Here is a 72,089-nt window from a genome sequence, read left to right as displayed (position 1 = left end):
GAGAAAACAGAACATCATTTGAGCCCATTGCATGCACCCCACCAGTGAGAAAACAGCTGCATCCTGCCACCATGCCTCTGCCTATCTGTGCACACTGTCTGTCTTGACAGACAAAGCACTGACATTCAAATCTATTGACATTCAAAGCATTGACAGGCATCAGCCCACCTTGCCTCAGCTATGCCCACTAGCTCATAAACTTCATTGTTTTGTATCTTTCCTAGAGCCTGCTGCTTATTTTCCATGCTCCTTGCATCCACATATAGACAGTGTGTTAATATTCTTCATCTTCTCTTGTTGAGCTATTCCAGCTTCAGTCTTATCTGTAGACTGGAAGTACATGTCAGATTATTTGAGTTAGGTGAAAATCTCTCCTCTTCCCTTCACATGGAGTTTTATAGCTATCCAATAAACTTGCATGGTTTTGAAGCTGGGGGTTTGGTACCCTGTTCTGGCAGAGTAACATTAACCACAAATTGCTTGCATCTAAAAATAATACATGACAATTTTCTTCTCTCTCAGAAGCTGGCACACTGCATTCTCTAACGGGAGATGAATGATTATGTGGAAACATTTTCAGAACAGTTGCTTGTCTATAACGAGTCAATATGAAATCAAGATAGAATTTATACTTTATCTCTTCATAAACATTTATTGAGCTATGTTTCAAACATCATTCAGCATAAACCTTCTGGAGGCCCAAGAAAGAAGTACTTGATCTTTCTAGAGCTTTCTATTCAGAAGGAGACAACAGACTTGAATATTCATCTCCTGGACAGCAAGCACAGATTGCAACTCTTGCAGAATTTCTTTGTGGAGTGAGGAAATTGTAATTGTGTTTCATTTTGCTCTCAATTTCCTGAGAAACTTCTGGGCATAGCAATACTTAGCAATTTCCTACAAGGAGTCCTACACGTTAATTAAATCTCCTGAGAGTCATCTCTCCCAGTCTGAAACAAGAGCCAGACATTTGCCAAATTACATCATTTCACCATGCGCAACTTCTCTAAGTCTCACCCGTGTCAGCCATGGGAACAAAAATTGTGGTCATGCCCTGATCATTTCTCCGCAAGACTACTACAGCCTCCTCTTCATTTTCACCTTTTTCCTTTGCAACCTATTTCAAATGTCTCAGTAAATCATCTGCCTCAACAGCGGCACCTCTGAATTCTTCCATCATGTTCCTTTGGCCTCCTGCATTAAATTTCAGCTACTTGTGCTTCCCTTCAAGGATCCCCAGAACACCGCCCTGACTTATAGCACCAACTGCAATATTTCTTGCTCTCATTTCCACTCCTCCAGTACATCACACCTCAGTGATGCCTTTATTGTCTCCTCCATGCTCCAAACCATCCTCAAAAACTGAATTCTTCTTTTATGCAGTTTAGAAAGGAATGCACTTCTGTTTTCATACATCCTTTCTCAAAGCACATCTTTCTCTGTGGATGTGTGCTCCTACAGCCCTTCCTACTCCATTATGACATTCAGACAAGGCCAAACATTGCCAAAACTATCATACTCTGGCCACTAATGAGCACCAGGCTTGTGTTTACAATTCATTGGTTAAAAGTCCCCGGAGGCAGCAGCATTTTTCAAGCCCTGTACAGTACCAACCTACTTCTAGACATCAATAACTGATAAAACCAAGAGGCCTGGAATAAAGTTTTATTGTCTTTCTTATTCTACAGATGGAGTCCTGTTACATTTTTCAAATCAAAATCCCTTCCGAGGTACAAAAATAGCCAAAGTTAAGATAAGGGTTTCCTGAGAACTCCTCTATCCTTAACTGGCTGGCTGAGTGTCTTCTGTGCCCAGCACATTTTTGTTCTCCTGCCATAAGGTGTCTTTCATATTTCATAGACAGTCCTAGCTGTCTTCCTTACTTAGAGAACTCCTAGAAGACAAGAGGCACTGCAGTCTCATGGTTCCAACAAGTGGTGGAGGATCTCACTTGGGTATTGGAGTTACATCAAACCTAGTGGCTTAGCCATTGAAAAAGGATGTTTTCTCCATCCATACAAAATATGAATCATGTGAGGTTGGGTTTGTGAATATATGTGTCCACCTGGGCTTAAAACCACCACAGTGTGTTTGTAGTGAGAAGAGTTATAGGACTCTGTTTCTTATGCACCATATAGAAGACTGTGAAGAGAGCATAAGAAATAGGATGTGTTGTATATTTTCTACAATGGAGTATTATCTGGCAATTTTGCAAGGATCTGGTGAGAATGTGTTGCAACCATATCTCACGCTTAAGCCCGTAACTGCAAATTCACTGGCATCACAGAAGCAGTGTTGGACTTATGCAAATACTATCTCTCTCTTTTTCCTTTGCCCTTAGCTACTGTAGCTAAGGGGAGCATTTGCTTATTCTCTTTCTGAAATTTTGGGTTGACCCTGCCTGGATGCCACGTACCCACCAAAGCCACTCTATCACTTCTCTCCTCAGCTGGACAGGGGAGAGAAGATATAAAAAAAGGCTCATGGATTGAGGTAAGGATGGGGAGAGATCACTCACCGGTTCTCATCAAAGGCTAAAGAGACTCAACTTGGGAAAATTAGTTTAATTTATTGCCAATAAAAAATCAGAGTGAAGTAGTGAGAGAAAAATCTTAAATCACTTTCCCTGCACTCCCCCCTTTTTCCCAGGCTCTACTTTATATCTAAGTTCTCTCAATCTTCCTCCCAGCAGTACAGGGGGACAAGGAATGGGGCTGTGGTCAGGTCATCACACCTTGTTTCGGCTACTCCTTCCTCCTCATTGGGAGGACTCCTCACATTCCTCCCCTGCTCCACCATGGGCCCCTTCCCTAGGGTGCAGTCCTTCAGGAACAGACTGCTCCAATGGCGGTCCCTTGCAGGGTCTCAAGTCCTGCCACAGAACTTGCTCCAGTGTGGGCTCCTCTCTCCATGGGTCCACAGGTCCCTTCCAGGAGCCTGCTCCAGCAAAGGCTTCCCATGGAGTCACAGTCTCCTTTGGGAACCCACCTGCTCCAGCATGTGGTCCTCCAGGGGCTGCAGGTGGATCTCTGCTCCACTGTGGACCTCCATGGGCTGCAGGGGCACAGCTGCCTCACCATGAGCTGCACCACGGGCTGCAGAGGAAACTCTGCTACAGCACCTGGAGCACCTCCTGCCTCTCCTTCCTCACTGACCTTGGGGGCTGCAGGGCTGTTTCTCTCACATATTCTCACTCCTCCAAAAAGTTTTTTCCCCTTCTTGAATACATTATCCCAGAGGTGCTGCCACAGGCGGATGGTCTCAGCCTTGGCACGCAGCAGGTCCATCTTGGAGCCAGCTGGTGTTGGCTCTGTCAGACAGAGGGAAGCTTCCAGCAGCTTCTCATAGAAGCGACCCCTGTAGCCACCCACTGCTGAAACTGTGCCACAAAACCCCAACACAGCAGTATATTCTACTCTTCCCTTTTCTGTATACAGCTATTTGATTTGCACTCAGAAGCTGTATCTTCCAACAAATATAAATTATGCATGTACTCTGTGTTATCTCTGTTTTCATGAAATACATATTTGCCTTCTTTCTCTGCAGTGGGGCTTCTACGTATGCAAAAAAAGAGACTTGCATATGAGAGAACACCTTCCAGACACAAAGCTGGCTCCTTTCAGGCTTGACTCACTCTGCTGCACCCCTCTTTGCCTCAGTCTGAGCCGGATGTGCTCCCAAAGTTTGAAGACCTGAGTCTGGGTCTTTCAAGGAAGTGCTTCAAACACCAGTGGGACAGGTGTTGCATCTCACTGTATAGTCTCTTGTGCCTCACTTACAAAATGCCTACTAGTGCCAGTTCCCAAGAGGGAGAGGTGATAAATGGGTCAGCACAGGAGTTTTGCCAATGCTTAGATCCTATCCAGGGATCACAGCAGCTCAGTTACGTCAAGGCTTAGCAAGCTTGTGAGATCCTGTAAGCAAAACCTGGGCTCCAGTATTACAGTAACATAGACATCTATGGGTTGAAATGGGATTTGAACACAAGATTTGCAACAAGTATTAGTGTCACTGTAGTTGTTAGACATGGCACTCAAAGCAGCTTTTGAAGTACTCAGGTTCCAGGTGTCCAACACTTTAACAATAAAGTAATTGCACACATAAATGGCCAGAATTAGCCAGGTTTCATTACTTGCTATGTTATGTACTAATGCAACACAACATCACAGTTATTGTAGTTTACAAATTGGTCCCTTTACAGTTGTTCCGGAGAGATGTAGGCTAATGAAGCAACATTCTGTCATGGACTCAAGAGGCAGAAACTTCTCTGTAGGTATTTTAAAATGACCCTTGCTTGAAGGATTCATGTTGACAGAATAAAATGAAGATCAGAATAGGCTCTCCAGTGAAGCAATTCTTCCTATTACAGCTATCCTTTACAAATCACATATATGTTCCTAAAGCTGTGCCTTCTGGAAATTTTGAGGAAATTTATGGGTCTTAAAAGTCAATGTTCTTAGACATCGTTAGACACAGAAGAGAGGCAAAATCCAGAACAGAAGACTCTCTCAATTACATGCTTAAAATGTTCCAGTAGCAAACACCCCCACATTAAACTAGATGACAACTAACTGAGGCATTTCTGATGTGCTCAGCTGCTTTGGTGCTACACAAGCAGAGATCATCTCTAAAATGTACAAGATCCAGCCTACAAAGGCCACTTTGTGCACTGTTTCTCTGAAACAATTTTTAGCAGTAGCAATTTCTTGGAAATTAAGTTCTACTGCATTTGCCATTAGCTTCAGTGGAACCAGGCTTTCATCCATTTCATACCAGCTTTAGGGCTGTTTTTTTTCTGTTTCCTTATTTCTGGCATGATCCAGTTCAAAGAGTAGCTGCAATCTGTCATCTGTTGGTGGATACTGAATGTATGTTGGGGGGAGGCAGGGGAATTAAAAAAACCCCAACCTGCCAAGTCTTTCAGCCTTCAACCTTTTGTGCAGTACAAGGTTTACAACATGATTTAAAATCTGCATGTGTAGGAAATAAGGAAGATGGGCTGACTCTACACAGAAAATGGGTTTGGGACAGACACAGATTGATGGCTTTGTGACAATGACACTAAAGTTAATAGCTGATATATTTCAAATTGAACTCTGTGTTGCTCACAGCATCATACTGACCATTCATTGCTAGACCTAATTTTTTTCTGGTAATGACTACAAGAAGCAGAATAGATAATGATGTGCACTGCAGAACACTTGGGAAATGGGATTAACTGATTTGCTTTTTTCTTCTCCTTGTTTTAAAAACAACAATTTAATGATTACTAGGGATGGCTATCCTTGAACACTCCTGAAGGGTAAAAATTAGTCACTCCTCTGGGAACATCTCTGTCGCCTTTCCTCTCCTCTTTGGAGAAAGAAGGGGTGTAAATTGTGCTTGCAATAGACTGGGAAGGCTGACACTGCTAAAATATAAGACCTTGACAAAAACCCTGGAGATGATGTATCACCAGTCTGCTGGGCAGTTGCACTCCACATTCACATTTGCACACTGTAGATAATTCCTGCCTCTCAAAAGCCTGAACCCAAACTTCAAATGCAAATTGTCTTGGAGCTGGAAATGGAAACCTGCATGCACTGAACGGAGACAGTTATTCACATATTTAAATAAAAAGCTGACAAACAAACCCCAAACCCTTCAGTCCTGGGGGAAGCATTTCTTTGCTGTCTGTTTCTGTCATTAATCCCTCCTGTTTATCTAACCTGCACTTCAGGGGCAGAGGTACCTCTTGGTTTTGTACATCTCCACCCACACAAATAGAGATCTTCATTGGCATACCAGTATATGGTTGATCACCAGAGACTTGACTTTATTATGTGTCAGTGAAAGGCCTTTAAAAAAAGCACACAAACCGTAATACAAGGGGCTTCTGAAATTTTATATGCATGGCACAGGGAAGCAATTGAGTTTGGGAATAAATATTTGTGCCTCAGACCTGAACACAGCCAGCACACAACATGAATGTTGCTGGCCTTATGCTACAAGTCTGGGCTCTGTCACTGAAACCACTTTTTTTGGTGGCTGCTGTGTTAATGTGTGGCAAAATGGTATAATGGTACATTCCATAATCTGTTGAAAATTGTATTTCAGAGTATCAGCAGGCTGAAATTTCCACCTGTTTTCCTTATTCCTGTCTGTGACAGAAGTTTGCACATCTGAAGGATTTACTGTTTCTCTGCCTAATTTTTTGTTCAGCAGGAAAACTAGCTGAATTGTTCAAGTCAAGTTCAAAAGCTCTGATATGAAAGCCACATAGTCTTTGCTTGAATTTATTCCAGCTCCACTCTGGCTTTGTAAAACTAATTTAAATTATAGTGGTCTCTGCAACTTCATGCTGTAAAATACATAAATCTAACTGCATTTAGCTTAACTACCGTGAATTTGCTTATTACTTTCCAAATGGTATGGTGGGGCTGATAGTTTTTATAAAATCTAAGCTACCAAATGATTTTGATGAGAAATTGGGACTGTGGCAATCATAATTACACATGTAAAAAGCCATTTTCTTCCCTGTGAGGAAGAACAATCCCTATGTTCTGTTTCCATCCCTTACTTCTGAGAGTGCTGGAGGGCATTTTAGATGTGGTTGCTCAGACTATTCAAGATCTTCAAAAAAAGTTCTTGTTTCCTAGAAAGTAATTGAAAACTCCCACACCAAACAAAACTATATGTAACGTGTGTAAATGCTATAAAAGTAACGTGGTTTACATAACAATTTATAATGCTGCTTCATATCTGAGGCAAAATATGATCAGATATTTTACACACTTAGAACAGCCCTCTGTGTCTGTGTTCCCTTGGTGCAGACTGTGACACCAGCTCACACTGCAAGGCATGCAAGCACTACAGCTGGTTTTGTTATGAGATGGGGAAGGGTGGACAAATAATAATGCATGTCCCATTAGTAAAAGGCTTCCTAGGTTCTATTGAATCAACAGAGGGTAATCAGGTACCAGCTACTTCACTAGGAAATGCATCAAAACTAGGAGTGGGAGGCTTGGGATGTGAGGTGGGGAAGCAGGGAGTGAGAAACAAGGTACTGCTTCATTTCTTTGTCTGCTCTAATTCCTCTAATAGAAATTCCATGAGGGCGTGTTAACCTGAAGAGGAATTTCAGCAGCAAATCATCACAAAGAAGCCACGAAGGCCTCTTTAATACTTGCAGGTGGCATCCAGTCCAGGTGCTCTCAGGAGCTCATCATCTGACAGTCATCTGATAAACATGCTTTACAACTGTACAATCCAAAGGTGGAAAAACCAGTCAGGTCAGCTCAGTCCACCTCTTGCTCTGCCAGTCCAAGACAGGATTCTTTTTTTCCTTTTCCTAATGCATTTGTTTAGCCTTTTTGCGCTGTTTAGTTTTAAAATTTCCACACAACCCAAGAGGCATCTTCTAAACTGCTAGGGAAATCAGTATTTTGTATCTTGATGCTAAGAGGTTTCCCTCTTCACTGCTGTTTGGTGAAATAAGTTCTTGTTTACCTTCTTTCACTGTTCTATACTACAGCCACTCCAAATCACTCTAATTACCTCCCCTTTGCATCTACCCAAGAATTTCTACATTTAAGCCTTGTATTCACATTCACAAGTTATTCTAAAGATTATTCATATGGGAGCACATCAGTATTCTTCTGTTCTACTGTGTTAGTATCATGCTGACCCCAAAACTAATTCAGTATTTCATGCAGAATTACAGTATCAGAATTACTGGTTACAGAGCAAGAGCTCTCACGCTCCGTACTATGCAATATTTGGACATGCACCCCAAAACTGCAGTGGCTTTTTTCCTCTCACTGCATCCAAACTTATCTCTTTAATGCAGGTTTAAAATGTGTTTTCCCAAATCCCCTTTCATTGCCTCTATTTTATGGCCAGTGTATACTCACCCAAGTTTTGATTGTTGCTGTATTTCTTTATATTTTCCCCTTATTGTTTGAAAGTCTTCCCATTCTAACAATGTATTTCAGTAACAGACTGTCTTCATGAACTTCCTCCCCCCTCTCCAGGACTGTAAATACCATTAAACCCTCTATATGGCTATAAAAACAACTGCATTATTATCCATTGCTACTCAGACAACTTTAAACCCACCAATCTTTCTTCCTATTTCAGCAAATCTGAATTTATTTTTCAAGCAAGATTTCATGATAAGCACACACAGGCCTAGGAGAAAATTTTAGCACAGACATGTATGTAATTCATTCCTTACATCCACTGAATTTCAACTCCATTCCAGAACATTGCTCTGTAGCTTTGTGCTATGTGCAGTCAGCTGAAAGTGAGAGCACAAGGGGCCAAAGACGGCCTAAGCACATCAGGTCTCTCATAGGGTTCAGGCTGAAAAATCACAGTTTATACAACTTCAGCAGTGACTATCAGATATCATCAGCGGCTGGGAACACGTGCAGAAGCAGAACTCCAATGAACCAGACAGCTTGCAAGTTGAACACAGAGGCATTCAATGAGCTGTGATGCTCCCAGAGTTAAGGAGGCACATGGAAACGTGCCTCTGCTTATTTCCCTCACATACACTGGTGGTCTTTACTGGGTCTAGTCTGGTGAGAAGTGCTGGAAAACACAGATTCGGATTCTGACTACATTCAATCAATACAAACACTCTTGCAGACTGGTCATAATATTGTTTGTTCTGTTGTGTTGAAACAAATTCCAGAATGTGTCCCTCATGCAATATGAACAAAAAAAAAGCCTTAAAATTTACACAGAAGTTAGATTTAACAAGACAAAAGTTTCTCTATATTGTATCTATTTACCTCTTATATTCCACTTATCCCTTACATCTTATTAAATAAAAACTGGCACTGGTACATATTTTTTGTCACTTTAATTAATATCCTGCAATACATATCAGTCAGCTTGCTCCTTTAACGTATCAAATAACCTTCCAAGTCAGGAAAATCCCCTTCCCCTTTAAAGCCCTGATGTTCTACCACATCAGTCTTCATTACTATTACATAAAGGGAATGAGAAAACTACTCACTTCCTTCCCCAATTTTTTTTCTGCACTGATGTATTTGTAAATTCATTTATAAATCTTCCATTTCCTCTGCTAGCATGAAGCAATTAAACTAATCCATCCTCTGTCAACCCCAGCTGACTCATAGTGTCTTTGGGTGTCATTGCAGATTTTTTTAATTTTTTTTTTTTTTTATCTTCAGGTCTTCTTATCTACATCTGGAGTTTACTGCTTCCACAGCAGTGGTCAGCTACCCTTCAGCTGTAGTGGTTTTGGCTTGTGCAGGACAGATGAAGTCTTGGCTCCTATGAGACCAGAATCCTTGTCTTCCTCCCTCTAAATCCATCCTCTAGTGATTACTTCGAGTAGCATTTGTGCACAAGTTCCAGCTTCTCAGTCAGTAAGAAATACTACAATCAGAGCAGGGTTTTTCTCTGTGGGACAACAAGAATGGTCATGGATATGGCCTTGCTGCCTCTATGGAAGACAAGAGGAAAGATAAGCTCCTTTCATCTTTCCTAACAAGGCATAAATCTGCTCTGGACTTTTGTCTTCTTATGTAAGAAAAACCTTGGACTTTTGCAACTGCCTAGCAGGCACCTTCTGTGCTGTGACACTGAACCACACATTCAATATCCATTATTTTGTCTCCAAAAGTGTTGGATTAATGGTTGCATTGTGAGAGTGTGTGTTAACTTGGAGTATTCCCACAAATATGCGATACAGTATTCTGTAGCATTCTGGAGCACTGCAGCTCCACACTCCCAAGTCCTATCTGGGCAAAACAAAGCTCCAAGAAATCCAAACCTCTCAAATATTTTTATATTCCAAAATATCACAATCTTATGCTCTGGTATTTGCTTTTGGAAGTGTCAGCATGTTTATCCAGCTTCTGCCTTATCAAAAATATAAAAATAGCCATAGAATCATAGAACAATTTAAGTTGGAAAAGACCTTTACAATCATTGAGTCCAACCATTAGTAAGCAGCTATACTTATTTGTTGCTGCCTGTTCTGAGCTTCCCCTCCCCCTCCCAAAGACACGTGCTCCTGCCCATGTGCTCCGAGCTCCTTTGTTCCAAGCGCGGGCAAAGCCAAATGTAACTCAGACTCTTCAGCAGTGTCTGATTGGCCGCTCACCCCGGGTCCGCCCCCAGTCCTCCCCTTTCCCCTTCTCCGAATAAAAGATGGTCGAGGGGAGGCTCCGCCCTCTCCCTCAGCTCAGCTACTTTCCTGTGAACATCTCTGGTTGTCTGTCTCATTTGAAAGCTTCTAGCTGCAGGGAATTGAGCGAGCAGGGAGCTATATTTCTCCCTCTTTGCTTCTGCTGATGGTATTTGCTCTGCAGCTGATTCAGGTACCGATTTTAGAGCTACTAAAATGCTAGATCGCCCGTGCTACCTCTCAAGGCTGCTCGAGGCTTTCTAAGGCATTGAAATACAAGCGCTAGCCAGTATAAAGCTGAAAAGATACCTTCCACACTTATTACCAGTCACACGAAAATGACCCTTGAAGTGAAGAGGGGGCACTTCCAGAGCCAGTCAGAGCTCTGCGTGTTTAGGAGGGATAACATGTCCAGCACTGTTGCAGGCAGTAATTTTGAGAGCCACCAGCCTGGTGAGGAAAGTAGGGGAACACCAGAAGCATGAAGATAATTTCAATGATATATAATGATATAACAGTCAATGATTCATAAACCAAACATTGGAACATCTGTGTTTGTATTGCTTTACTGGTATTTGTAAATACTTCATCTGGTGCCATTTCATTAACCAGCAGTTAAAGTTCAGTTAGCATTAACTAAAATATTAAATTTCAGCACATGCTGATGCCCAGTAATTCATTCAAGTGTTTTACAGCTGAGGAACTGCCACTTTTCTTGAAACTGTCATCTTCTTGGCCAAATCCTATACTTATTCACGGATCTGGTAGCATTTGAATTATGTTCACTACCCTTACTTTCATCGGTGTAAGTCAAAGTGTATGGTTTTGGTCCAACACCTTGCACAGTCCTGCCTTGACATTATTTACTGTGATAATTTACAATTCTGTCAATTTCTGCACTTTGCAATTTAGCTACTGCACATCTATTCTGGTAGTGGTTTGAAGAGTTTCTCCTCTCTCCCAGATGAAAAACTGTAGTACAGACCTTGGCTACTGCTAGCAGCTGCACAGAGAAGGCTGAATATTTTATCACAGACATCTACTTGCAATACCTGCACTCTTATTCACATTTTAGGCAACTTTGTACTGCTTGTGTGTAATAAAAAAGTCACCAAACTTTAAACACATTTAGTGAAAAGACCTAGATACCATACAAGCAGAACAGTGAAGTCTAGACTAAGCTCCATTTTCCATAATTGTTCCAAAAATAGAACAAAAATATGAAGAACTGAGAATTTTACACTCATAATTAAGATGATGGTGCCATTTCAAAATCCACTTCAAATACTTCTTCTAGGGTGCTTGCATGCTTAACATGCACTAAATAGAAAGCTGCCACTACAGCTTGCAAATAGAAAAATGCATTTGCATTTTAAACCAATAACAAAGTAAAATCTCTACTTGCAGTCATCTCCTTTTCAAAAGCTTTGCATACAAAATAGTTATGACTCTCACAGCTGAAGAAAAAACTGTTATTTCTGACCAGCAAATCTGCCATAGTGGCCAATCTAAACAGGGAACCACCAACTATGCTGCTGCCTTTGCCACAGAATAAGAGATCCACTCTTGCATTTCCAATGTGGGAGAAAAGAGAGAGACCTTATTTGTAAGGTGTTTTGACATCTACTCACATCTAAGTATTGTCATACTTACAGATCACTTTCAACACTGGTTAAACTAATCAAAACCAACATTTTCTAACACTTTATTTTCAATTATAAGACTGGACATCCATTTATCTGTTAATATTTACAGCCTTTAAAAAGAAAAACAAAAGACAACTATATTGTACCTGTTTTCAGAGAAAAGTCACATATTGTTAACCAGGTGTGATGGGATCTATCACCAGTGATTTTTACCTCAAGCAGTAGACAAATGGGTTGAAATTATTAAAAAACAGAATTAAAGAGACTGATAGAACAACAAAACACCTGTGAGAGTGGTGAGACACTGGAACAGGTTGCCCAGAGAAGCTGCAGATGTCCTATCCATGGCAGTGTTCAAGGTGAGGCTGGATGGGGCTCTGAGCAACCCTGTCCATGACAGAGGCATTGGAACAAGATGATTTTTAGGGTTGCTTCCAACATGAACAATTCTATGATTCTATGAAGATCAGCATAACATTTTTAAATCCATGAACCTCAAATCAGTAAGTGTTCAGTATCAAACCATCAGACTGCCAAAACGGCATCTTTTAAAAGGATACCATTTAACTGGATGATTCAGGAGGTTCTGAACAAATGTTTCACACAAAACTACTATGGAGTCTGACTGGGATGGAATGAGAGTTAAAAGTGACACACAAGAAGCAATTCATTGAGGATCGTTAGTTTTAACTTGACAAATATTAAGAGTAAAGTGCCCTGTGGATTTGTACTGAAACTGTTGTTTTACATATTTTTTCATCTGGAAAAAGAGACACATAGTGCACTGGCAGCATCTGTGGATAACAAAAATTTTCAAGATTATTTTCAGGGCAAACAAAAATTGTGAGGAGTAACAAAGTTAGAACAAAGAGAGATGAAGGTTCATGATTAACTCAAAATAATGAACTGCTCATATACTCCGAAGTTTACTAGGACTGACAGTCATAGGGAAAAGATTAATGAGGTCTTTACTCAGTGCATTCTCATAAACAAAACCAAAGTATTCTAACCATACATAATACTACAGAAATACACCACTGGTCACAGTTGGTCACAGCCAGCATGGCTTCATGAGGGGGAAGTCCTGCTTTTTGAACCTGATTTTCTCCTACAACAGGGTAACCCACCTAGCTGATCTAGGAAAGCCAGTAGATGTAATGTTTTTGGACTTTAGCAAACCTTTTGGATACTGTTTCTCACAGAAGCCTCCTGGACAAAATGTCCAGCACACAGCTGGATAACTGAGTTATGTGATAGGTAAGCAACTGGCTGACTGGTTGGGCACAAAAGGTTATGTCACAGTTTTGGAGACAGACAAGCGACAAGACACACCACGTTCACGCACAACAGCCCACTTTTATTGAGTCCTCCTTTACTTACACAGAGTTGAAGGTCCGCACGGTCGATCCCTATGGGCTGAACGAGTTGCCACCCAGCCAACCAGCCAAGAGCTGCTTGCATCCCCATCGGCCTGGGCCTGCTCTCCAACAGTCCACACTGGTCCGATTACATAACTGTAGCGGGTTGAGTTTGAAACCGGGCAGAAACACCAATTAAATGCAGTGGTTTTGATTCAAAATATTCATTATTTACTTATTTTCCTTCTGTGAGATAAGAATTAGGAGAAAAGCAAAGCAGGCACAAACCTTAAACAGTTGCAGTACAATGAAAGAGCTTTATTACTAACAGAATTAAAAGTAAAGAGAAAAACAACAAAACAAAATTAAAGTAAATTCCCCCCCCCCCCCCCCCCGCCTTCTTTCCAGCACTTCTCTCCTTTTATCCAGCTCACACAAGGGATAACAGAACATGGGATGTTAGTCAGTGTTGCAGTTCTTGAAAAGTCTCTCTCTTATGCTTAAGGAAAAAAGGGTTTTCCTTCAGTTGCACGTGGTTCCCAAACTGCCACCAATAGCAGACCCGCCCGGAAACAAACAGTCTGCTATGTGTAGAACATCTCTCCCATGAAGAATTTCACAGTTCTTTCACACTACAGAACATGGGCCATCACATGGGGTTATTCATCTTTTTAAGGATAAGTTATTTTGGCCTGCACACAGAGGCTTTTCTTCGCTACAAGTCTCTAACAGCCTCTCACTGCTTCTATATAGCCTGGCATAGGCACTCTTCACAAACTTCATAGGCACACGTTGATTCTCCACCCCCCCCCCCATGTTCTTCAAATGGATTAAAGAGACAAACAGTTTGTGGTATTACAGTTTCTTACCACGGCATGCAAGAAGGTTTCTTTTAAGCTGCGCGCCAGAATCGCGGCACCGCCCTCTTTTCTCCTGTCGCCATGCTCAGCTCCGTCCCACGTGACTCACTTCTCTTTCTCTCTGACTCTGAAGCCGCCATGTTGAAGGGTGTTCTTGTTCAGGCTTTACGGTGGGGAAAGCCTCGCTCCCTCTGTGCTGCTGGCTGCGTGGTGTCCTCTTCAGTTCAGCACGGAGTGTGCTGGCTGCAGACAGGAGGCTTTGCCGGCTCCCGCTGGCTCCGCCGGCTCCGCATGGAGGGGAGAGGGACCCGCCTGTCCCCAGAAGCCGCGCTGGATGGGTTTAGCTGTGAGCAGTCCATGGCTGGTTTTAGCTGCCTGCGGCTCTGGGACAGTCCCCCTCAGTGACCCAGGGTCCGTGCCGCAGCGATGGGAAAGGGGGAAAGGGGCAGTGGCCCCGGCCCGGCCCAGCGGGGCCGGGAGGCTCGGAGCCCCCCCACCTTCCAGCAGGCGAGCTCCGACCAAAAAGGGGAAGTCCCGCCTTTCCGTGCGGTTTAAATATGTAAATTGTGAGAAGCGTAATTGGTCTTAAAGACTGTCCATCAACTCAGGGTCAACCCAACACATTCCACCCCTCGCTTCTTAAAATTTACATATCCAAAAGTTACTTAAAATAGCAAAACCAGAGCTAAAAGAAAACAAATTACATAAACCTCCACCCCTAGAATTTTTTACCACTACTACAAAGCAAATTTCTTCTATTATTCTACTTAATTTTATAACTTTCTACTTGCTTTGCTTATTATTTTCTCCTAATTAATCTTCATCTCACAGCGTTCATTAATTGCCCGCATTCTCCACCATAAATGTAGCGGGTTGAGTTTGAAACCGGGCAGAAACACCAATTAAATGCAGTGGTTTTGATTCAAAATATTCATTATTTACTTATTTTCCTTCTGTGAGATAAGAATTAGGAGAAAAGCAAAGCAGGCACAAACCTTAAACAGTTGCAGTACAATGAAAGAGCTTTATTACTAACAGAATTAAAAGTAAAGAGAAAAACAACAAAACAAAATTAAAGTAAATTCCCCCCCCCCCCCCCCCCCCGCCTTCTTTCCAGCACTTCTCTCCTTTTATCCAGCTCACACAAGGGATAACAGAACATGGGATGTTAGTCAGTGTTGCAGTTCTTGAAAAGTCTCTCTCTTATGCTTAAGGAAAAAAGGGTTTTCCTTCAGTTGCACGTGGTTCCCAAACTGCCACCAATAGCAGACCCGCCCGGAAACAAACAGTCTGCTATGTGTAGAACATCTCTCCCATGAAGAATTTCACAGTTCTTTCACACTACAGAACATGGGCCATCACATGGGGTTATTCATCTTTTTAAGGATAAGTTATTTTGGCCTGCACACAGAGGCTTTTCTTCGCTACAAGTCTCTAACAGCCTCTCACTGCTTCTATATAGCCTGGCATAGGCACTCTTCACAAACTTCATAGGCACACGTTGATTCTCCACCCCCCCCCCATGTTCTTCAAATGGATTAAAGAGACAAACAGTTTGTGGTATTACAGTTTCTTACCACGGCATGCAAGAAGGTTTCTTTTAAGCTGCGCGCCAGAATCGCGGCACCGCCCTCTTTTCTCCTGTCGCCATGCTCAGCTCCGTCCCACGGGACTCACTTCTCTTTCTCTCTGACTCTGAAGCCGCCATGTTGAAGGGTGTTCTTGTTCGGGCTTTACGGTGGGGAAAGCCTCGCTCCCTCTGTGCTGCTGGCTGCGTGGTGTCCTCTTCAGTTCAGCACGGAGTGTGCTGGCTGCAGACAGGAGGCTCTGCCGGCTCCCGCTGGCTCCGCCGGCTCCGCATGGAGGGGAGAGGGACCCGCCTGTCCCCAGAAGCCGCGCTGGATGGTTTTAGCTGTGAGCAGTCCATGGCTGGTTTTAGCTGCCTGCGGCTCTGGGACAGTCCCCCTCAGTGACCCAGGGTCCGTGCCGCAGCGATGGGAAAGGGGGAAAGGGGCAGTGGCCCCGGCCCGGCCCAGCGGGGCCGGGAGGCTCGGAGCCCCCCCACCTTCCAGCAGGCGAGCTCCGACCAAAAAGGGGAAGTCCCGCCTTTCCGTGCGGTTTAAATATGTAAATTGTGAGAAGCGTAATTGGTCTTAAAGACTGTCCATCAACTCAGGGTCAACCCAACACAATAACCTACTGTCAAGGTGCTTATATAATTGCAGTTATATCTTCATTATTTCAGTTATAAAACAGGCAGTTATAAACTGGGATTAATTATTATTGTGAGGCCTTCAGGCCAGCTGCTGACCACCACAATAAGGTTACAGTGAATGGGGTGACATCAGACTGATGACCTGGCAAGGCTCCATCCTCAGCCCTGTGCTCTTCAACACAGGACTGGAAGGAATGCTAAGTAAGTTTGTTGGTGACACTGAATTGGGAGGAACTGACAACTCCCTCGGGGTCAAAAAGGCCCTGCAGAGAGACCTCAACAAATTAAAGGGTTGGGCAATCTCTCTGTGTGAAGTTTAACAAGGGCAACTGCCGGATTCAGCACCTGGGATGGGACAGCCCTGGCTGTGTGTATAGCCTGGGGTATGAGGGGCTGGAGCAGAGCTGTGGAAAGGGACCTGGGGATACTGGTCAGTGGAAAGTTGAACATGAGTCAGCAGTGTCCTGGCAGCCAGGAGGGCCAACCCTGATCTGGGAGGCATCAGGACAGCATCGCCAGCTGGGCAAGAGAGGAGATTGTCCCGCTCTGCTCTGCACTGCAGATACTACATAAAATGCTGCAGATTGAATTGCAGTATCTGATTGCTGATTTCGGCCCTCTAGCTTACTGGAGCAACTTTCCTGTCTTGCAACTTTTCCTCTCTAAAGAGGCTGTTTGCACTGTAGAATGGCATACGAACACATGCTTTTAAAATTTTTAATTGTATTATAAAGAAAATCCAGAAACACTTTCTTTATAAAACCCCCTATTTGCATAGCAATCCAAACTACTACTGTAAATTACTGAGGCTGTACAGCCCAAGTGAACCATGTAGGTAAAACTTATAGGATGAATCTTCTATAAAAACAAACCCAACACCATTTAAGTTATTAGAAAACAACCAAACATTTTAATCTTGAAGACTTTTCAAGCATTACTGCAAGATCATTGTGGAAAAACATGTTACTTCTTAGAAGGAAGTTAAGTATATCCAAACAGATTTGTATCTTCTTCAGTTACAAAGTTTGATTTTCCTTGTTCAGTTCCTCATTGCCAACATGGCATTTATATCCCAAATAAGATTTCGTAACTGATCCATGATCTGCTTCAGCTGCTGATTCTTCTGTTTCAGTTTCTGTGGGAAGAGTTTATTAGAAGTTTTTTTGTGACCAGTTCAAATAGTGCACTCAAAAATTCAACAAAAGTTGCAGCGCTATGAAATGCTATATGAATCTTTTTCTCAGCTGTCGGTGAGCCCTATTAGTGGGATAATACATCTCCTTTAAAGCACATTCTAAAAATACAAGAAAGCCTCAAAAGTTAAGGACCATTGCTAGAGGGGGAATACTGTTTCTTTTCACAGCAGCCTTTTATCAAAACACCTGGCACCTTCAAAAGCTGGAGGCTTGTGGGGATCAGTCCTCACTTTGAAAAGTCCAAAAGACAGCATCCTAAGTTGGAAGAAAGAATTTGGGGAGAAGGTAAATTTATGTGAATCTATGTTTTATAAATTTGGTCTAGAGAAAAATGAGGGATTAACAGTACACATTTGAACAAAGCACAAGGTATAGGTGAAGCAAATCAAGCTTTTGCAGCCCCTCTGCTATATAGGTCAACTGTGATGCGTTAAGAGTCCTGTCTTGAAAAAGGTTTTCCCAATCATGCTGAATTCTTTAAAATTATGTATCTGTTTTTGCAAACTGCAGAAGCATTTGGAGGAACAGGAGAACGGCAGACTAGCTTTTATTGGTTGCATGGCCAAAACTTAAAAATTATGTCTCTACAGAAAAAAGATCAGGGCACTAAGACATCACACAATTTCCCTAACCTGTCATGTTTCACAATAATACCCATATTTATTGTCTCATTTATGCATTTTCCTGCTCAAATCAAAGCCGTTGAGAACTAAGTTAGGTTGTTGTTAACAGTACACAGTCTGCCCTTTATTTCATTCAGATTTGATAAGATGTCAGCCTTCTTACATTAGAGATCAAACTACTTATTCATTAGGGAAGTCCAGAGTTACAAGTGAAGTGAAAGCACAGGAAAGATTTGCTACCACCAAAACAGAACAAAATGTTTCAGGTTTGATGTAACTTTGTTATTTGTACTACACAAATGGCAATACATTAAAAGCGTAACTCAAACCAGTAATACAACTGAAGTATTACTGGAACAGAGGTAAAACGAAGCAATATCCTGAAAATTAGTCTCCTGAATTTTGATGCAGACAACACAACAATATTTTTAAGTTGCCAGCTGGTCATCTGGGAAAGAAGTCCGGAGAAAAAAAGGAAGGCTATTCACTTCAGACCTGTAAAAACTGTTTGAAGTAATATGGCAATTAGGCTTAGATTACATGGGAAACATAGTAAGGGAAATACTCCTGAATACAGACTTTGCGGGACATGTTCCCTGGAAGAAGAGACAACAGTCAGATCCAGACTCCCAAGAAGGATACAAAACCAGATGTAGGACAGTTCATGTGCACTAACATGGAATTTCTAATCAAGCATTTGACAGACTAAAAAGTGTTTTAAAGATAACTGTGCATTTATCTAATCTAGTGCTTCTTTCCCGTTTGCTGATCCAAAGACTTCACAACATACAGCAGAGATTCAGCCCCTAAAGACAAGAGTGAAAGCTAAGAAGCATGTAGTTACCACAGCATCCAAATGACAGAGTTGCAAGTGTCTTCCTACAAAAGATCATAAACACAAGATCTTGATGCTTGAGAAAGCACAAGAGGGATGAGATAAACAAGCATGTTCCTACCTGTGGCATTTTTTAACATAATTCTGTTTGCCATCCTCAACATTCAATTCTAGAGAAATCAGTGGCTGTTACATCAAAACTACTAGTTCAATGCAAGCTCTAACTCCCTCATACGGAGGGCATGCCATTCCAAGGTATTTCAAAACCTTTATCAATGGAAATGAAGGCTGAACAGTTGGTGATGGTAATTCAAATCACAGACAGAAATAAGAACCATTGACCTCTGATAAGCAGACTGTTTTCTCTCTCCATCCATGTCTCATTGTACTGTTACTCACATGAACTTTGTGTAAGTTATGCCCAAAAGACTCATTCTGTAAAACTGTTTTCCTTTCTTGTGAAAGTATTGACACTGTAAATTGTTTGATCTTTATTTGATGCTAGACAAGGGAACCTTCAGGCTGGATTTCATTTGTTTTCAAAGCATCTGTAAGGACAAGAAGTATAAAATTGTTTCTTTATTTATCTGAAGATAATTTTAGATCCTTATCTTTAGTGAAGAGCTAATTTCTTAGTTCTTCTACTTTTTCTGGAGCTAGAAAAAACATCTAAGATGAAGCACCATCCCTGGGTTTCTAGGCTGTTGAAAGAATAAAGAGATGAGAAAAAAATCCACTACAGAGAGCAGAGTCTCCTAATTGAAATGCATACAGTGATCTTCATTACTGATCTTTGACAGGCAGTGGTCCACACCACAAAGTACTACATAATTAATATGTTCTGCACCACTGGAAGTGCTGGCCTCTGCTTAAGACTTTGCTGAGCCAGTAAGAACATCTCAACTCAAGTCTAACCTTGAAAAGATAGGTGAAATGGCCTTCTTGGGAAATGGGTGAGATCTTTCAGCAGCTTCTGCAGCAATGACAAATTTTCATTTGAACAGATTGCTTGCAAGTTGTCTCCCACTCTTTCCTCCTTCTGTTGAAATGACTTAATTGAACTCTAGACTGCTTCTCAGGATTAACAGTTGTATGAAACAAGAAAAAGTACTTCATCCTACATACATGATTTTATCTTCTGACTTTATCTGTTTTAAGATAGCACAGAGAAATTCTATGAGGCTGTTTATAATGAGTTTAAGAGACCTAAATTCAAGTTACATCTGTGAGGCATGTTTCTGTTAGTCCCTCTCTGTCACAAAAGTGATCTGACTGAAAACCAGCCCTTTGGTGATACTAATATTCAATAGGATCCATTTTGATTGACCTTGCAAGTATTAAAGCCATCATAATGGAGTTGGCAAGGACTGCACCTTCCAGTAACCAGTGAGACCTTAGTTGGCTTAGGTCACGTAGGTCATTTGTGAAAACATTTACTGAAGCACAAAACCCCCATAAATGAAACAAAGTGGGAGAACCGTAACATACATCCAGAAAATAGCTGTCTTTCAAGGAAAAAAGCTGCCATAAAGAACCCGCCATGTTACATGCAGATTTGGGTTCAGTAGGACACAGTAATTTCAACTTTGACTGAAATAAATATTTTACTAAAAGTCATTTTTGCTTCACTTGCATTTCATTAGAAGTCAGTGCTGTATAGACCAATTCACAACATACAATCAGAGATGTATCAGAACCTTCTTTTGCGCACTGTTCTTGATTCCCTCCTCATTTTAAGCTCATGTATTCTTCAAATTTTAAAACTAAAACATCACTGTGAGTCATGCTGCACTCAATCCATTTGTTAGAAATCCCTTCTTCAGGCAAAGAAAATAATGTAAACACTGTGGAAGAGTAAGATCATGTTCCAACTGGTGCCTGTAAAAACATCAACAGTACTTGCTGATGTTGTACAGGCTCTTCTTTTGCTTAAGAAAAAAAACAAGCAAAGATCTGTTTCCATCTGGAAAATCTTATGCAGAAGACCATTCTCCTGAATGCTGTGCCAGCTATAGTTTTTACCTGCTCCATTCAAGATCTACAATAGTACAGGTGAGAAGGACACCTCAGTGTCTCAGTGTAACATTAAATATTAATAATTGCAGTACCTTTACTTGCATAAATCTTAACAAAATTTAAAAAAATTATGTTTACTTTGTTGATTAAGAATCTACTACAAGAGATGCAAGAGAACTCGCATCACATTCTTTCCCATGAGCATAGAATCATGGAACAATTTGGGTTGGAAGGGACTTCTAAAGGTCATCTAGCTCAACCCCACAATAAGCAGGGACATCTTCAACTACATCAGGTTGCTCAGAGCCCTGTCCAGCCTAACTGTGAATGTTCCCAGGGATGGGGCATCTACCACGTCTCAGGACAAGGGTTTTATCACCCTCAGCCTAAAAAATGTCTTCCTTATATTTAATCTAAATTGGCCTTCTTTTAGTTTAAAGCCATTACCCCTTGCCCTATTGCAACAGGCCCTGCTATAAAGTTTGTCCCCATCTTTCTTGTAAGCTCCCCTTAGGTACTGAAAGGCTGCTGTAAGATCTTCCCAGTGTCTTCTCTCCTTCAGACTGAACAGCCTCAACTCTGTCAGCCTTTCCTCATAGGAGAGCTGTTCCATCGCTCTGATAATTTTTGTAGCCCTCCTCTGAATCCACTCCAATAGGTCCATGTCTTTCCTGTGCTGAGGAAGCCAGAGCTGGACACAATACTCATGTTACTCCTTCTGACCATTAAACTGCTGTAGGAAGTGATTCTTGAAAGTCTTACAAAGGTGACAGTGGCCTCCATGTTTCCAGATAAGTCAAGCCCAATAAATTTCTAGAGAAAAACGATGTGTGTAATAGGAGGGTGACATTTATACTGTTCTTTTTTTAAATGAAACCTTCATAATGAAATCTCTGAAGTAAGAAGGTGGAAAAACCTGCTTTTTTCTTTTTTCCTTCAGTAGTCAAGAGACTATTACAACATTATAAGCATATAGCTGAAAAAAATATGGAAAAAATGCCCTCAACACTTTGCTTGAACTCTCTTAAAGCTGCCAAGTGATGTCTTAACTTATGGCTGCACAATTGATACCAAGGCTCACTTTCCATCATAACAAATTCATATATCAATCTAGTTACAATTTTTCCCAAGGGGATAAAAAATATTCATCGCTAATACAGTAACTGCTGTGCAATTAAATATTAACACATCATTGTCCAATATCTACAGCTTTTCCTGATGTCATCCACAGGCGTGATTGTTCTACACTTAGCAGAAATGAGAGACTTAGTTTTCTGCCTTGCTCCTCACCTGACAGCTGAAAGGAAAACTGCTCCTTCTGCTTGTGTAACCCTGTGTTCCTGAAACAAACAGAAGCACCAGCGACAGCCTATGCTCTGCTGCAAGCTCAATACTTTTCACCTACTGAGCCATACAGGATTGTATTTATCCATTGATCTGTTGTTCTGAGAGGAATAAACATGTTCATTCAAATAGATGGATGTTTGCTTCATACCAATTATTTATCATTCAACAATGAGGTCTGAGGTCTTATTTACTGAGTACCATCTAAGCTCTGTAGCTTGTAATGGAATTATTCAATCCCCAAGGTGCTTCTCTACCACACTTCTCAGTGTTACATCCCCATTCTTAACATGAAAATCCCACAGATAGTATGATCCTCAGTTACAGATGGCAAACTCAGTCACACGAACACTACAGATAAAACTGCAGTGCTGCCAACTTTGTCCAAAGACATTTAAGACTCATGTTCATCTCCAAACTTCATATTTTAACAGCTTCCCACATATTCAAAGCTACCACGAGCCATAAGGGGAAGAATGAACAACCACCACAGATAATTCGTGGCAGAGAAAAAAAAATTCAGTTCCCAAGAGCTGCCTTAGTTACTCACTACACACAACAAATCCTTCTTTCTCATTCCCAAATTCCCTGCTTACTCAATAGGGTAATGCCAGTTACGCAATACACAAACCAGGATTTTTATAATCTTATTTACTACAATACTGATTCAATCTAAACAGTGCCAAGTCTGGAACAAAAGCAGAATAGCTCAAAGGATTCTTCCAGAAAAGAAAGTGGGAAGGGGGGAAGAGGAATCCAATGTGATAATGCAATCAAGGTTGTGTAATATACATCTGTATGAGGACAAAAGGGGACAATTGGGATTTTACAGACAGCTTTATGTTCACTTTTTCCAAACGTTTTTCAACTTTGTAAGCATGATATGGTTTGGATATAGGATGCAATGTGAAAAACTTTGTGGGCAACATTTTATACAAAACTGGAAAGGAAGTAATTATCTGGAATAAAAATGTGTCTGAATGCTGAGAAAGCTGTTTTATGACATAACAAGACCACTCTACTTAATTTTCTATTGGAGAGGGGGGGATGCTTCTGTTGAAAAAGGAAACATTTCAACTCATCTGCAAGAAAGGCAAGGAGGTAGATCCAGAAAATTACAGGCTAGACAGCCTAACTCCTGACTCCAGAAAGACTATGCAGCAAATTCTTCTGGAAGTCACATCTAGACACAGAAATGATAAGGTGACTGGAAACAGTCATACTGGATTTCCTAAAGATGCCTCGTGCCTGACCAGCATGACAGCTTTCTATCAAGAAATGACTGTGTGGCAAAGGGAGAGCAGAACATTTTCTTTACTTTCATAAAGTAAAATCATTCATTAGTCAGACTTTTGACACAGTCTCTCATTGCCTTGTAGCCATATTGGAGAGATGTGGTTTGGATAGGTGAATTACTGGGTTGACAGAAAACTGGCTGGACTACGGGATTCTAAATGCTGGGATCATCAGTATTAAGACCAAGTGCTAGTTGGTCACTCTTGAAGTTTCTCAGGACACTAAGGTGAACATTCTTAATATCCTCATTAATGACTAATCCACACATAATGACCTAATCACCATACCAAAGTTATCAAATTGGTGGACAGTGCCAAACTGGGGAAAGTGAAAAATATACTCAGTGGTGGGATGTTGGATTCAGACGGACCTCAACAGGTAGGAAAGTCAGGCCAACACCTATCTCAGGAACTTCAATTAAAGCAACATCCTGCATCTGCACACAGAATAAACCCATACAACAGCACAGGCAGAGGGCTGACTGAATAGAAATAAAATTTGCAGAAAAGGATCTGAGGTCCTTTTTGATAATTTCTGACAAGTTGAACATGAGACATCAGCAGATCTGCTTTGCAACAAGGAAGACAAACTGCACTCTGCCCTATATTAGCTGGAGTGTACCTCTCAGGTCAGGTGAAATTATTACTCTACTCTATTTGTCTCTGGAGAATGATTGTCCACTTTGGGGATCAATACAAAGCTCTATCAGACTGGATAATGCCTAGTGGAAGGCCACCACAATGACTAAATCTGTGTTTGTTCAATCTCAAGCAGAGAAGGCCATAGGGCAGGATCACAGTGCTATCTTCAGCTACCTCATGAAGCTCACAGAAAAGACAAAGCTGGACTCTTCTTGAGTGTACACAGCAAAAGGATGAGGGGCAGTGAATATACAAGTTACGACAAAGAAAATTCCAAAGTAACATTACGAAAACTTTCACAGTAAAAGTCAACCCTTAAGAAGGGCCCAGAAAAGATGGAATTTCAGTCCTTACAGATATTTAAAATACTACCAGATATGAGCTCGAGCAGCTGGATATAACTTTGCTGGTTGGTCCTGTTTTGAGCAGGGCCTGAAACAGGTAGTCTCCAGACCTCCCACTGAGCCTAAATTCCTCTGATTCTACCATTGCAGATAGTCAGTTTGGGTACTCAAAAAATGATGGAACTGCCTCCAGTGCAGATTAATCTTCCCAGAAGGTGTCCAAGTAACGAATTCTTCCCCTCTTGCCAAAGCATTCCTTGGTGCACGCTCATATTTTGGGTAAAAAAGGACTCTACACATACAAAACAAATTAAAATACATGCAAATAGTGTGAAAGGTAGTTTAAAAGGAATTTAGGTTTTCAGCATAGTCCTAAACAACCTCAGCTGCAAGGCATAATGTTTGTGTTATCAAAAAAAGCCCAGAGCTAAACTTGTTACAGCTTAACTTAAAAATCTGTCACGTAGATTGTCTTTTCCTCTCTTAGCAAGATCACTGTTAAACACTTAACAAACACTAGTTAAGAATATCAAATATTATTGTTTTCTAAAGGGTCACTTGGAATGTTCTACTGCTATTTCGCTTCATTTTCATCCAAATGTACTTACCCTACTAATTATGTGATGGTTTTCCTAAATGCTTCACTAAAACCAGACCTACAGCATGAATGAAACCTAAGCTGTACTTGCTCCACTTCTAAAAGCAAGCAGTAAAGAAAACCATTGATAAGGCAGCAATACAGATTAAATAATTCTCAATTTTTGATTTGCATTTTCTGTTTCAAGTCTTGTCAAATGTGCTAAAAGACCACAGACCGAAGGTGAGCCTGACATCCTGAAAATAGTACTGATGATTCAACACTTAAAGGTGAAAACTTAATAGATAGAATATTAAACACTAGAAGAACATGAACAGAAGAGAGGAAATCTTGGTAACATCTCCCATTTGCTGCAAATAGATTAATTTCAATGAAAACTGGATCAAGACAAGTACAAGAAGACCAATGCAAATGCTAAACTGATTCTGTAACAGTAATTTATTCCAAAAAAAAGTCAACCACCTCAACAATTTACAAGCTCAGAAAGCATATACAAATAAAAAGAAATAAGCTACATTTTTGGGAACTGCAGGAGAGAATTGCTTAAGACGGGACAGAGGTAGTCAGTGCTCAAGAAATGGTTTGTTTTATAATAATGGTACAAGCTTCTTATTGCGGGCAAAACTCCCTTGTGTTATAAAGCTTAATAGGTTTTATTTAAACCTACAGTTGCTAATTATTACTGAATTGCTAGGACAGAAATTCATTGCCTTGTAAACTAATCTATATTTTAAATTAACAGACAAGTACTTACATAGCCAAGGTCAGTACATTAAACTTTCTGACCTAAAAGGTAACTCTAATATAGCAGAATAATTAATTAAGACCAAAAGATGTCACAGTAAACCAACTCCAAAAGCTCCTGCAGTTTTTAGGAACTCTGATACATTAACAGGTTCTCTTGCCCCATGAACAAGATGGTGACTATAGGAAATACCTGATGCTCCCCTTCTCCTCCACTGAGGATGCTCCCTTCTCAAACAACTGCAGTAGCAAAGCAAAGCTGCTATTTTTCAAGTCAGTGTTTCATGGAATGAGGATATTTTTGTGTGAAAACATATGATCCACAAGGTTTGTTAGAGCTACTGCTAGCTTTGGCAGTGCTCCACACTGTGGGGCAGTTAGTACCTTTCATATACATCCAGAGTCACTAAAGAAATCAGGCTGGGATACCACAGCAAGAAGGGCAAAATTAAGAGAGTCAGGGCAGGTCTAAGAATTATTTCAAATATTGCAATAGTGTCAAAGTATTGGGTTTTTGCAAGAGTGATTTTTTTGGTACTAATAACATGCAACACTGAAAAAATAATGCCTATCACAGCAAAAAGGATTAGGTGAGAACAGGACAAGAAGCTGAAGGAAGAAAAGGTATGGTCAAGAATATAAAAAGCTTCTTTAACTATCATGTTGGTTTCCCTGTCACAGCATTTTCATCAATATTTTGTATTACTAAAATTTTCCTAAAATGAATTAATCAAATTGAGTTGGAGGTGGACATTACACACTACAGAGGACTGAAGAGCTGTCAAGTTTGCGAGCTAAGAATCAGAGTAAGCCCTCCTTGAGCCCAGCAGCCAGTGTTAGAAATTAGACTGATTATCTAATTCTAGTGATTTTTCTTTGCAAAAAGAAAGAATTTATGTATTTCTAGTAATAAAAGCATTTCCTAGTCTGTAATGTATTAAAACTTGAACTTTGGAAATGGTAGTAGATGTGCTCATGCAACTGGAGGGAGAAAAAAAAAAAATCAGTGAACTTTCAAAACACAAGTTTAACTTCCTTTTGCTGCAGTTACTAAGTATTTGTCCACAAGAATACTAGAGAAAGTTCAACTATCTCGTAAAGATTTACTGTGGAAAATCTGGAAATTAGGCCTAGGCATTTAAGTATAAATACAGAATTTCAGACCATATTTAAGTGAAGGTTTCAATGTATTCTTAATTACCAGTTTGCTACCAATGGTAACACCATCAACCTTTTTAAGGTTCAGAACTCTTCATAAAAATTTATGAAATTATTTTCACAAGATCACACCAAGGAGGTTTAAAACCATATTAGCATACAAATACAACAACAAGGGCAAAACTATGTCATAGAACTATTAAAACCACAGCAAATATGGACAGTTAAGCTTATTAACACTTTAAGATTGCAAATAAATGTGCATAAATTCACAGTACAATATTACATACAATATAATATATACAACCCTGCTACACCAGCACTGAAGAGGAAGATTACAAGAGGAAAGCTGAAAACTGCATTTCTCTAAATTCACATAGTCCTCGTTTTCTCCTATACAATACATATGCATTTTTCTAAATAAATGGGTTATGAAAAATGCAATACATGTACGATTGTGGAAGAAAAATTAAAATATTGGAAATATTTTAAAAGCTGAAAATCCATCAATTATTCATTCCATAAATAAACATTTTATTCATTTATTTCTTTTGTTCAGTTATTTTTGTAGATTATAACTCATTTTTACTGGGCATTTACAGATATTACAGCTATAAATATTTATTTAATCGTATATTTGTACTTTACAGATTGAAGAAACAATGTTCAAAATTGTGGTCTGGTAAAACAACATATTTTTAATCTCAATATTATATTAGCATTTACTACAGCATAATTATTTTTAGATTTGAATCACTCTTTACTAATTGTACTCAGTTGCACAATGCCACTCAAACTGAAAATTTAACATTTTAACTCATTTAGCATTTATAATTCATAGTACATTTTCTCTGAATGTGCGAAGATTCAATAAATGTTCCTCTTTACAGTATTCCTCAAAGTGTCAAAATACAGAAGGTAGCCCTGATATTTCTCACAGAATTGTAATAATATTTACACATCTGGTGTTCAATATCAATTATTTTAACACCTAAGGTAAGTTTTGAAGATAAGTAAGTTCAACAAGCACCTTAGTTCAATTTGTACTGTCAATATCTAGTGGGTTACACATAAACATAACACACTGTATTCATAAGAATATATGTCATTTTAAAAGAGAGGTGAATTAAAATTGTTAGGAAACCTAAACTCCACTGCCAGCGGTACAGCTAAAAAATAGTTGTTGAACTAAAAGGTCAGTTCTGAAGTATTTATATGCAAAAAGTAGTTATCTCCAATTTTGATGGTAATCATCACACATTCTGTATTTAGCACAGCAATCTTGAAATTTAAGCTTTGTAACGTGAAAATGACATTTCTCATTTTATGCAAATTAATTACAACTTTGTTACCTTATTTACTTCCATGATTTCCCTTCTCTCTTCACTAGCAAAACGAAGCTGACTTGCAGCACCACGATCATCGTGCTTGGAGCCATCTTCTTCAACATATGGAATAAGTTGCTGTGAAGACAAGAAACATCAGCTTTAGAGAAAAAAAAAAAAGAAGAAATTAAAAAAAAAGAAAAAAAAGATAAGAAAAAAATTTAAAAATCAAATCCAGGAAATACATAAGGTACTACCATTTTCTCCACAGGTTCTAACTGCCCAAGAAAAAGTGGAGACAAGCCTGCTTGCCACCTCAAACCTAAAGGCCTTGGAATGACCTCAGCTGGTTCTCCAGGAAAACAACGTGCTTCAAAAAGACACATTCTCACATATTACCAAGCCTAGACCAAAGATATTTTGTAACTGCAGGCAGAAGTCGGTCTTTTCATTTTAAGATGTTTATCATGGATAATCCTTATAGTTTTGAATTCCGCAGATTGGGATTTTTAAATTTACTATTCCACACTAAGAAATGAAACCACAAACATAAAGTTATCATTATTATAAAGCATTTTAGTGATATACTAAATATAATTATGACTGGCTTTACATAGCTATTTGGTTAATACTCTAGTTATGACTTGCTATTTTAACGAGCCTCTGTTTGGCTACTCTTAAGACCAGGCCCACAGTTACCCAGGAGTTTTTCTTGAAGTATTTCTCACTGTGATCTCCTCAGACACACAGAATCATAGTTTGGTTTAGGCTGGAGAAGACCATAGTGCACTGTCTGTTTTGTAAGCTTCAACAAAGCCAAAAATCCTTGACGAAGAATTTCTTAATGAATACTACTATATGTTTCCTTCCTAAAAAAAATAAATCAAAAAAGAAACATACTTGATACAAAACAAATACTTGCTTCTGTGTCAGAACACTCCCAAGCTACTACAAATTTCTTAAAAAATAATACACCCACAAAGTCCATAGTCTGGCATTGTTTTTTCTGTCCTGGACTATGCAAAATTATATCCATGTTCACATACACACTACAGAAAAATGGAAGACTAGTATTGATAAAAGTGAGCAAGAAGACATTCGTTTAAAGCCTGGGAGCAAGCTGCTCATCAAGTGCATATTAACTTGTTACTTAGGTTGCAGTGTAATGTTACGAAATGTTCAGTGCCTTCAGCACTCTGATGGAAAACTTACTTTGATTTAACCCACTGAAAATGTAATTTCTTTCTATCCAAAAATTTTTGCAGCCATTCTTACTAAACTTAGAAAAATGCACAAAAGCTACCACAATAAAGTCTGCCATGAAAAAGTAGTAAATGTTGATCACTTACTACATTTGCAGACCATAAAGAAGTAGTGGGGCTGCTATATGCTCCTGGAAAAAAACCTCTCTCCGATGGAAAAATTAAGTAGCACTCAAAGTAGAACATTTCCTTTGAAGACCTCCCTGTCTTTCAGAAAAGGTAATAGATTAAAAAAAGAACCAAACAACAAACCCACAAAGAAAAGTAGAACTATACCTAATACACAAAAGAAGCAGGAAAGGTAATCTTTGTAGGCAGATCTCCTTCACAATTATCTCATGCCTTGCTATGTTGGTTAACAGAAAGTTAGTAACACCTATTACACATTAATACACATTAACAGAAAGTATGAAAACATTTATATCAATAATAATGGAATATTAGTAGGTATAGACTTATCTAGACTGTGCAAAAAAAAAGAGTTTTGTTGATATTCTGTAAAGACATGGTTAGAATATTGGCCATTAAATAATACAATTGAGACTACTATTGAAATACTGTAAGAAGAATTTAAGAAAACTGATCCAAGGGGAATGGTGTGCCACTGCCATTGACTCTAACCAATAAAAACATGAGGAGGCAGGCATCTACTAACTTCAGAGCAGAAAAGACTAAACAGATTAAAAACAAAATACTCCAACTATCAATAAAAAACTCTGCTGTGACTAAGTTTTAATGCAAGTGAAATCTTGCATTAAAAAAGCCTGAAGTAACTACTTATTTTCACTATGGAGATTCTTTCTCATCCTGGTAACGGCAAAAAAATGTGAAAAGTTATTAAAAAAACCCAACCCCACCTCATTCCATTGATATTGGAAAATAAGACACATGAAAAACTTTTAAAGAAGGCACAAGTATTTGGTTATTGCACACAAGTCAACATACCGTGAAAACAGATTTTATTTTCTTAAATGGGAAAATTAACTTATTACCTTGCTTGCTGTCAGGTTTCCACATACATTTCTCTGAAACCCTTGTCAAAAGTCAGCGACTGCTAACTGAAATAGTAGTCTAGAATGAACTATACAGAATGGACTTCTTCATTTATTTATTCCTATTCAGTTAAGAGACTCAAACTTCAAATACAATGTCCAAATAATTAAAATTCAACGGACAGTCAAAAGTCCGTTAATAAATTGTCTCAGGATCCAGAGGTCAGTAATTAAGGAATTTCAAAGTTCTGGTTAATATAGAGTGGTAGAAACTCAAATTGTAACAAAACCCAGAGTTTAAGAGTATTACTAGAAATTAGAAACAACTTATGAGGAGGGAAGATGACATTTAGATTTTATGAGCAACAGCAGTTTTATTAAGAAAAACTCTGGTCAATCCTCCTCCCAGGAAGTTTTATGTTGTAGCTTTTCTATCACCACTGCACATTTAGGTTTGGTTCATACTGGCCAGCAGGTTAGGAATAGCTGAGTGAGGGAATTATGGAGGCACAGACTAATGGCCACAGACAGTAAATAATACTTATTACTCAGGAGCCAGGCCGACAGGTGAGAGCTTAAAGCAGGCCTTTCCACACTTTTTTCAAAAAATTTGCCCTGATCCTCTTTTTTTTCCTAGGGGAAACAAATTGGTGAAGATACCAAGAAGCCAGAGGAAAAAAGGCTAAAATTTTAAAGTAAGTTTGCTTTCTCAGAATCACAGAATCAATTAGGCTGGTGAAGACCTCTGAGATCAAGTCCAGCTTATGACAGAACACCGTGTCAACTAGACACTAAGTTTCACAATCTTTCAATGAGCTCTAATTAATAAACAGAATTCAGTTCACTGAAGAATTCCAGTATCATGAAAACTTGTTATGAGTCTCCTGCAACTGAGATGGATGGATGACTTGCTATCCAGAGTGGTTATTCTGATTTGCAATTTATACATAAATAAAGATACTTACTTCTATGGGAACAGGATCGAGCCCAGCACAGTTTTCATTGCATTTGTCATAGACTAATCTCAGTTTTCTGAAGAGTATTGATAACTGACGGAGATGTTCCTGCAGCTTTGCCAGTCTGTCTTGATATGTTGCAGTATGATAAGTAACACCATTTGGTAACTTAGAGAACCAAAACATTAAAAATATTACAGTAAAGCTTCTGTCACATGAAATAAACAAACTCAAAGATATCAGACAGGTTTTTGTATATTTTAAAATAAGACAATCACACTTTTCCCATAGCAATCACTGAAATTTTTATTTTCTTTACAAGCAAAATTATGTATTTTATGTACTCAATCACTGCTGTCAAACACCCTTGTATTCTACACTTTGGTCATTGTCAATAGCTCTGACTTTTCAGTGAGTGTCTTCACAATGCTTAAATATGACGCCATTGTGATCCAAGTATTATGCATTGAGATTTTGTGTCTCAACCCCAGGCCACTCAACTCAGTGACACAAGAGTCATGAAAATACAGAAGAAGTGAGAGTGATTATTTATCTTGTACTCTCCACAGAGAAAACACAACAAAAGTTTCTATGTTTTCTCAGTAAGTAGACACAAACAAGGATTATGTCCATTTTCCTAACCAAAAAAAAAAGTTTTAGGTGGAAAATATTACAGAAAAAGATCAACGGAAATTCCTCTACATTTACTCCCCATATGTTAACATAAACAGAGAAACGTAACTGACATACGAACAGACTTCATTATACATAAAAAGAAACACAGTTACTAAGTATATTTGGAGTTTTTTATTGTGGGGGCAATGACAATTCAGCACTTCTGAATTTTCACAATCTTCACTTAATGTACAGGAGTAAGCAAATATATTAAGAGTAGTACTCACTTCTTCAACCAATCCTCCTTTTTAGAGCAGTTTGATCGAGTTTTCTAGATGTCCTAAGGCATCTCCTGAGTCTATATATACTGGCAGTCGGTGATAAAAACACGGCAAGTTGAGTGCATAAAAATGAGTAGTTGTTTCTCACCTGCATATTCCTCAGTAACTGGAAGATTTCCATGGTTCGAAAGACAATGTCCTGCACGGTCTCCTGGCCGATGCGGCAGAGGGAAGCCGTGTTCACCTCCCTGGCAGCCTGAGCCTGCGTCCCAGAGAAAGCTCCCGGTGGCATCCCCGCCCCAGCCAGAGGGGGGGTCGACATCTCCTGGCGTTACCCAGTCACACTGGGGCGAGCTGCACAAAAAAGTGATGATGGAACAGCCAAATACTTGTTTGAGTCTATCCTAGCAAACTTCTGCAGAGTGGCCATCCCACTCCTTTTCCCTGTACGCGGCTCTGTCGAACGGATGGGGCCGGCTCAGCGCAGCACCCCTTGGTCCGGACACCGCTCCCTGACCCACCGCAGCTTTGCCGAGCGGTGGAACTGCGGGTGCCCCTCACGCACCTCCCTCCCCTCAGAGCGGTCACCGGGCGCGCCCCTGCCCCGATCCGTCCCAAGGGGAACACGACAGAGGTTTCTGCGAAGCTCCAGCAGGCAGAATCGCAGCCCTGGGCTCCGGGACCGGCAGCTGCCCGACCCTGACCCACCCGCTCCCGGGGCCGGGGCGAAGCGGTGCCCCGACCCTCAGCCCACCCCCGACCCCACGCTCCCGCTCGGGCCCGGCCCCGTCCCGCGCTGCAGCCGCCCCGGACGCGCCGCACTCACGGGGCCGCGGCGCCGCGTCCCCCGGACCCGCGCGGGCGGAAGCACTTCCCGGCGGCCGGCGCCGTCACAGCCGGCGAGGCGGGAGCGGCGGGCGGGGCCGGGGCTCTGTCACGCCGGCTTCGGGCCGCCCCTGTGCAGCTGCTCTCCGTCCAACGTCTCGCTCGGGAATCGGGGCGTTTTTCTGTCTTGCTGACTCCAGTGCGGGTTTGCGGGCAGGTCAGCCAGTATGCGGGCTCTTGAGGTTGAAAGGTTTGGTCAAAATCCCCAGGCATGTTCAAACAGTCCCACCACTCCACTGTCAGATCGTAGAATCATTGAACAGTTCGGGTTGGAAGTTGCCTTTAAGATCATTTAAGGTCAGGTCCCGACCCACGGGCAGGGGACGCCTTCCACTAGGCCAGGTGCTCCATCCAGCCTGGCCTTGAGCACTGCCAGGGATGGGGCAGCCCCAACTTCTCCAGGCACCCTGTTCCAGTGTGCCACCACCCTCACAGTAAAGGATTTCTTCCTAACACCTAAACCTACTGTTTTTCAGTTTGAAGCCATTCACCCTTTCTTATCAGTACAGTTCAGGATGAAGAGTCCCTCTCCACCTCCCCTGTAGGCCCCGTCAGATACTGGAAGACTGCTATGAGGTCTCTTTCTCTTCTCCAGACTGAACAGCCCCCAGCTCTCTCTGCCTGTCTTTGTAGGAGAGATGCTCTAGTCCCAGTCACACTGATAAGTGGCTGAATATCTGTTTTGTGGGATAAGTATGTATTGTCAGTATACACTGTGACACCTGTGCTAATTATATAGCTTTATGGACGTACTGCTATTCTTTCTTGCACAGATACATTATTGCTAATACAAAAAAGCCTTAACACTTGGCCTTCCTGTGGCACAGTATTTGTGTGGATATAAAACAGCTCTGAGTGCTTGTACCATAGTAATACAGTTGAGGCATTTTCGAAGTACAGACAAGGCCTCCTATGTGAGGGGGGGGAACACCCTCAAAAAGAAACCAAGAAGGTTCTGTGAGGCCTGACAGATATGAGCTGTTCATACAGTAGCTAATGCTTACTGTCTGCCTAACAAAAAATTTCTTCATATGCAAAAATCAGTAAATACCAAAGTTTCTTTTTCAATTAACATCATACCTAGGACTCTATTTGAGTGATTGGGACAATAAGTATCTAAATATGCAGAAGAGGACCTTTATATACCTGCAGCTTCTTATGAATTCTTAGCACAGTAAAGGTAGTTGTGCTGTATTAAAACTGATGTCACAAATGATCTTTTGTGGCAAATGCTTTGCATTTGTAACGCTGTAAAAATAAATCAGAAGTTTGATGTGTGGTATACAGCCTTTGTTAAAGAAAGAAGAAAGCAGTCAAGGAATATTCAGGAACAGAACCATAAAAACTTGCTGTCATTTTGCTTCAGAAAACATTTTTTACCTCAGAAGCAGACTACTGAGGGGAAAGTGCATCCCCTGTCCTAAATTGGAGGTTTTTGCTGACTGGCTAAGTTCTCCCTAGCACTCTGCCTTACTCAAGGTACAATATAAATAACCATATTTTAGCAAAGATCTTAGCATAAAGGATACAAAAGTGGTTTCTTAAACAGAGAGGAAAAAATGGTTTATAAAAATAAGAGGAGGATATTTTCAGACAGCAAAAGAACATCCTATGGTGTCTAGCTAGAGAATGCTTGGGAAGAGCAGCCTCTGGAGAACTTCAAAGGGCTTGTTTGAAGGTTGCTTCTCATTTCACTGTACACTAAGAAAATTATACAAGAACTGTTCAAGTGTTGAGCACAAAGGATAATGTTTTCATCTTCTGATTGCATGCCCAAGAGCTCTGTTCACAATGCTTAACTTGCTGCCCCAAATCCACTGGCATACGAGTAATGAGGGATTCAGACCACCTACTGTTCAGGGCTGCCAGACAGACCCCATATAGAGTTGTATCCTGCAGTACAGGGCTGCCATGTACAGTACAGTTGAAATACAGAGCCAAGTCTGCATGTGAAGAGTGCTGAAGAATGTTGCTAGGAGGCCTAATATTCTTCATTGCCAGTCTGTGGAACTGTCTAAATCTGGGATTTCATTCCCAGACAAAGGAATCTCCTTTTAGATAAGAACGTTTTCCTGATTGAAAGAGAAAATGATAAATTTGGTTTTAAAAGCAATCTATTAAGCAACTACTCTCTGGCTTCAGTTTGGGCCAAGTGCTTTCATCTGGAACATGTCGAAATCAGAGATCATCTTTCATATCCATTTCCATTTCTGTGGCATCAGTTTAAACCAGTGTCAGGATTCTGCTGCCTTTGTTGTTGGGTTGCAGAGAAGCTACCAAAAACCTAGCAAAGAGCCTGTGTCTGCATGTAATGTTCTAGTCCAACCAACTTTAACCCAAATTTGAAATTAGGACTCTTTAAAGGGTAACTACTTCAGTGATTATAATTTTCACCATAATATTGGCTTATGAATTTTTTTGTATTTTATGATGTTCTCACTCATATACCCTGAGCAACTCCAAAGATGGTTTTCCTGTGCTCTATAAGGAGAGTAAAAATCCTCAGAAGTGAGGGAAGAGGATAATTGTTGCTTTTGTTCAAATAATTTTCTCTAAATCAGTCTATACATTTGCAAGGCAATATGAATCATTCTGTTTAAAAATAAACAGAACTGGTGAAATTGCTGGATTATCCTCTGTTTTCCTCAAATAAAGAAGAATTTACTCCCTCACAAGTCCCTTCACACTATTTCTTAAGCAGTAGTGCTTTGATACTGCTCTGAGGGTGACAGATGGGCTTAGGGGAAATGTGTTAACCATGGAAGGAGTTTCATTCTCCACCCTGTCCCGTTCAGTGTTTATGTGTTCATTCAAGGAGAAATAATGGGACTTTGTGGAACTTTTGCCAACAATAAACAGACGAGGTACAGTTTTACTGTTACCAAGCTGTGGTAGATAACAACATGGCACGTAACATTTTTGGTATGTGGCTAACACAGACACTTAAGATAGGTGGAGTTTAATTCAACAGAGATTGTATTTATAGGCCAGAGGAAACAGTTAATGGCTGTGATTAGGTGAGGAGGACTATGTGCTTGGGGGAGTCTTTTTGTGTGACAGGAGGTTTTTTGCAATGGTGTTTTCCTCATCCAAGCAGGTGTTTTCATGAACTATGAAAGCATCCATATAGAGGGAAGCAGGTAGTGCTAGATAAGTAGTAGTGGTAGTGCTAGATAAGGTGGGATAAATTAGATAGGATCAGAGCCCAGAGCATCACAGCAGAGAGTGATACTCCATGCCCTTGCTCAGTAGGGGGTGAACACAGCTGCTTTCTGGACCAAGGGGAAGCTTGGGTTGAGCAATGAAGACCTCTCTGCCTTTACAGGATTCTCTTGTACAGCCCTTTGGTGCGGTAGGTGGTAGAAGAACAGCAAGGAGAGCAAGATGGATGGGGCTCAGCGTCCCTGCTTGCCTCGTTTCCATCATCTGTATATCCATAAGCAAACTTGTCTGTCGGGGTCCCTTCCCCCCTGCCATGTGGTCCTGGGAGAGGGGCCCTGGGGGGGAGGCACGGGATTTCCCTGCCCCTGGTCAGCCTCGTTCCCCATTGGTTGTTTTGTGTTCCCCTGCGTGGGCAGGGACCCTTGGGCCCCGTGATTGCCTCAGTTCCTCGGCAGAGCCCCGGCCATGCGGCTGGAGAAATAAACAACTCTCTGAAACATCTATCAAGAATCGGTCCATATACATATTCTTTCCACGGGCCTCGTTGTCTGATACGTGTGTTGCAGTACCCCCACTGTAACAAATGGTGGTTAATGCGGGCAGAACGATCCCCGATCCCTAAGGACAGTGACTGATTTGTGAGTAAACTCCGGATTTCTCTTCTTGTTTTTGTTTTGCTGTTCCATCTCTAAACTATGGAGGAACCGTGGAAAGACTCTTGGCTCTCCAAGCCGCATGTGGACATTTATCTTAAACTTGAAAAGATTCTTGAACAAAAATTTGTAAATGTTATCTTAATTCAAGCTCAAAAGGAACTGAAACACTTCCTGGCATGGTTGCTTAAGAACTTTTTCTACATTTCTTGGGATTTGATTCTTACCAAAGATTTTTGGAAGACCATTTGGACACAGTTAATTTCTGAGTCAAAATATATGCCGATGGAAGAATATTTTCGTGAATATTATTTAATTACCGAGACTGTTGAGCAATGTCAGCTGTGTCTTGGCAAAGGGAAGCCTGGCGCAGGGACCCTGCAGCCTCACCCACATGCCCCGTGCGCTCTCCAAGCAGCAGCAAGGCAGTTCCCGCGCATGGGTGGAGCGATGCGAGCTGCAGTGTCGGCAGCGGAGCGAGGTGTGGCGGGAGCCCACCCAGCCCCGCACAGCGCATGGTGGAGTGAGCCCCATGAGAGGAGCGGTGGGCGGGCGGCAGCTGGTGGCGGAGCAGAGCGGAGCCCAGCCGAAACGCGCACGGAGCAGGGGGTGGGGGGATCATCGCTCGGGGGCCTGGCCGAGACGTGGGCGCGGCCCCAGGCAGCAGCAGTGCAGCTGAGAGCAGACGCGGTGGCGCGCGGGGAGCTGAGCGGCGCGGCCTGGCCCTGCCCGTGTGGCCCCGAATGCAACCCCGGGAAGAGTGCACAGGCACGAGCAGCCCCGATGGCCCCGGCAGCACTGACAACCCTGGCAATTCCAACACGGGAGCAAGTGAAAGCGAAAGAGAAAGCAAAAACGCAGCGAGACAGAAAACAGCAGCCACTCGGAAAAAAGAAAAAATCATCGTAGCTAAGGTTTTAGGAATAGTAAAATGGTATAATGTTAAACAAAATTATGGTTTTATAACAATATGTGACAACCAAGAAGACATATTCGTTCATAGAACTGCTATTAAAAAGAGTAACCCTGAAAAATACATCCCAAGTTTCGGAGATGGAGAAGCAGCAGAGTTCAAAATTGTGCAAGGTAGAAAAGGTTTACAAGCAGCAGAGGTCACTGGGCCTGATGGTGTTTCTGTAAAAGGCAGTATACATGCTAAAAATCGTAGTCATGTTAGACAATAGCCACATTATAAACAGTCCCTACAGTCTCCCTTTCCTAATCCCACCTTTCCCTTTTACCCTATGTCCTATTACCCCCAGTGTATTCCCAATCCGTTTTTTCACCCATGGTTTCCCTCACAAACCATACCTTTACCAATTGTTTCCCCAAAAATCCCTTCCCAATGCTGAGTGGGGGATGAAGGGGGGGGGAGGGAAGAAATTAACTATTGTTGTTTAGAGTTCCAACAGGTACAAATGGAAGAAACCCTCTCCTGCCTCAGTTTCCCCACAAAGCATGCCCGGAGAGTCCTGTGTCCCTTCTGTCAGCCTTAAGATGTTCCAGAGAATCTGTTTGGACATTTAAAGACTCAGGAGGGTGGCTGGTTTTATTTTGAAACTGTTCTTGTTATGTTTATCCAGTTGTTTTCAATGTTAAGCTTTAAATCTCTTTTTGTTAAAAATAAATGGGTGAAGTGTCGGGGTCCCTTCCCCCCTGCCATGTGGTCCTGTGAGAGGAGCCCTGGGGGAACAGACACGGGGTTTCCCTGCCCCTGCTCAGCCTCGTTCCCCGTTGGTTGTTTTGTGTTCCCCTGCACGGGCAAGGACCCTCGGGTCCCGGGATTGAGCAGTTCCTCGGCAGAGCCCCGGCCATGCGGCTGGAGAAATAAACATCTCTCTGAGACATCTATCAAGAATCGGTCCATATATATTTCTTTTCCACGAGCCTTGTTGTTTGATACACGTGTTGCAGTATCGCCACTGTAACACTTGTCTATACGCTGTATGTGTTAATGGCACAGTCTGCTGGGGCACAGAGAAGCGGGGTGTCATACCTGCTGGGTTTCATACAGGTAGTAACCAACTTCAGTGGTTTGCCACAGCCCAACCTGTGAATGTTCACAGAGTGAACAGAAAATTGATCAGGAAACCACCAATTTCAGAATGACTTTATGTGGTGTGGTGGCCACCAGGTGCCCACCACACCACTCCACCATCACGCTCACTCACTCTCCCCCTCTCCCTCCTGAGCAGTACACGGGGAGAAAATAGGATGAAAAACTCATGGGTTGAGACCTGCATGTGGAAGCACAGTCTTCCTGCTGACTGATCCAAATGGTACTGTAACAGCTTAGACACTGTTGGGATTCGCATTGCCTCCATAAGCCAGGGTTAGTGTGTGGTTTACTATAATAGCTATATGGGTTTACTATTTCCCATAGTATAAAAACAAGCATTAGCAGAATATGGGGAAGTCAGGTGCAGTGTGATAGTCCAGCCTACATGTGAGGTGCTTAAAACATGATGTGGCTTTTTGGTTCTCACTTTGCAGTGGGTCCTACACACCACTTTTTGATCTTGGCAGGCATGTTGTATCATCAATTCTCTACTTGTCTGGAGTTTCCATCTTGACATTCAGCTCAGGAACATTGCCGTTGGCCCATTTCATATTCCTTTAAACACCAAAGAACTAGTTTTGCAGTCAGTTGTTTCTGGCTCGAAGACTGTGATGTGCTGTTATGTCTAGCAGCTGGTACTCTCCCTGTAACTGTGACAGAAGAAAAAGGAGTAACAGGACTTATTCCAGGGTATCACAATGCAGAAACATCATCCTGATAATTTTTCTGCTTTTGCAGTTGTTCAGTTGCTTGTCTCTAAAGAGACATCTGGAAGTCTCAGCATAATCTTGGCATTGTGACTTCAGACCCAAACCCAGAAGCAGACATATCATGTCTCCTTTGGTCTCTCACTACCCAGCACCTCTCCTGCAGCCTTCAATTGTACTGGTACTCCAAATGCTGACACTGAAAATTATTTAAACAATACCAAGTTTGTCTCCTTGCCCCAAAATAGCTGAGGGCAGTCTGTGTCTTCTTGTACTGGGCTTTCGGACATTTCCCCTGGTCTTATTTTTCCTGAGCAAATGGTGTCATATGGGACTAGCTGTTTGGAAGAAGAAGCATTCCAAATTGAAGTTTATATGAACTCTATGTCTTCATCAGCCAAATGTGCATTTTTGATGCCTGTGGATAAATTTTCAGCATGCTTGTTTGATGACTTCTCTTGGGGCTTGCAGAAAAATGGCTTGGAAATGGAACATTTGCAAAGAAGCGGATGCTGGCAAAAGAAAGCATTACAATGAGACGTAAAATATGTGCACTGTAATTTATACAGGCAACTAGCTTCTGGAAAACTTGACCTCTGGCCAGCAGAGGACAGAAACATATCCAAAGAGGCCACTGAAGCAGTGACTGGTACCCAGTGGGATAGAGATGGAGGGACTAATTGTATTTTCACAGCTGTTACACCAATGCTGAAAGTATGTTGGTGACAAATGACTTTGTGGTGGACTTCACAGTAGTTAATACCGGAGAAAAGCTAATCTGCCCTGTGGTTTGACTGCTTATGTGCTATTAGCATTATAATTAGGAGTGCAAGGGTGTTTTTTCCCTTCAGGGGTCATTGCCGGTATGTAGTTTCCTATTGTTGCTCCACAGTTGGAGGCATAGTTCTCATTAAGGTGTTGACAGATGATATTCCTGTAACTCGCTGCATAGTAGGACAGACAGAGAGGTCCTGTGCTTGTTTCCTTCCTAAAACATGTGTGAGGGGATCCTTGCTGTGGTCTGTAGTACATGGCTTTTTGTCTTCTATCCTGAAAGGTACAGCAGCCCAGGGTTTCACTCTTCATCTGCCTCTACTGATGTTTTATTTCTCTTTCTGTAAACCCTAGCAGTAGATGAAAACTTTCTCTGTGACGTTATAGAAACAAACCCACCCCACTGTTATTTGGAGGAGCACTGAATACCCATCAGCTGATTGCAAAGAACATTTGTATTCTTGAAGTATTATAAAGCTCATTTTTGTTTCCTGTATCTGTGGCAAAAGATGTTTTCTTTCGCCTTAACTTCCTTCTTATGAGCAAATTTGTGATTTATTCAGTGTCAATCAGTCTAGATTCTCTAGCCTCGTTTCTTATTCAAAGGTTCCACAACCCTTTCTGCCTGTGAATCAGATATTGCATGTAAACATGGATGGCATGTAAAACAGGTATTAATGAGGTGGTAAGATCAGCCGTTCTGGTGCTACAAATCTGGTCCTGGGAATTTCTGCATTCTGGTCAGTAGCTCTCCTATGTGTATGACCATTCATGGACTCATTCTGTGTCCTTCACTCCCTCATTTGGACATTCATTCACACAATCTATTCATCCCAAGATACATTTTGCTTTTCTTGTTTTCTTCTTAGTAGATTTAGAATAATTTAAACAAACACAGATATACATTATGTGATCACGTCAGATGCATTATGGTAGCAGCAGAAGACTTAAGGCAAGAGTATAACCTCATTCTGCTGTGTGAGTGCAGAATAAAACAGTCCTTGTCCTTGATGGTTTATGATTCAGAGATTGTATATTTCACAGTGAAGAAGTTTATAGATTAAAAAGGGACCTAATAGTTCCTGGATAAGGAGGTCAGAGTGTCCTAATTTACCATGAAAGTCATCAGCAGTATAGATGACAGTGCAGAAAAAATAATAAGGGCATGAAAGATGTATAGTGCAAGTCATGTCCACAAAAGCCATCATCGCTCGATGCCAAGTCAAATGCCATTTGTGTCTTCCCAGTGATATAAGACTATGTGAAATAGGGAATGGAATAATAGATAGGAAAAAAGCATAGCTGGAGGCAGATGTTTGAACACAAATCATCCCTCTAGGCTGATGCATTATTGCGGGGTTCTTGGATTGACTCACTGACATTATTTATGCAAAACTTCTGGCCACATTCCCTCTGTGCAATATTACAAGCAATATATTACAGAATGGAGGATGTCCTCTATTTCCCCAGAGTTTTCCATCCTGCTCCTATATAACCTTCCAGATGTATATCACAATTACTAGAAGCAGTATATTTGTCATTATAACCTGAATCTATATACAACATCTGGACACTTTTACTGACCCCATTTCCATTTGGTTCAGGCTTGGATGATGGCAAAACTCATCATCTTGCTGGACCTGTACTAATTGCACATTAGCTTTTAAACTTCTCTCTTAAACACTGTGTATCCTAATTTTATTACAGCACGTTGGAAAGTTTTTTGTAGCTTGTTGGGTATGGTATGTTGTGAAGCAGATGTTCAATAGACTCTGGCTGCAGCTGTACTAATAAAATAAATTCTCATCAGGCTGTTATCTGGGTGCAAGGCCAGTTGCGTTGAACTGTTCATATAAATACTATTTGACTCTTTTAAACTTTGGAAAAGTGTAGCAACAGACATGCTACCTACTGGAAAGGATTATTCTCTCCTGGTACCTCCCAGACTGTTGGTGGTAGAGTGCTACAGACCGATGTAGTCTGCTGTTCTTTTTGCAATGCAATCTTAGCATTGTGTGCACCATAACAAATGCATTTCTAAACTTGCTTTTAAGACCAAGAAAAATGGGATGGAGGAGAAGCAAGCTACTAAAGAAAAAACTTCATAATCTTGTAATCCATGTCATTTTTAAAAGGCTAATGGAATTTGGTGAACTCGTTTGTTTTTTTAATTGTTATAGTGAGTTATTTTTAACATGAAATGTGGCATGAGCAAGTGCTTTCTCCATGAACTGAGTGAGAAGTCTGGTGTTATTTCACTTTCACAAGTTTGTCAGTATCTGGAACAAGACTTTTCCTGCAATGAAGATGATAATTAGTGATCTGAGATCTAAGCATGTTCTGGGGTTACAGCTCAAAAAGGCTTATTAGCAGAGCGAACATACTGTCAGATGCCATGTGACAGCATTAGGATCTCCAAACATGGTAATGCTCGCAGAATTTGGAGAATTCCTGCTTTGGATGGCTTGCTTCCAGTCATTTGTAAGTAGAGACTCAACCATAGCTAGTAGCAATGTTTTTACTGAAAATAATGCCAAGAAGAGGAAGAAAGGAGTGTCAGCTCTACAGAGCTCACAGATCAGTCTGCTGCTGTATAAGGCTGTTGCAGATGAGAAGTACAGTAATGTTCCTTCAAGGGAGGTGCCACAGACTTGCGGGTTATAGTGCTCTGACAGGCACAGCAGAGAAGCTGCCTCGAACCTAAGAAAACTCATGGCTGCATCTGTCTTTACAGATATGTGAAAAGCAAGAGTGCAGACAGACAAACTGTAAGGGTAGAGAGGCAGAATACATTAAAATTACACGGTACTGTAGTAAAGGATTCTGAGAAAAGCAACTCTTTTAAACCAATGCAATGAATTGTCAAAGACAAGGAGAAACAGAAAAGCGCAGGTCTCCTCTCATGTAAAGCCTTACTATGAGTCCTTCAAATAGGTCTTCAGCTCCTCTGCAGAACTACCTGAAATCTTGCTGCATTAGCAGGTGGCATGACATGGTTTTTATTTGCACTGTCAGTGTTGACAAATCACCTTGGCTTCATCACTGTATATTGTGCCTGTTGCAGCAGGGTGCTACCCTCCTGTGCCTCCTTCATCAAACTGAAAACAACCATCATGGGGCCCTTCAGCTGCAATTACCTGCTTCCGGTAACATGGGGAGGTTTGATCTAGATTTTAAAAGACACCATTAAAAAAACCCATTAAAATAATTATAAAGGCCATAAATGTAGGCCTTAGAAAAACAAACTATGCCAAAAGACAATTAAGATGTTTCCACCAGGTATTTTCAATATTTAGAGAGAACTGCACATGTGGTGATAGCAAGCATATTCTCCTCATTCCCAGCTCCTTCCATCTGATCTTGAGTTACTCTAGTAAAATGGTTAAAATCATTTTTGTTTGTTTTTCAAGGATTTTTTTTTTACTTCTGGAATGTGCAAGAGGGAGGTTTCTTTTTGAAAGTGCTCATCTTTTAATACATAATGTGAGCAATAGCTACAGATGTTTTCATTTAACTGAATAGAAGCTTTTCATTAAATGAACATTTTTGATGGAAAATTTATGGCCAGCACTATCTGAATGACATATCACATAGCTCTGTGATAATAATAAGAGAAAAAGTCTGAAAGACCAGAAAGTAGTAGACTGAAAAGGAGAACATGACTAATTAGTTTGATTGTTCAAGCAAAGAAACCACAATAAAGCAAGATTACCAAACCCCCCAAGCTTAGTATTTATAGTTCAACTAAAAATCTGAAAACTCTTCCATTTTAATGCTATAATGGCATTGTTGGCACATGTAAAGAGTATTGCAGCTTTGGGAGTAAGAAATGGGACTTCCAAATAATGTATTAAAGGGCTAGTATTTTAACCAATACTAGCCCTTTAGAAAATGCCTTTTTAGAAAGCACTAGCTAATATCATCCATGTGTTATCAACAAAAGACTCAGTATGCTCTCTTGGTGTGAGGCTGGCAACAGTAATAACAATCCATGCATCGCTGTAAAACAGAAAAGATGAAAGTAATGTTATTGTAGACTTTGTGGACATTTTTTCTATTTTTGATTTCTAGAGGTATTATCCTTAGCTCTCATTGTTTGAGCTGAGGATCTTCAGACCCAAATGTCTTTATTTTTCATGTACAGGTGACAAATTACTGTAGAGAAAGAAGGGTTACATAATATGGAAAGGATTATATTATTTTAATTCAGAAAAATCTCTGAAATCCTTTTTGCAGCCTTTACAGAATGGAAGTCTGGGTCTAGAAAGAATGCTTACAGATAAAATCTCTGTCCCGTTGCTACTTCTGCAGCTGAGTTTAAGGAATTTTTACTTTTATGTAGAAAGATTGTAATTTACCTGCATGTGTTCCACACACTCTAGGATAGTACTTCCCTTGGACCTGTAAACGTACATCCTTCAAATATTCTTTTTTCTTCTGTCAGCCTGTGCACATCTTCCCACTGGAGATGCAACACTGCCATCCTATCTTTCTTCTTGATCTTAATGATAAAAATGTACTTAGGGAAGCTGCTCCCATTAGTACCAGAAGTGACAGAGCAAACATGCATATTGAGAGCGTGGGAAGAGGTCCTTCAGCAGCTGATATCTGCTGAGTAAAGCTGCAGGCATGAGAATTAAAAGCTTATACTCAAACATTAAAAGAAGAAAACTACAGTGCAAAGGTCAATTCAGTGTTTCATCATTTTTCATTTGAGTCGAACTAGTTTTTCAAATCCATATCCTCTGATAGCATGAAATGTGAAGTTTTCTAGGTGACTTATCTTTTGTCTGCATGGCACTATATGACAGCAGTGGCAGCATCTAGTGATTCATGTCTTCAGGGAAGTGGATAACAGGAGGGAAGAAAATGAATATTGGGTTGATGGCAATTGTCATGGTTCCACTGACGTCAAAGAGACAGCTATCAAGTGGCAGGAGTTGAGAAAATTTACATGAGTTGAGCATCTGTGCCATCCTGTATTTTATTAACTGACAATCCTGACTGAAAACTAATGAGGGAGAAACTTAAAAAGATTTGATTCACACAGACTCAAAATGTGAACTGCAGAATTTAAGCCTTAGTGTGGGAGATTCTGGAATGTGGGATTGATGAACTTGGTCCAGCTCCAGTAAATACAGGGCCATTTCTAAGACGCATATCTCTGCTGGGATAACTATTTGAAACCCAGACTGAGAGAACATTCTTCCTATATTATCCAGCTAACACAAATTTAGTGGGAGAATAATTCTTTACAGGACATCTAGCCACTGGTAGGATCCTAATAAAGTTTGGCAGAGAAAAGTCTTTCTCTGATTTTACATTCTTTTATTTTTAAAATGCTTTTGTTTACTGTTAAAATTGTTCAGAATTAATTAACCTTATCATTCAGCCTTCCATGACCAATAGAGTTTAAAAGTTATAGTATTTCAGCTAAATTAATTAGCACCAACCCAAGTAATACGTTTCAGATGTTAATCACATCAAATCCTCAGGCTATATGGGAAAAAAAAATGACGTTAGGGACAGAACTGCTGTTACTGAAATAAAGGAAAAGACTGCATTGAATCATTAATGGCCTAAACATCAGGTCTGAAATAACAGCACTTCCCAGCCTCATAATCCCACAGGGACCAACAATCTTTCATCCTTATAGAGTAAATATTCTAGGAGTCTGTAGTTTGCTATGCCTTAGTCTTTAGCCTTAGAATTTAAATATCAAGAAGCTGTGTTCCATATGAACAGATCTTTTGGGAAGAGCATGTTTTAGTTCATTCAATTTGCCATCATTTTCACAATTTTTTTAATCTGCATATCCCTAACTCTGGGCTTTTCAGTGTTGCAGTAAATTTACAACAGGAAGAACATGGGAGCTCTAAGCACAAAGCAGGAATCCAGGCTAAGGGCAGTGCTGGCAGCTGTTGTACTGAAAACACTGAAATAATGCTGCATTAATCTGTTAAACCATAATTAATCTGTTAAACCAGTTTGGAGAACATAGCTGATAATTTTATACCATGTATTTACAAAACTGTTTGTATTGACTGATAGGTGATGCTGTTGCATCACTCCAGCTGCACATCTGCAGTGGGTTTTTGTTTTCTGAGGGAACTCCAGACTTAGTTTCTGTCAACATGCTAATGTTTCTGCAGTCCCTTAATATGGACATAAGTGGTGGAAACACATATGCAGTCCCCAAAACTGCAAGACTGCATCTGAATCTCCCAGCTTGGCCCCTTCCCCATTGTTAGGGCCATATGAAGGTCAGCAGATAACAGTGACAGTCTTACTTTTACATACGGTCTGACAGAAGAGAGACAGGTTCTTACTGGGATGCCTTTGGCAGATCCTTCTCCTGACCTCAGCTTCCTGTGATGTCCAACAGGGGCAGTTATTAGTGTCTCTTGTCTTCTCTTTGTGTCCAGTCTCTCTATGTAATCTACTAAAAAATGTTCAGTGGCCAGTTCCATGATAATGATTTATAAATCTACCTTTAATGAATCCCCCATTTCAACTGGTTTTGTTGGGTCTGATCCAGGCAAGTACTTAAGCATGTTCTTAGCTTTGAGTTTATTGACATTCCAAACTCAGACTAACATCACACTTTGGAGAGCTGTAAAAATAATAGCCAATTTTGTTATTGAAATTGCCATGCTTTGTGGTGTAAGGTTGATACAAAATTTTGATTAGTATTGACCTACTAAATAAGGTATGTTGTAAAGTCATCCAGGACAAAAGTGATTTCTGAAAAAACTGAAGAAACAGACAACATAAATAAATTTAAAATGAGTTATATGGATCTGAATGCCACATTTTAATAATATATACAATACAGAAATCTACATTTAGGAGAATATGTTTATAAAAGCATATGAACCATATAAGTTAATATTTCATATTCTGTATAGCATGGTAAATGTGTATGTATGTGTATTTGTACCTGTTTGTATGTAACTTTATCCATATGAAATGTATACATTTGCCCAGTCATCCAGTCATCTATGTGTTGTAAACCATTGTATTAAAAATGTAGATGAAATAAATAATGCTTTCTGACACCTCATGTATTTCAACTGCTTGACTGAAATTTTGAGAATTGTCCATCTGTCTTCACACTAGGAGAATGATAGCAGCTCTTATCTTGTCTGGTGGTTATTTAGTAAATGTCAGAAGGATAATTGGTCTATAAGAATTGTGGTACTGCTGGTAATGCCCATGCAGTGATGTGTGTACCATGAGAAGATGCCACTGCATACTGGTTGTGTTTATAATGGGGAGAACACTCTCAGAATGAATTTAACTAACGTGTTCCTTAGCTAAAGAAGAAAGTAAGAGTAGAAAATAGCTTCAGACTTAATGTTCCTTAGGCACGGACAGAATCCTTATTTGACTATATAAGGCTAGACCTAAATTTGAACACAGCCTTCATATGAGCCAGGAACAGATTGTCTTCCTGGCAAAAAGTGACTGCATTGCTTCAGCAGCCTCTCCTTATTATGTTGTTCCTGCTGCCATAAACTTTGTTGCAATGGTAATTGCTGTTTCTGGATTCCTACGTCTTCTCAACACTGGACCCAGAGTGGAGGTCAGCTCAGGCCAAACTGCCCGAGGCTCCTGATCCTTGGGACATTAACAGGTCTCAAGATCTGATCTACCCTACCTTCTTACCTTCTGATTTAAAGGGTGAATCAGGAGCTAGTGGGAAATTCTAAGGTATGGTGGATAAATCCAAAACATTTTGTTCTTAGGAACTAACTCTTGAATAACTTAATAATGTGTTATGTGGGCATTTCTGAATTTTGGATATTTACAGTCAGATACCTGGTGTGGATATGAATTTCATTTTTAACCTCAATTTTCACCATCATTGGAATTAAAAAGCTCAGTTATAGGTGTCTCTGAACGTCCTTTGTGGATTTCTTCTGCTCAAGATCTTAATGTCAAGATGAGGAAATATGAGGCTAGAAGGTGAAAGTGGTGAGAGTGACAGTTGAGCATAGCAGACCAAACAATTCCATACATTGGAATGCTGAATCTATGCTGTGATACTAACAAATTTAGCCAATATGAAAGATTTGCAGAATATAAGCTGAATATAACCAAACTGAAAGGACATTGAAAATCATTCTCAAGTAACCTTCCTAATGGCTAACAGAAGAAAGCTGGATGCATGTGGCCAGCTGCTGGCAGAGCTTTCCACCTGCCCTTGGAGGGTGGATGTGTCCTCCTCTGTTTGGCCTGATGTTTAACAGGACCTAGAGTGGTGCTGCAAACTTTCCTGCAGTGGAAGCATGCATGGTTCCTGATTTATCTAACTGGGCACTGTTTGAACGCAAAATATAAGAGTTACAACATTATGTATCCTGAACAGAGATGGCTGGTAAGAGGTGGAAGAAGTTCATGGGTTTTTATTACCATAGTAGAGACCTGGGGTGGAGAGTGGGTAGGGATAGCATTCCTTTGTAAATATTGGCCATCTGAAAGCTGTGATGTGGAGGCCAACCCTGTTGTCCAGACTCTCCCACTTGTCAAAGGAGAGTGAAAGATACCTACAGCAAATGATGTCCCTAGGACCACTGGTCATGCATCTGTCTTGATTGTAGACAAGAGCTTAGACTGAACAGCTGAGTCAGGGAAGGCAAGCCCCATTCCCAGTGCCAGAGGCAAACCTCCTGGAGAAGGCTGTGTCATAGTTAAAAATTGGAAGCAGGTATCCAGAATACTGTGCCTTGTGTGCAATGCCATTATTTATGTTTAAAGATGAATGGTTGATGAAAAAGAAGGATCAAAGTGAAAGATTTCTGCTGAGGAAAAACTGGGTTCATCAGTTATATCTGGAGCTTAATCTTGAGAAATCATATCCATTTCAAAGATTGAAATTAATATGAAGGCTGTATGGAAAGTGAAGAAGTGAAAATGTGTCTGTAACGAAGAGAAAGTGTGATTAGTTAGCAGACAAGCAGGTTTTAATTGCAGCAGAGAGCTGAATGTGACAAAAGAGACAGTCCACCTCATCTTCCAAAGATGTCCCACTGTGCCATATGACAATGACAGATAAGGGAGTGTCATTCGAAAAAATATAAATTGAGAAGCGGTTGCTTTGTGGGTCTGACCGATGAAGCCACCCAGAAAGTGAGACTTCATCCAAAGGGGATTAGTGATTTAAACATAAGACCTGTTGTCCTCCAAAGGATTGCAAAGGTGAAAGGCTGTCATATCAATGGAAAAAAGGTACTTTGCTACTTAGTCTCTATTCTCAGGATGAACTGTAGGCAGGACAAAGGAGAGTGAAGATGTCAAAAAATAAAAATGTCAATGAAAAAGTAACAAAAGGAAAAGAATTATTAAACTATTTTAAGTTCATCTGTGATAAAATAGAACCTATTTACAGAAATGTCTACAGCAGTCTTCAATCTGAAAAACGTAGACTCCTGCATGAGCTGAAGTTAATGGGATTCATATCTGAGTAAGATTTGATTTTTAGACAGGAATGGTTTCTTTGATATAATTTTATTTGTTTTCTGGTACTGTCTGCCTTGCCATGTCCTTACATTCAATTTTGTTTTCTGTGGAACAGGTTTTTTCACACGAGGATTTCCTTTATACCAGTGTCATCACCCGTACCTTGTCCAGCGTTTGTTTCACTTCCCTTGTCTTGTATCACAAAATGTTTTGTCTCAAGGATGTCTTAAGGGGTCTGTGATTTGATTCATTGATAATACACCCACCCTCAAATCTCTTTCAGGAGGGGTGAAGTGCTCCTCTCTATGTGTAATAGCCTTTTGTGTGCCAGTGGTTAGAAGTCCTCAAATCCAGTAATTCTAAAAGCTAGCTCTGAGAGTTTGATGAGTTTTGAAGTTTGAAACAGGATCTTGAGTGTAGTTCCTATGGTGCTAAACAAAGGACACAGTTTGTGTTTTTTAGCATGTTTTTATTATTTAACCGATGCACCTCGCCAAAGCCTGCATACCCCCTGCATGTCCTGCCCCTTCCCTCTCCTGGCAGTGCACTTTCAGTCATGTAAGGGATTCAGTTTCCATTCCCATGCTCCCTGTATTGACAGATCATTTCAGATGAAAGAGACAAAGCCAAGGCAACAGGAATTCAGACAAGCAACTTGGAAAAGCAGGAGATACATGTTGCCAAATGCCCGATCTATCACTATCAGCATCACTGAACCCAACATCTTTCTGCACTTTTGAATCATCACGGGCTTTATAAACCACCCCCCTCCCGGTTTCTAAATGTCTTTGTTGTTCTGTATCATTTTTCTTTACAGTGGATATTATTTTCTTGGAGTTTTCATTGCTTCCAGACATATTTTTATGCAAGTCAGAAAAGACGTTTTGTCACCTGCAGCCAAGCTGCCAACTGAAACTGGCTGGCATATGTACATTAGGCCAGGAATCTGCAAGCGTCACTGGCTGCTAATAATTCACTGGAAGATTGATGTTAATGTTAAGATTATCTGACTTTTAGGTTCCTGTGGTTAGAGTCATCCTTGTTAGCCTTATTAATTATTTATGTAGTACTAAAGGTATACATAGCACTTTACTAACAAATTAACAGATTAAGGCCCTCCACTGAACCACTTGCAGTGGCTAGTTTAGTTTGCTATGATGTATAAAAAATTAGTGGACACATCCAGGTGTAGGGGCAAATAACACTGAAGAGGAACTGAGTCAGGCGAGGTTTCATGGAAGCAGCAAAGACACAGCACTGTTGGTCTTAAGGATGTCCTTTATGGTGACTGTGGGTAGTCTTTGGACTGCAGCCCCAGAGAGCTGGATTTAACAGCTGAGTCCCCAACAGATCTTCTGTTCAAGCCTTAACAGTGCATAGTGTGTACTGCTGTTGTGCTGCAAAATAAGGTCTTAACTATGCGCTCAGTTTTAACTTTTGGCATCTTGACTTCAGTAGACCTGAGCCAGCTTACATCATCTGAGGATCTGTCCCAAAAAATAGAAACCCACAAACTACCTACCTTAGCTGAGTTCTGAAGAGACATCTGCAAACATTTGCACCGTTTTATCTGATGTCACTAGGGTTTATTTGTAATTTATCTGGCAGAAGAAGGTGAAATACTCCTTGCACACCATTTCCAGGACAGGTATGTCAGCGACTAAATCACTGTTAATATATTTATTTTTTTCAGTCTTAATGTGCATTTTCTTCTGCTATAGTACAAGATGCATAAACTATTTAAATTCTTTATTTTTCTCTTTACTAGTTGACAAAGCAATGAGCTGGTTCTAAAGCTGGCCTCAAAGGTATGCAGACATTCTTTTCAGCAGGCAAAGGATTTGTTTATGACAACCTGTTATTCTTACCCCATTGTTCCACTTTCTGCCTTATCTGTTGATACTTCTTTCTTCACATTAGACATTTGTTGCTGGTGGGCTGTGTTATCAAGTGCACTAGGACATCTTAGCTAAAGGCTGTATCTCTCATGAGCAGCATGTCAGAGGGATCTTCAAAGAAGTGTTAACAAAGAATGCATTTGAAGCAAGGGAAATCTGGCTATTTTAACTATTCTTCCTTTTGATCTCAGAAAATAGATTGTGAATGTGACTGCTCTGTATTTTCCTGTCAGGTCCCTTGACTCTTTTTCTAAAAGGTTATGTTAGTTACTTTCTACTCCAAAGGGACTCGTTCCTGTACTAAGTGCATTTCTGAAAATGTCAGCCAAAACTCCTCCGCCTTCTATTCTTGTTTGTTTTTAATATTCTCAGTTTCCTATAGCCTGAATCTCAGAGCACCATCAATTTTCAGATCTTTCAAACTTTTCAGAGAAGTTTGGTGCTATTGAATGTCTTGTTTGTCCTTATCACTTTGCTGACTGACAACAAAAGTGATTCACCTTTTGCATTTCAGAATGTGGCTTATCACTTTATTACTACTATTACTCCTCCTCCTCTGCAGCCCCTCCACAGGTTTGAAAATCTGTTTGCCAGGCCTTTGTTCCCTTACTGATTCTTTTCTTAAATTTTCACTGCTTTCATTTAAAAACAATAACAACCTATCACTCTGTTTCAACCGAAACATTACTTATTGTTTTAGACTAAAAAGCAGAATAATTTTCCTTTCAGGTTTAGTGGGTTTTGCCTATAAATTTCCTGATGTTGTTGAATGAGGATAGGTAGAGCTGTACAGAATTGATTTACCAGGTATTTTATTTTTTCATTTAAAATCAGAATAAAAATGGCAAATTAAAAAAAGTTTCCATTAATAAAAAATATTTTATTTTGGTCCACTAACACATCTCTTTTCAGTGAAATCAGAAATATGATGTCAGTTTTGACAATCTTAATTTTCCAGCATTTGTTTAAAGATCGATGTGATTTGAAAAGTCAAACTAATGCATTTATTGCTCCAAATGAGAAATGTTCAATTTTTACGTTGTACCCAGGCTTCTTTTTTTTCTTAATTACACCATCTGGTCTAATAAAGTTTGTTACATCTCCTTGCAAACTGATTCACTGATGGATATGGGTAACTTTTACTTATTTAAAAATCTTAACTGGTGTGCTGTTGTCGTGGTTTAAGCACAGATGGAAATTAAGCACCATGCAGCCACTCATTTAAATGCCTCCCCTCTCCTTCCCCACCCTGGTGGAATGAAAAGGAGAATTGACATAAAACTTGTATGTTAAGAGCAGTTTAATAATTGAAAATTAAGTAAAATTAAATAATAATCATGTTAAAGAATCATAGTAAAAAGGAAATAATCAAGTGAAGCACGATGCAATTGCTCACTACCTACTGACCAATGCCTGACCTCCCTTCCCTAACCCAGATCAGCTGCACTTTTGGGTAAGTCCCCCCAGCTTATATCCTGGGCATGATGTTCTGTGGTGTGGAATATCCCCTGGGTCAGTTCGGATCACCTGTCCTGCCTATGCTCCCTCCCAGTTTCTCTTCCGTACTTCCTGACTGGCAGAGTGTGAGGCAAGGGAAAAAAAGAGTCCTTGACTTAGGATAAACATGATGTAGGAAAACCCAAATCATCAGTGTGTTATCAACACCATTCTCATTCCAAAACACAGCACTGTAACAGCTGCTGGGAAGAAATTACCTCTCTCCTAGCTGAAACCAGGACAATATCCACCCTTTACTCCATACCATTTATGTCATACCAAGTTTCGCATTCCTCAATATCCCATCACCTTTCCTATTTATCTATTTTGATAGATATACAAACATCATTCTCTTAGTCTGTGGAAGGCCTCTGTCAAATGTTCATAAAGTGTTCACATATGCCAAAAAAAATGTTTGTAGAATTCATTTAGCACTTTTGGCCTTTATCCTTGGTAACAGTCTTTCAAGCAGGAAAGATGGTGTAAGGTTTTGAATTGTGGAATGCTGCACATTTGACTTCATTGTGATTCCAGTGCTGCTGCTGTTGTTCAATTTTATCAAAGTTTATTTTCCATTGGTGTGGGTGCAACGGTCAGAGGGAAGTCAGGCTGGGATCCCCAGAAGGCTTGTGGTTAAGATCGATGCCGTGAGGTGCTCAGTGAAGTGATGCACATGTAGTCACCACTAAAATGGTAATACACAGTGTTGGATAATTATTAACATAATACAGTTTAATTAATTTGTCATTTTCACCCAAAATCAAATTCCCTTGAGGTGTACACCAGACTTCCCCAACCTCCTGCATTACCCACCAAGTGCACCCAGGTTTGTGAGCAAAAGCAATCCCATGGATGGGTTTGCCTTTGCCTGAACCAGGAATAATCCAGACTGGTTTTCCCAGTATGTTTTTAGTGTGCACCAAGGAACTTTATCTTCTTCTACAGTACATAAAAATTTATAAACTTGCTATAGTTTTATCTGTGTGACTATTGGAATGACTAGTGTTAAGAAAGTGAGATGGTTTTCTTAAAAGATACAAGAATGTTAGTGAGGGAGGGTGTACCAGAATGTGGGACTTCAGAATTAAGACTAAAATGGCTGTAGGCGTACTGGCAAATGTGCTTGCTTCTTTGAAATCTATCTACTAATGTGGATTTCTTGTCAAGTCCTTTTACTAACCATTTTCAAGATGGCTGGTTACTGCATCTGATGGGAAAATCTCTTGATAGCTGTAATCTGCCACTTTACTGTAGTCAAGTGCTTCCCTGGCACCGCTCTATTGCATTTCTTCCCGTTTCAGACATCAGAGACAACATATCAGCAAACTACATGGGTGACATGGTTAATCCATCCAGAAGGGAACTGAGAGATGGGAGGAATTTTAATGAAAAATGTATTATTCATAATAAAATTAAATGCTTTTCATTTTTTATTTTATTGCAGATTTCCAGTCAACCTGGAGCTGATTCCTAGCCTAGTGAAGTATAGTAGTGATCAGTTTACTCAGGTGAAATTGGAAGGACACACAAGAAAACCAATGTGTAGAACTGAAACATAACATGAGACTTAGCATCTTTAATAGGAGGAAGCTTTACCTTGTACTTCCTTGCATGCATGTGCTTGTAGGGAAAGAAATCATGAAAAGGAACAGATATTTCCACTTTGTTGTGGGCAGTTTGACATACACCCAGAATGACAGCAGAAATGAAAGGTGGACAGATCCAGGCATGATTTCTAGTACTCATTGTAGCTCCACATAATGTAACCGGAGCACATAGAGCCTGTAGTGACTATTTTACTCCAGGTAGCCTGAGGCTTACAACTTGTAAATCAGAGTCACTACCTGTGTCATATACTTTGCTGTGGATTAGTCAATACCTTGAATGCACTTGGAAGTACCAGAATTCCCAATACCTTAAACTAGGCACCATTTTGCTATTTGCAGCTTCATATTATATTGTATCATTTTGTCTCACTCCTATTCAGTCATTTTTAAGGAGAAGACAGTCACAAACAGAAATATTTAACATGAGGTTCATTCCTGGGATACCACAGAGCAGCTTTCACAGAAGAAGGGGTATCACAGTGCTGGAAGTTTCTCCATGAGGAAAGATGCACACCTGCTGGAAAGTCACTGTGCTAAAAGAGAAGACTCTCCACCGAAAGCAAATTCAGATTCTCATTTAATAAAAGTCATTAACAGTGTGAAAAAGCTACCAAGGATCTCAATTTGGAAGGCTCTACCAAATTTTAGGAGGATGTACGCCTCCTCCCGTGCTTTAAAATAAGCCAGAAACTATCAGTTAATCTTGAATTTCTATCCAACCCGGAAACATCACAATCATGTAGTAAAATGAAGATACTTTTACCTCCTTAATCTCGGAAAATTATCTTACTATTTCCAAATTTGTCACTATATGAAAAATGTCCACACGTGTGGTATATAGGAATGTTAAAATATATTGTTCGTGAAATACGAGTCTTTTCTAATTACAACAAAGTTTTTTCTAAGCTTGAAAGGCTTGAAGAAACAAACCAACCCAATCAGGCAAGCATGTGTTTTAAAAGATGATCTTAAAAAGAAACACCTCCAAAGGGAAGGTAGAAACTCTTTACAAGAGGAAGGAGATGCTTCTTTACCCCGATTTCTCTTTTGAATGTCAAATCTAAGGGTGAGAACGGGGTGCAATTAAAAGGAGTGATTGCTGTTAGTATTGATATACAAGAGTTAGCTTTTCAATCAGTGCCTTTGGATCTGAGGAAAGTTTATGAAAATTTTATCAGGCTTTATGCAACCTGTACCATTGGGCAAGATGCTGTTTGAGTACCTGAGTATAATTTTTATCTCATCTAATTATAGAAAACAGCACTAGAAGAGACCCTGACAAGTCCTCCAGTCGTTCCTTCACTGCTCTTCATCCTAAACCAGTCTCACGTGTTCCTGAAAACCAGTGTGGTAAGTTCTCCAGAGTTACCTTGTGCAATAATTTTCAGTGCTTTATTCTCTTTGTTACAGCATTTTCGTTATTGTCTAAACTAAATACCCCTTTATGTTACTTTTTTTTCCTATTCACAGTGAATGCAAAGGGCAGTGTATCCCTGCAGAGCTTTGTAAGAATTTCTTATGTACCTGAAAACTGTTAGTGTGTCTCTTTTCTCTCCTCTTTAGGGATGAACGTCTAGCAGTAGTACAAAGAGAAATAATAACCGCAAAAATAAGTATGAGGTCCTATTCACTGGTATGTCCTTACAAGTTATATACATTGTGTATTTTACACCCTCACACTGAGATACAGAACAGTAATCTGAATTAGCATTACCTTGCCGGAACATAAGTGCTGTTTCCGACCCGGGCCGAGCCCCGGGGTGGCCCCGCAGCCGCCGCGCTGGGGGCGGGCGCTGCGGCGGCGGAACCGTGGGCCGGTGGTGCCACCTGGTGCCAGCCCTGCCCGCATCGGGACGGGCATGGATGCCTCGGGAGACCGAGGGGATGGCGGCGGGGCACGTCCCAAGCAGCCTAACAGCAGCTTAATGAAAATAAATTCACTAAAACAGCGTGTAGGAAAAATCCCTTTGCTGTCCAGAAGTCCAAGCCCTCCGAGTTTAATTTCTTTTTTTTCGGTAGCAGCAGCTGCTCCTTCCTGACCCGGGCTATGAAAGGCTTTTAAGAGCTAAACATTTTCCTAACTAATTTGAAGTCAGTATGAGACACCGGCACATAAACCTCAAAACAAGGAAAATCTCCAGGTATAATCTCTGCCTCCGAGTCTCCGATGTCAAGATCTTATCTTAAGCAAAGTTGATTTGACACCAATTAGCAAGCAAACAGCTGAGGAAAATAAGAATAGTTCTGAACTTTGTGATCTGCCTCAAGTACAGCAGAAAACTTCTGAGAGCTTTGATATGGCCTGAAGAAGTACAGAACATCCATGTTTTCCAGCTTGCGCTGGTTGGGTCATGGTGTTAACCAGGCTTGACACCTGGTATTCAGGTTCTGGTTCCAGTCTCTAAAAGAGAATAAATTACTGTTGCTATTGACGACACTCCAGCAGGGTAATATTAAATATAACTAGACGTGGCCAATAGTTTCTATTAGAAAGTGCTAATTTTAGGAAATAATAATGCTAATTAGATGTATTTGTTGCTCAGATTTTTTAATGAAAAAATATTGAAACATCATCTTCTGGCAAAGTAAAAATATTTTGCATTAAGCTCACCAAAATGTGTCTTTTCTATATGACTACATATTAGAAAAGGTTAAGAAAAAGGAGCGAAAACTTCAACAATATTGAATTAATTGACCGAAAAATCTTCTTAGTAGTTTTCTTTCTACATTTCTAAAACTTGCATGGCACAATGAGATCAAGAAATGTACTCCAAGTTTTTTAATGTCTTTATCTATGGAAAATCCATATTCTATATGGCAGAAAACCGGGGAAGTGGGAATGGCAGTTGTTGAAATTACATAGAGGACTGGAAATTGAATTGCATAAAGCAGTAAGACAGAAGGGGGAGACCACATGAAATGAAAATGATGGGTCAGAGAGATAAATAATAGAACTAGCAAAGGAGTGAAGAGGAAATAAGATCATCTTTGAAAGTCCATGGACATTACTATTACTATTCAGCAACTCAGATATATTCCTGCATTACACTATATGAATTTTACATTAAATTTACCCAAGTACTGCTCTTTTTTTTTTAAATTTTTTTTTGTTTGTTTAACAGACTCATCCTGCACAGCAGTGATCAATTGCATTTCTGCTATGAATATGTATTTTTGCTAGGTGTATTGAGCAGCAGTCTGGGAGGGGAGGTGGGCTTTAAAGGTTTCATATCCAACTATTCCTGTATGTGCACATATGCCATAGAAACTGCACAGTGCCCCTTGTCTTAGCACTCTCTGACCATCTAGAGCATCCCTGACACAGTGAGGTTACCATACAAAAGTCCAAGGAACAACAGACTTTTACTTGCAGGCAAGAAAATACCAAATCAGCTGCAGCAGAAAAATTACCTGGCTCATCAGCTTAAACTTGATGTACCAAATCATTGTGGCTGCTGTGTTTGCCACTTACTTTAGCAGCTATGAAGAATGAGCAACATGAGCTGGATTTGGCTTCACAGAAGAAACTGATGTTGCACATTCTGCTGTAAGCAATTAAAGAAGATTCATTAGTAGATGCTGACATGGAAAGTGATTTTTGTTATGAAGTGTGGGGAGATGCAGCTGTGTGAAGGGGGTTTCATAAAGATAAATGGAAGTAGTGGATGTTGGATGGGCTTTGGGTAAGATAGATTTTTGTCATGTATTGAAATAACTTGTGACTTTTTAGAAGGATCAGAAAGTAAATTGTCTGAAGATAAGGTTATGAAGTAACCCATGAGTTTGAGACACGACATATTTGACAACTGATGATCCATTGCTGTCATCTGGAACAGTACCTATTATGCAGATTGTCTGACTCGAGGCAAGTGCAGTAGGTAGCAAGCTGGTCTCTCTAGCTCTTCCACCCATGATTCTTCTAGAGTCATAGAAGTTCTCAAATTGAAAGGGACCCATAAGTATCATTAAGTCCAACACCCTATTCCTCACAGTACTTCCTAAAATTAAACCATATGACTAAAAGCATTGTCCAGACACCCCTTGAACTCTGAAAGGCTTACTGCAGCGACCACTTTTCCTGAGGAGCCTGTTCCAGTGACTGACCACCCTCCCAGTGAACTTTCTCCTAATGCCCAGTCTGGACTTTGCCTGACGCAACCTCATTCCATTTCCTTGGGTTCTTTGACGGGTCACCAGAAACACATCATCACTCTAAGTGCACCCATTCCTACCCAAGGATACGGGGGATGAAACACTTTCAGCTCTGTGTGTTGGCCTTCCTCATTTCTTACTCCACTGTGCCATGGCCAGGAATGTTGCTAGTTATTCTAGTTAGGAAGATGGATATTAAAGTGCTTTACTTGTATGAATAATTGCAGCAAGCATGTTTCTTTCACTTCCTTTTTCTCTTGCCTGCTTCTTGCCATAGGTATCCCATTCAGTATTTGGCTTTGTGTGTTTGGCAGCTGGCACCCCCTGACTCCTGGTGGCTGAGATGATGAAACCTGCAGGTTTCATCAGGAATGAAGATGTTGTGCTTTTAATTGGTCCCTGAAGCAGTGTGCAGGAATCCAGAATAGGTTATTCCAGTGATTACACAGCTTAAATATTTAATACCCAGGGTAGATTTGGAGGTTTGTTTGGGTTTGTTTGTTTTAAATTATAAGCAGACAAGTCTCCAAAGTGAAGTTTGGCTCTGAGGGGTGATTCTGAGCTGTTATTCCATATGCCACATTTTTGTATCTATTTGGTTTCCTTATGAGTTTTCACCTGCTTAGAAGAGGTTTTTTCACATCTGAAATCTGAGTATTTGAAATCTGTGTCCTTTCTTCTTCCTCAGGGACAAAGTTTATGGGATTCAATCATTGATAACTTGTTTTCTGCTCATTGGACTTGTAAGTATGAAGCAGATGCATCACAGCTAGCTTTGTTCCATAGTGAAGGGTTAATAGTGGCCATCAGCTGGAAAATCTTTTCCTTTCTTAGATGTGCCCTTGGGTACACACCAGGGCTGGTTTCTGAGCAAATGTGCTTGCTCAGGTTTTTAATTTTGTGCCTAATTTTTATAGGTCTTTTTTTTTCTTGCACTCCTGGTTTTACTACATTAACTTTGGAAGTGTTTTTCCTGATGCAAGAAGGGTCGACATGTGAGTTTCTAATGACCTTAATATTAAAGAAAAGATACCACTGAGTCTATGACATAAAGATGTCAAATAGATGTTAAATCTAGTCATAAGAAGTAACATTTTATTATCTGCATTATTCAACAAGAACAGAAAATTACTCGCTCCTTAGTAATTAAATGAAATACTTGAATAAGCATCCACGTCTTTAAAAAACCCTGACAGATCACGTGAGTTCAAAAATTAAAATAACAAAAGATATGATTATGATAAGTCTCAGGCAATGCACTCAAAATTAAGAGTGAGAGTAAACAGTCTTGGAAACATTTAAGATTAAATAACATATTTTCTGAAATGACAGATTATATTTATCCCACACACATAATATCTTGTGTTGTTTAAAACAAATTATTCTTTAAAAAAGTGGAAAAAATTAAATTAGTCAATATTTTTCAATTTTATCTTTCCTGTTTTCCACAAACCGTTCTGCTCTCTTGGAGCCTCTGATATCACAGTTTGCAGAATGCCATGAAGATTAACACACAGGAGCAGCAAAATTGTACTAACAACAATCAGGGACTTGGTGTCCCTGAAATATTAGTAATGAATTAAAAGTGGTCATAATAAAAGAAAAATATTTTTGAAATCTGAAAATTTTTTACATTATTTTTGATAAAATAGAAATTTTCATTTCATATCAAAAGAAAGAGACAGGAATAAATTTGGGTCCTGAATTCCTTTTAGCCCATTTGATTCAGAAACTGGAATGCAAATTTAAATATTCTTGTTACTAAATAAATAATCATATCTTATAATAATTTTAATTGCAATTTATAATTCAATTCTAATTTATCTTACTTCATATTTCCATGCAAATATTGTCTCAAATAAAAGACATTGTAGAAAATAAATATTTATTAAATGCAAATAGAGGGTTCTATGTGACACTATATTACATGTGAAACTATATCAAAATCTGTGAATTGGAGTTATGTATGTATATGTTTTTTTCATTTTTACAACAATCTTCCTGAGCAAACAAACAAACAGAGAGTGTTTCAGCAGCAATGCAGACAGGTCCCTTGAAAGTCCCTTGAAGGCAAAGGGAGCCCCATGGTGGAGCTGAGCCTTCACTGGGTAAAGCCTTTGCTGCCTCACCTCACCTTCTCCTCTTGCTCTGTTTACAGATGCAGTGCTGTGAGTTGGGGCATCCTGAAGACTGCAGGTTCTACGGCAATGGATTTGAAGCAGGCAGAACAATGGCTGTTGCTCAGGCCTTGTGATTTCCCTTGTTGGAGTCAGGAGAACAATCCCGGGACACCAGTGGGGGACACCAGTGGCCTCCCACAGGCAGCGCACAGGGCTGCAGAGCTGTGCTCCCTCCCCAGAGACTACCCCACAGTCACAGGGGTCCCTGTGACCTCCAAAATCTTGCCATGGGTATTTGACGTGGCAACTGAATATTTAGGTCCATGCAGGACCAGTTCATTTGCCATCCACCAAAGGCTCTGGGCTCCTTGTCCACGACAGCTCCTGAAGGGTTGAACTTCACAACAGTGGTAGAGAAATAGTAATTCCAATTAAGGTAATCACCAGGGAGCAATTGAAGGAGAAATAAAAATGTGGTGTTCTCATTTCCATAAGCAAAAGAAAACAATTTAGATGACTTTTATCTAGACGAAGGAAAATGCCTATGTAAAAACTAATTACCCTCTGTGCTAATTATGACAAAGAGGATAAAGGACAAACCTTTTGAAAAATATCCAAGGATATTAAATGGAGTTTTATTAATAGATAAAATAAGCTGAAAATGAGAGTTGTGATATATTGTGTTTGGGCCTAGATTCAATAAAAACTCTCTCTGGCTTCCGCTTCACAGCAGCCCCATAAAATCAATTTATTATATGAAGCCAGATGAGTCTTTTATTGAACCTGGACCTTATTCATTAAATAAAAGTAATTATCATCAGAGTTAAAAGAAACAATACCTACTGCTTCATGAATCAGTTACTATCCCATACATTTAAATGACAATAAGAAAGAAAAATACATTTTTAAATCAATAGACATACAGTTCATCAAGTGTAAGAGCAAGCCCTGTAATATATTTTCTGGTGTAATTTGTTCCTCATCACAAGGTTCATTTAAATCATAGTATCTGCTTTGGCTGTTGAATATGGATCAACCTATGGCACCAGCCACATGGAGAGTGAGGCTCTTGGCCTTTTCCTTGGACCTCCAATTTCAAACATGGGAGTAAGAACTGGGTCTGAGATGAGGAATGTGAAAAACCAGCAGTGGTACTGAAAAAAACTCACCATTCTTTGCCCCACTCCATTTGATACGAACTTTGTTCTACCTCCTGTGCCGGCAGTGCTTTACCCCAGAGCAACCGTCCCTAAATGTTCAAATCCTCTCTATACCTGCAACACTGTTCCAGGGAGGGCCTGGCATGAAACACAAAGATACTGTATTGGGCTTGTGTGACAAAGTTTTGGTAGCAGGTAGGTACTACTGGGATGGCTTCTGTGAGAAGCTGCTGGAAGCTTCTCCCACGTCCAACAGAGCCAATGCCGGCTGGCTCTGAGGCAGACCCGCCTCTAGCCAAGGCTGAGCCATTGGTGACAGAGATAATGTATTCAAAAAAGGGAAAAAACAGCAGTAGAGAGATGAGCGAGAATATGTGAGAGCAAGAGCCAGGCAGACACCAGTGTCAGTGAGGAAGGAGGGGCAGGAGGTGTTCCAGGTGCTGGAAAGAGATTCCCCCACAGCCCATGTGAAGGCCATGTTCAGGCAGCTGTGCCCCTGCAGCCCATGGAGGTCCACAGTGGATCAGAGATCCACCTGCAGCCCCTGGATGGCCCCACACTGGGGCAGAGGGATACTGAGAGGAGGCTGTGAGTCCATGGGAAGTCCATGCTGGAGCAGGTTCCTGGTGGGACTTGTGACCCTTTGGAGAGCCCTGTCCTTACCTGCAGCCAAAAGCCTTTAGTTATATTTTCTCTCCCCTGCCCAGGTGAGGAGGGGTGTGATAGAGTGGCTTTAGTGGACGCCTGGCATCTACTTTACCTTAGATGAGACCTCAGATGACCATCAGTAGATGACATAATGTCAGGAAGGTTGTAGGATATAGGTATAGACATCTCACTGTCTGACCTAAGCCACCATCATGACAGTGAATGAGAAATGGCCATGCATGGTAGAATTTTTTGCCTCATACAACTAAAAATGGTACAGTATGGAGGAAATCAGAGGAAGACACCAGGAAGGGCAACCCATCCTAAGGGACTGACTAGGAACACGGCATTTCAACAGGACTGAAATTCACAAGGTGGTGTGGTTTAACCTAAGCCACTAGCCAAGTTCAAGGCATCCCCTCACTCACTCCCCCACCAGTGGGAGTGGGGAGGGAATCAGAAGGGTAAAAGCCAGAAAATTCATGGGTTGAGATAAAAACAGTTTAATAGGGAAAGCAGAAGCTGAGCATACAAGAAAAGCAAAACAAGGAATTAATTCACTGCTTCCCACAGGCAGGCAGGTGTTTGGCCATCTCCAGGAGAGCAGGGCCCCATTACATGTAACAGTGACTTGGGAAGACAAACACCATCACTCCAAATGTCCCCTTTTTCCTCCTTCTTACCCCCCCTTTATATCCTGAACATGATGTCATATGGTCTGGAATTTCCCTCTGGTCAATTTGGGTCACCTGTCCACAAATCCAAAGTACAGCCCCACACTAGCCAATGTAAAGAAAATTAACTCTACTCCAGCTGAAACCATCACACAGAGAGAGCAATTAAAACTTGACTGAGCTCAGACAAGGAAGGACCTTCCAGAAGAGTTTTTTCATTGCTGCTTGCACAGATGACAGGCACAGAGTTTATGTTTATCTAAAATGAGTCCAAGGACTTAGATTTCACTATTTTTAAATATTCAATATTTATAATATTGTCATATTGAATTATTTCATTGTCACCAATCAAGCATTTCCTGGAAATCAGTAATTTCAAATCAATGCTGGTGATAATAGTGTAATTCTATAAATTAATGCTTTAAACCCCAGAATATAGGTCTTGAAATTTAATCCACTGTCTTCAGCTCCTGTTTCTAGCACAGTGCCTTTCTCCTGCTTCCCTAGAGAAGTTTGTATTTGAGTTATATCTATTTAGTCACATCTTGCTCTGTACTTCATAACACACAGAGGATAAAAACTTCCCACAGTTAAATCACAACTCACTTGAGCACAGCCTCTAGTTTAAAAGCTGACCTGGAAAGTGTGCTTCTCTTTTCAATTTTGTTTCTTTAGGTATTTTTCCTTCCATCTTTCAGGATGATAATAATGATGATTTGTATTGCTGCTCTCCCACTGCGTTAGCCACTCTGTGAGCACTGAACAAAAAGGGTACTCTGCAGGATGTTTCTACTGCTTGTTTACGGCCTTTATTCCCGGGACACCAGTAGTGGGATTCCTGCTTGGCAGAAGAACTGAAGTGCTTAACCAGTTGAGATGCAAGTCAATTTTTCCTAAAACTTTAAAGCACTTGATGGGGTCACACCTGATCACTGGGAGGCAGCCCCATGCCACAGCAAATCCTTTAAAAGTTGATGAAGTAGATGAGCTTATCCACTCACTGAAGTAGTCCCTGCTGTCTTCAAAAGAGACAAATCTGAGGGACTCCATTCCTCATGCCTGCTGGAACAGATGCACTTTGTGCTGATAAAGCCTTTCCTGGCCTCCACTATCACATGAAAACCGGCGAGGTCTTTCTCTGCCACCTGTGCTTCTTAACAAATGTGGGCTGGCTTGGGACTGGCATACGATGAAAGCAGAGGCATAAATCCCAGTAATTCAGACTCCAACACCCTCGTGCTCCTTTTCTCCCTCCCATGTTTTCTTTTGAGCTCTTTCCAGCATTAGGGCACTGCTTATGCCTGATGACTGTATCTGGTTTCTTGGGGAGCAGAAATAGGCAAAAGGCTGAGTACTCCTTCTGGTCACCAATGTCTTCATCTAGATCAAGACATCCTGAATAGTAAGGGATTATTTGGGACATATGTACCTTTCAGAGTTGAAGACAATGTTCAGTTTAAGGTATATAAATCCTGAACAGTTATTGAAAATTTATTGAAAGGGACACCTGCAGAACAGGGAGGAATCCAGAACAAGCTAGCAGGAATCTGTAACACAGGGATGTTACTGAAATCTCACCCTCAGACCCATGTGAGGAGGCGCACTGGTGTCTAGGACCCAGAATATGTGCCTGAGAGCGAACATGGGTTTTTCTTCTTTCAAAAGCAGAACAGAGCTCACTTTCAAAGTGCAGGTGCTGAGAGGCTTTGTTCTTCAGCGCTCAGAGGCTGTCCCCAGGAAGGTCTGCAATGGGTTGACACTGTGTCCCAAGCCTTCACCTTGCCCTATGCCGTTTACAATAAACCAACACTACATTGAAAACTCGAACAATCTCCTCCACCCCTTCTATCAAGAAAAAAAACCTGCAGCCATACAGTGTTTGCAGGCTGATCCTGTTGTTGTGTGTTAGATATTTGTCAAACATGGCTATTGGCTGTAGTTGTTGAGGGCCCTTGGACCCAGATCCACACCAGCTTCAACGTTCAAGCAGGGCTTCAGGAGAAGCAGGAGGTTTCCAGACACTGCAGACAGATCCAGATCTTTCTGGTGAATTTTCAGGCAGCTCCTGAACATGAGTTTTGGGGTTTTATTTTAGGCTGAGGCAGCTGACATTTGAGTGAGTATACTGCATTGCAGTTGATGAGGGGATGGATTTGCTGGGTGCACAAGAGCAGTGAGGAGCATTCTGGCTTGCGGTCCACTTGCCTTCAGACTACCTTGTGCATAGCCTGAACACAAGCTCTCTGTACACTTGACAACATGCTGCCAGATGTACTTGGCTCTGAGTACAAACACCACCCAGGACAGCCCTCAGCTGCCCCTGGAGCTCAGCTTTCCCATTTGCCATTAAAGCAGTGCTGAGTGGTGTTAAAGGTAACCTTGAGGCAGCCCTCATATCGAAATGCAAACACGTACCCTAAATCCTGATTTGCACCCTGCCTTGGGGCTTTCACCCTGCCACGCTTGCCTCTCCTGTTCTGTTTTCTCCTCTGTACTCTCTCTCCTAATGAAGCAGTGTGTAGTTCCTTATCGAGAGAGGAAGAAAAGACTCTGGCTTTTAAATAGAGAACAGAGGTGCTCAAAGCTTACAGGATAGTATGCAGCCGAGCTAGTGGGACTGTCTTCCTGCTTGCATCAATAGCTGGGGATTTAAAAGATGTTCTAAGTATGCCTTGGGGGTTGGATTTAACCATGTGGGGTGGGTTGTTGTGTGATGGGGTGAGTGGAGGGATTCGTTATGTAAATCTCCTTACTTTTATGTGCTTAGGGATGTTTAACTGCAGTATCTCAGCAATGCAGTTTGTAAAAGATTTGTATTAATCATGGATCAACCTTCATTAGAAGTTGAATTATTTCGTGGGTGATAAACATAAAGCTTTTCCAGACTCAGAGACTGTTAAAAATATCGGTGTCTTGCACTGGAGTTTTTAGAATGGTTTATCTTAGATTTTGATTTAGGTCTTCTGTATTATCCCCTGTGCTTCAAAATGTTTTAATTCAGAGGGATTATTATGAAATATAACTATGTGATAAAATCTGCAGTCCACCAAAGCTGTGATTCAAAAGAAACCTCTTTGATATTTCCAGCCTATTCTTAATCCTATTTTAGTCATATATGATATTAGTCTTAGCCTTGCCATCCTTTAATCAGAGATTTGATATCCGATTAGAAATGTTTGGGATACAGAAGGGAAAAAAAATCCCTCCTGGAAGTGATTTTCAGCCGGACAGGAAAGCCTCTAGATGGCAGAAGTGCACTGCAGAAAACTCCAATCCTTAATTAAGCAACAAGCTGCGGGAGGGTCGTGTGCCAGCTGCGGGGAAAAGGTGCTCTGATTATTGACTGGTCCACTGACCTCTTCCTCCTCCTCCAACTTTAATTGCTGCTCCAGATGATCTGTGCTTTACAGCCACATAGACATGATGGCAAACTGTGTCTGAACAAGTTTCCTCATGGACGTAGTTTTTCTCTTTCTGCAAAATGACACTGAGGCTGTTTTTTCAAAGGTGAAGTGAAAGGATCTGGCAGCTGGCAATATCTGGAGTTTGGGATGACTTCTGTTAGCAGTTAATGTCACCTCTGAAACTTCACAAGGAGCTATATCCTTTATGAGTCTGTGTGACTACCCCTTGGGAGGTGATTGTCAGTCTGCAGTCCTTTCAAAAATAAAATCTCACCATCTATGTAGGTGGGCAGTACACAGCTTAAGGTATTTTTGACTTAAAAACAGTACAGAAAAGTTTGAAGTGTCCTTATCTGTCTGATAGAACTGTCAGCAACTCCTATTGTAATCGGTTACACAAGAATCCAGTGAATTCTGGCACTGAAGCACATAGAAGAAAATCCTTCTGTAAATCTGAGGTTTAAGCAGTATTAATGGCTGACACATCTCTAACTTCTGTGCCAATGAATACTGTTACAGCTTCATCAGGATCCCTCTGCACAGTCACCTTGAGAGAAAACCCAACTGCCTAGACTTGTGTGGTGCCAGATAAGTGAATTTAGATAAAAGTCCAATTTCTAGCTCTGCAGTCTTACACCTCAGTCTGGGTAGAAAATTATTTGAGATTTCAGAGTATTCAGTTTCAAAGGAAGGCCCTTTGATGTTGGCTTCTGGTTGCTGATTAAAAGCAATTAAATGGTATTCAAAATACTTGGATGGGTCTTCAGTCTACCATATGGCAGGCGTGTCCTAACCTTGAGGCAGCTGCAGGGATAAAACATAGTCTTTCTTGAGATTCTGCTTAGTATTAGATACATAAACCAAGGACTTGAACCTTGAAATGAGTCCCCAAGGCTGCAGGAGCCCCACAGCTTTGACATGTGCCTCCAGACATTTGTGATGGCCATCTGAGCTTTGGGTTATCTACAATGGGGTGGTAAGAAAACAAATACAGGAAAATCTTTGCTGCTTTCAGATCAATTGCTTTTGGCAATACTTACAAAGAATAGGCTTTTTATGACACCATTTTCCCACCAGGTCTTTCTTCCTTCCATGGACCCTAGACACAGGTCAGAAACCAGGCAACAGTCAATAATATTGATTGTAGATCACAGCCTTGGTGGTGTCTCAGTGGAAATCCTGTAATGAACTATCTAGTGCTGTTCAGCTGTGTAAAAAGCAGCATAAGTTGTCCCAGGAAATGGCAAAGTTTTATTTTCTGTTGTAGCAAAACCAAGTGGGTAATTTCAAAGAGCTGTGCCAGCTCTGGCACAGGTGGCTCTTGGGCAGTCTCATTCAGTCAGTGGGACTGAAGCCACTGGGACCTCCTGTGCACCATTGTCATAGCCATGCCGCTAACCTGTTACGGATTTGTCTCTATTTTTTCCAGGAATGCTGTCTGATTGCTTACTTGGCCTTCTCTTTCTAAGGTGTCATTCGTACTTCAAGCGGCAGATTTCACATTTTAGGCAAAAGACCACAATACTTGACTTGGAGACTCCCAAAAGTATTGTAAGAAGGTGTGTGGCTACAGTAAAGACAGATATACCCAATATAGCTGGCTAGGCAGCAGTGAAGATGTGGCAGCACAGTTTTCAAGGTAGCCAGCGACTCAAGTAGCTGTTATTAGCATTACTGTCCAGATAGAAGCTTCTGTCACTATTTCTGCCTGCTTCTGCAGCTTTTATAACTTTTGTCCTTGTTCTCAAGATACCAATGCTAATGACAGGAGACAGAATTGTTTATCTCTTGTATCTCACATTTTTTCAACCACACTAAGCACTAAATCAATACATCATCACAAGGTTTGAGGGCTTCTAGCCAATTATTCAAGTAAGGAACAGAATCAGTAACTTTGCCATATTTTATCAAAATCAAAGATCCTTGCATATTTTTCAACTGATCCAGACTTTAGACCTGATTAGGCTAGAACTTGGGTAATCTACAGGGTATTTACCCAGTTTCAGACAATCTTTTCTTCATGGTTGTGTATCCATGATCTTTTCTCCAGCCTTGCATTTCAGGAATGACTGCATTTCAGGGAGAAATTAGTTCTTTTTTTTTCCAGGTAGTTTGTGTGATGCACAAATATTTTAGTTTCTTTGTTAGATTCTCCGTGTTTTATTCAGATTCTCATAAAGCTACAGGTAGATCCAAGGGTTTGTACTTTGTGTTGTATTTCTGCTGGGGAAAGTTTTGCATTGCAGACAGCTTGGCCAATGTTTAATAAAATGCCTAGTGCTCTGTAGTGATAAAAATAAAATCCTCAATCCCATTCACATTTAGAGGACACTTGAATAGCTGTTACTTGAGGCATGAATTAGCCTGAGAGTTTGTGAAAAGAAACACATACTGTTTTTGGAAGCATTTGATAGTTTTAGAATACTCTTCCCTCTGAGAAACTGTCAAAACACGTAACATCCTGAGTGAGCAAAGCCCCTGCAGGGCTGGAGGGCACATTACCTGTCAGCAATGGCTGTGAAAGGGAGCCACGGTGCTTGCCTTGAGAGCCAGGCAAACAGACGGGATGGCCCCTTTGATCTGCTGCTCGGCTTGAGGGCACCCTGCACCTGCTGCCTTTCAGAAGGTTGTTAGGATCTGTGGGTTCTGGTGGGCATTTAGCTTCTGTGACTCCTCAAACTCAGTCCTGTTCAGATTACAGATTTCTGATTTCGCACTTAAATATGTTCATTGCCTTGTTCTTACACTTTGTTTGCTAACTTAAGCAACTTTTCCCTGGCTGAGCCTCCCTAGATTTCATTTTCTGGTTTGAACAAACATCCATTATGGTAATTTCGAGAGAACCAACCTTCCTTCTGAATCAGATCATTGCAGCATGTTAGGGGTTAGAGAGAGGGAATCTAGGCTGGAGATAGCCGCAAAAACCTTTGGAAACTGCAGTCAGGTTCTACATTTTCTGATGGGTGCCCTGGGGCTTGAGTGCAGTCACACAGAATGGTGGGTTTGCAGGTTTGATGGGCTCTACAGAAACCTGTCCCCAGGAAAAAAATCACCCTAAATAGAGCTGTATTGTACTTTCAGAATTTCTTTTCAGAGTCCAGAGACCGGTCCGAGTCTCCTATTTTCTCACTGACATCCTGCTGAGGAATTAGCTCTGGGTATTGACAGGCTGTTTCTGTGAACACGACCTGCAGAGCTGCTGCTGGCCATAGCAGCAGCAGGAAAACAGCTTTCCTGGAGTGAGAGCAGTGCTGTCATGCTGAGCCCTAAAGTACATGAACATGTAGAGATAGAGGCATCTCCTTAGCTCCCACAAATCCAGCCCCACAAATGGGTGCATAAATTAAACTATTTTACTTATATGTGGAGGGATTCATCTTTTCTACTGTCTTAAATTTAAACCCTTTATTAATTCACAGCTAGGCAAACCTCAGGAGCAGTGTCACCACAAAACATGTCAATGACTCCCCATGCCAACTTGAGAGGCAGCACAATGTTTTTTTCTTTATGGTGTGCAACATCATGGTGTTCTGAGCAGAGCTGCTCACTTGCCAACAACTCTCTTGCAGAGAGCCTTTTGACATTTTTAATTCATTTCTGATCTACACTAAATTGGAAACTCTGAATTTTACAGCAAAATTGGAGCAATAAAAATACTTCTTGGCCAGACCAAAAGCTTGGTATGTTGGAGACTCTGGGTACATCCACATTAATGTTTCAATTTTGGTCAGAGATAAATTGAAGTCACTCTTTATCATCCTCATTGAATGGATTCATTTTGGGTGAAACTTAGCTAAAGGGTATGCTTTGGAAGACTCTTGATGCTTTCCACCCTGCTGATAGACATTCAGTCCAGCAAACCAGACTGTCATTAACCCTGGAAAAACCTTTAATTTGGGCCTTGGTCCCTCAGCTCTAGCTGTTCTGCTCTACAGTTTCATCCTGTGCCAGTGTTAGTAGAGGCTCAGGCTGGTGTCCCAGCCTCCTGCTTCAAAGCAAAGCTTGTCATGTGTGTATGATTGCCTTGAGTCAGGCAGAGTGGGGCCTGGACCCTCCTGCTGCTGTGCTGTGCTTGTGCCCTTACCAACAGGTTCTGTTTTACCTCAAAATAAAGATCATTAAAGACACCTATGCATTATTTTGACTTGGATAAAATGTCCTCATGCCAAAACATTGTGAGCACCTCTAGTTAATTTGCTGTGGCTAGTTAATCAGAACTGTGGCTGATGTCAGCTGACACAGCATGTACACAGATCAGTGCCCCAGTGCTGCAAGCTAACCCAGCCAGAAAATGAAGAATAAACCATTAGTGGCTCTGAAATGTCTGGTCTGGGCAGGTTTTGCTTAGTGGGCGACTGGAGAGCTGTGGCTGTGCCACCTGCTGCTCTGGTTTCTCAGGGTGACAGTGCTGGAACTGTGAGTCCATCCCCTTGCATTCAGAGTGCATCTGCACTCATTTGCAGATGTTGGAAGGTATTGGCATGACAAATACAGTTTCCACCATTGCACAACTTTGATCCATGGCCAGAATACATCCAGCCTGTACACTCAGTATCTGGGTTCAGCAGTCTGTATCCTTAGGTTGAATGCTGGCTGCATCCAAGCCTTCTTGGTAATTATATTAAAAACATCAAGCAACATCCTTCCTGACCATGCAAAAATTAGAACTTCTCAAAGTCTTCTCCTCCTTTTTGAGTAATTATTTCCTAAGACAGGAAAAAGCACCAGCCTGGATTACCGCCTCCAGTCAGTTCTCTCCCTCTCCTTATTTTTCCCTC

The 72,089-nt window shown here is 40.7% G+C and overlaps 1 protein-coding gene across 3 annotated transcripts; it reads right to left on the bottom strand.

The window, feature by feature from the left end:
* Positions 1-17,104: 17,104 nt before the first annotated feature.
* On the bottom strand, positions 17,105-33,357 carry MED30 (mediator complex subunit 30). Of its 3 annotated transcripts, none has more exons than XM_048286857.1 (6): positions 33,276-33,357; positions 32,598-32,803; positions 31,563-31,721; positions 29,693-29,812; positions 28,371-28,481; positions 17,105-17,358 (listed from the first exon to the last, which is right to left on the bottom strand). In XM_048286857.1, the coding sequence occupies exons 2-6, from the start codon at positions 32,769-32,771 to the stop codon at positions 17,263-17,265; spliced, it is 660 nt and encodes a 219-aa protein (XP_048142814.1). In that variant the 5' UTR covers positions 32,772-32,803; positions 33,276-33,357; the 3' UTR covers positions 17,105-17,262. The 3 variants fall into 3 exon arrangements, with proteins under 3 accessions (XP_048142814.1, XP_048142811.1, XP_048142815.1); XM_048286854.1 differs by lacking the exon at positions 33,276-33,357 and adding an exon at positions 33,015-33,157; XM_048286858.1 differs by lacking the exons at positions 29,693-29,812; positions 33,276-33,357 and adding an exon at positions 33,015-33,151.
* Between the last annotated feature and the right edge of the window lie 38,732 nt (positions 33,358-72,089).

This window comes from Corvus hawaiiensis, chromosome 26 (assembly GCF_020740725.1).
Source record: "Corvus hawaiiensis isolate bCorHaw1 chromosome 26, bCorHaw1.pri.cur, whole genome shotgun sequence".
Taxonomy (NCBI): domain Eukaryota; kingdom Metazoa; phylum Chordata; class Aves; order Passeriformes; family Corvidae; genus Corvus; species Corvus hawaiiensis.
This window is presented reverse-complemented; position numbering and strand designations above follow the sequence as displayed.

What these genes read in the sequence shown, in the direction of transcription:
- MED30 (XM_048286857.1), bottom strand. Translation starts at nt 32,771, where the DNA reads ATGTCGACCCCCCCTCTGGCTGGGGCGGGGATGCCACCGGGAGCTTTC. An exon ending in AGTTACTGAGGAATATGCAG is followed by an intron (nt 31,722 to 32,597) that starts GTGAGAAACAAC and finishes TGGTTCTCTAAG; the next exon opens with TTACCAAATGGTGTTACTTA. An exon ending in CTTTATGGTCTGCAAATGTA is followed by an intron (nt 28,482 to 29,692) that starts GTAAGTGATCAA and finishes TTGTCTTCACAG; the next exon opens with CAACTTATTCCATATGTTGA.